The sequence below is a fragment of the Wolffia australiana genome, chromosome 11 (genome assembly GCF_029677425.1).
Source record: "Wolffia australiana isolate 7733 chromosome 11, ASM2967742v1".
Taxonomy (NCBI): Eukaryota; Viridiplantae; Streptophyta; class Magnoliopsida; order Alismatales; family Araceae; genus Wolffia; species Wolffia australiana.
Genome location: NC_135845.1, coordinates 9,578,864 through 9,650,952, shown reverse-complemented (window position 1 = coordinate 9,650,952; position 72,089 = coordinate 9,578,864). Strand labels below are relative to the sequence as shown.

General features: G+C 40.3%; 1 protein-coding gene and 1 long non-coding RNA gene across 3 annotated transcripts; one reads left to right on the top strand and one right to left on the bottom strand.

The window, feature by feature from the left end:
- Positions 1 to 35,293: 35,293 nt before the first annotated feature.
- Positions 35,294 to 42,259, bottom strand: LOC144709071 (uncharacterized). Its single transcript, XM_078582476.1, has 9 exons — positions 42,182 to 42,259; positions 41,263 to 41,389; positions 40,377 to 40,910; positions 38,874 to 40,331; positions 38,372 to 38,461; positions 38,150 to 38,306; positions 37,814 to 37,993; positions 37,596 to 37,663; positions 35,294 to 35,354 (listed from the first exon to the last, which is right to left on the bottom strand). Exons 3-9 carry the CDS (start codon positions 40,901 to 40,903, stop codon positions 35,294 to 35,296), a joined length of 2,541 nt encoding a protein of 846 aa, XP_078438602.1. The 5' UTR covers positions 40,904 to 40,910; positions 41,263 to 41,389; positions 42,182 to 42,259.
- A 9,089-nt stretch (positions 42,260 to 51,348) lies between these two features.
- Positions 51,349 to 55,165, top strand: LOC144709882 (uncharacterized). Of its 2 annotated transcripts, none has more exons than XR_013583136.1 (2): positions 51,349 to 52,425; positions 54,452 to 55,165. It is a non-coding gene; the product is annotated as an uncharacterized LOC144709882 (long non-coding RNA). The 2 variants fall into 2 exon arrangements; XR_013583135.1 differs by having other exon boundaries at positions 51,349 to 52,432.
- The last annotated feature ends 16,924 nt before the right edge of the window (positions 55,166 to 72,089 follow it).

Here is a 72,089-nt window from a genome sequence, read left to right as displayed (position 1 = left end):
AACATGTTCTTTTGGCACAAGCCCGTGGAAAATCAAAGAAAAAGGTAGAAGCTGAAGCACATCATGGACGTGGAAGAGGATGAGGCCGTGGAAGAGGACGAGGCCGAGAAAGATCTGTAGGAGGTCGTGGAGCTGAAGGAGAAGAAGAACCACGAGATAAGTCAAAATTGAAATGCTATAACCGTGGGAAGTATGTCCATTTTGCTTTTGAATGCAGATCAGACAAGGAGGAGGAAAGAGCTAATCTGGCTGACAAAGAGGAGAAGAATGAGTCATCCCTTTTAATGGCGATCAAGAAAAAAGATGAAGATGTCTTGCTACAAGGCATTGACAAACATTCTATTGAAAAATGAAATGTGGTACCAATACACCGATGCCAGCAGTCATACGACTGGAAGTATGGAAGAGAAGCTGGATGAAGGGGACATCGTTGCTATGCTCCTGCGTGCAACACCAGCTAAGTTTGACTCTATAACCTCTTCTATACAGCAATTTGGTAATATAGATTCTTTGACCTTTGAAGAAGTTGTGGGGTCATTAAGAATCCATGAAGAGACGCTACGAAATCGCCAGATAAGAAGAGAAGAACATGTTCTTTTGGCACAAGCCCGTGGAAAATCAAAGAAAAAGGTAGAAGCTGAAGCACATCATGGGCGTGGAAGAGGATGAGGCCGTGGAAGAGGACGAGGCCGAGAAAGATCTGTAGGAGGTCGTGGAGCTGAAGGAGAAGAAGAACCACGAGATAAGTCAAAATTGAAATGCTATAACCGTGGGAAGTATGTCCATTTTGCTTTTGAATGCAGATCAGACAAGGAGGAGGAAAGAGCTAATCTGGCTGACAAAGAGGAGAAGAATGAGTCATCCCTTTTAATGGCGATCAAGAAAAAAGATGAAGATGTCTTGCTACAAGGCATTGACAAACATTCTATTGAAAAATGAAATGTGGTACCAATACACGATGCCAGCAGTCATACGACTGAAGTATGGAAGAGAAGCTGGATGAAGGGGACATCGTTGCTATGCTCCTGCGTGCAACACCAGCTAAGTTTGACTCTATAACCTCTTCTATACAGCAATTTGGTAATATAGATTCTTTGACCTTTGAAGAAGTTGTGGGGTCATTAAGAATCCATGAAGAGACGCCACTGAAATCGCCAGATAAGAAGAGAAGAACATGTTCTTTGGCACAAGCCCGTGGAAAATCAAAGAAAAGGTAGAAGCTGAAGCACATCATGGACGTGGAAGAGGATGAGGCCGTGGAAGAGGACGAGGCCGAGAAAGATCTGAGGAGGTCGTGGAGCTGAAGGAGAAGAAGACCCACGAGATAAGTCCAAATTGAAATGCTATAACCGTGGGAAGTATGACCATTTTGCATTTGAATGCAGATCACACAAGGAGGAGGAAAGAGCTAATCTGGCTGACAAAGAGGAGAAGAATGAGTCATCCCTTTTAATGGCGATCAAGAAAAAAGATGAAGATGTCTTGCTACAAGGCATTGACAAACATTCTATTGAAAATGAAATGTGGTACCAATACACGATGCCAGCAGTCATACGACTGGAAGTATGGAAGAGAAGCTGGATGAAGGGGACATCGTTGCTATGCTCTGCGTGCAACACCAGCTAAGTTTGACTCTATAACCTCTTCTATACAGCAATTTGGTAATATAGATTCTTTGACCTTTGAAGAAGTTGTGGGGTCATTAAGAATCCATGAAGAGACGCCACGAAATCGCCAGATAAGAAGAGAAGAACATGTTCTTTTGGCACAAGCCCGTGGAAAATCAAAGAAAAGGTAGAAGCTGAAGCACATCATGGACGTGGAAGAGGATGAGGCCGTGGAAGAGGACGAGGCCGAGAAAGATCTGTAGGAGGTCGTGGAGCTGAAGGAGAAGAAGAACCACGAGATAAGTCAAAATTGAAATGCTATAACCGTGGGAAGTATGTCCATTTTGCTTTTGAATGCAGATCAGACAAGGAGGAGGAAAGAGCTAATCTGGCTGACAAAGAGGAGAAGAATGAGTCATCCCTTTTAATGGCGATCAAGAAAAAAGATGAAGATGTCTTGCTACAAGGCATTGACAAACATTCTATTGAAAAATGAAATGTGGTACCAATACACCGATGCCAGCAGTCATACGACTGGAAGTATGGAAGAGAAGCTGGATGAAGGGGACATCGTTGCTATGCTCCTGCGTGCAACACCAGCTAAGTTTGACTCTATAACCTCTTCTATACAGCAATTTGGTAATATAGATTCTTTGACCTTTGAAGAAGTTGTGGGGTCATTAAGAATCCATGAAGAGACGCTCTGAAATCGCCAGATAAGAAGAGAAGAACATGTTCTTTTGGCACAAGCCCGTGGAAAATCAAAGAAAAAGGTAGAAGCTGAAGCACATCATGGACGTGGAAGAGGATGAGGCCGTGGAAGAGGACGAGGCCGAGAAAGATCTGTAGGAGGTCGTGGAGCTGAAGGAGAAGAAGAACCACGAGATAAGTCAAAATTGAAATGCTATAACCGTGGGAAGTATGTCCATTTTGCTTTTGAATGCAGATCAGACAAGGAGGAGGAAAGAGCTAATCTGGCTGACAAAGAGGAGAAGAATGAGTCATCCCTTTTAATGGCGATCAAGAAAAAAGATGAAGATGTCTTGCTACAAGGCATTGACAAACATTCTATTGAAAATGAAATGTGGTACCAATACACGATGCCAGCAGTCATCGACTGGAAGTATGGAAGAGAAGCTGGATGAAGGGGACATCGTTGCTATGCTCCTGCGTGCAACACCAGCTAAGTTTGACTCTATAACCTCTTCTATACAGCAATTTGGTAATATAGATTCTTTGACCTTTGAAGAAGTTGTGGGGTCATTAAGAATCCATGAAGAGACGCTACGAAATCGCCAGATAAGAAGAGAAGAACATGTTCTTTTGGCACAAGCCCGTGGAAAATCAAAGAAAAAGGTAGAAGCTGAAGCACATCATGGACGTGGAAGAGGATGAGGCCGTGGAAGAGGACGAGGCCGAGAAAGATCTGTAGGAGGTCGTGGAGCTGAAGGAGAAGAAGAACCACGAGATAAGTCAAAATTGAAATGCTATAACCGTGGAAGTATGTCCATTTTGCTTTTGAATGCAGATCAGACAAGGAGGAGGAAAGAGCTAATCTGGCTGACAAAGAGGAGAAGAATGAGTCATCCCTTTTAATGGCGATCAAGAAAAAAGATGAAGATGTCTTGCTACAAGGCATTGACAAACATTCTATTGAAAATGAAATGTGGTACCAATACACCGATGCCAGCAGTCACACGACTGAAGTATGGAAGAGAAGCTGGATGAAGGGGACATCGTTGCTATGCTCCTCGTGCAACACCAGCTAAGTTTGACTCTATAACCTCTTCTATACAGCAATTTGGTAATATAGATTCTTTGACCTTTGAAGAAGTTGTGGGTCATTAAGAATCCATGAAGAGACGCTACGAAATCGCCAGATAAGAAGAGAAGAACATGTTCTTTTGGCACAAGCCCGTGGAAAATCAAAGAAAAGGTAGAAGCTGAAGCACATCATGGACGTGGAAGAGGATGAGGCCGTGGAAGAGGACGAGGCCGAGAAAGATCTGTAGGAGGTCGTGGAGCTGAAGGAGAAGAAGAACCACGAGATAAGTCAAAATTGAAATGCTATAACCGTGGGAAGTATGTCCATTTTGCTTTTGAATGCAGATCAGACAAGGAGGAGGAAAGAGCTAATCTGGCTGACAAAGAGGAGAAGAATGAGTCATCCCTTTTAATGGCGATCAAGAAAAAAGATGAAGATGTCTTGCTACAAGGCATTGACAAACATTCTATTGAAAAATGAAATGTGGTACCAATACACCGATGCCAGCAGTCATACGACCGAAGTATGGAAGAGAAGCTGGATGAAGGGGACATCGTTGCTATGCTCCTGCGTGCAACACCAGCTAAGTTTGACTCTATAACCTCTTCTATACAGCAATTTGGTAATATAGATTCTTTGACCTTTGAAGAAGTTGTGGGGTCATTAAGAATCCATGAAGAGACGCTGAAATCGCCAGATAAGAAGAGAAGAACATGTTCTTTTGGCACAAGCCCGTGGAAAATCAAAGAAAAGGTAGAAGCTGAAGCACATCATGGACGTGGAAGAGGATGAGGCCGTGGAAGAGGACGAGGCCGAGAAAGATCTGTAGGAGGTCGTGGAGCTGAAGGAGAAGAAGAACCACGAGATAAGTCAAAATTGAAATGCTATAACCGTGGGAAGTATGTCCATTTTGCTTTTGAATGCAGATCAGACAAGGAGGAGGAAAGAGCTAATCTGGCTGACAAAGAGGAGAAGAATGAGTCATCCCTTTTAATGGCGATCAAGAAAAAAGATGAAGATGTCTTGCTACAAGGCATTGACAAACATTCTATTGAAAAATGAAATGTGGTACCAATACACCGATGCCAGCAGTCATACGACTGGAAGTATGGAAGAGAAGCTGGATGAAGGGGACATCGTTGCTATGCTCCTGCGTGCAACACCAGCTAAGTTTGACTCTATAACCTCTTCTATACAGCAATTTGGTAATATAGATTCTTTGACCTTTGAAGAAGTTGTGGGGTCATTAAGAATCCATGAAGAGACGCTACGAAATCGCCAGATAAGAAGAGAAGAACATGTTCTTTTGGCACAAGCCCGTGGAAAATCAAAGAAAAAGGTAGAAGCTGAAGCACATCATGGACGTGGAAGAGGATGAGGCCGTGGAAGGGGGGGGGGGCGAGGAAGATCTGTAGGAGGTCGTGGAGCTGAAGGAGAAGAAGAACCACGAGATAAGTCAAAATTGAAATGCTATAACCGTGGGAAGTATGTCCATTTTGCTTTTGAATGCAGATCAGACAAGGAGGAGGAAAGAGCTAATCTGGCTGACAAAGAGGAGAAGAATGAGTCATCCCTTTTAATGGCGATCAAGAAAAAAGATGAAGATGTCTTGCTACAAGGCATTGACAAACATTCTATTGAAAAATGAAATGTGGTACCAATACACCGATGCCAGCAGTCATACGACTGGAAGTATGGAAGAGAAGCTGGATGAAGGGGACATCGTTGCTATGCTCCTCGTGCAACACCAGCTAAGTTTGACTCTATAACCTCTTCTATACAGCAATTTGGTAATATAGATTCTTTGACCTTTGAAGAAGTTGTGGGGTCATTAAGAATCCATGAAGAGACGCTCTAAATCGCCAGATAAGAAGAGAAGAACATGTTCTTTGGCACAAGCCCGTGGAAAATCAAAGAAAAAGGTAGAAGCTGAAGCACATCATGGACGTGGAAGAGGATGAGGCCGTGGAAGAGGACGAGGCCGAGAAAGATCTGTAGGAGGTCGTGGAGCTGAAGGAGAAGAAGAACCACGAGATAAGTCAAAATTGAAATGCTATAACCGTGGGAAGTATGTCCATTTTGCTTTTGAATGCAGATCAGACAAGGAGGAGGAAAGAGCTAATCTGGCTGACAAAGAGGAGAAGAATGAGTCATCCCTTTTAATGGCGATCAAGAAAAAAGATGAAGATGTCTTGCTACAAGGCATTGACAAACATTCTATTGAAAATGAAATGTGGTACCAATACACCGATGCCAGCAGTCATACGACTGGAAGTATGGAAGAGAAGCTGGATGAAGGGGACATCGTTGCTATGCTCCTGCGTGCAACACCAGCTAAGTTTGACTCTATAACCTCTTCTATACAGCAATTTGGTAATATAGATTCTTTGACCTTTGAAGAAGTTGGGGTCATTAAGAATCCATGAAGAGACGCTACGAAATCGCCAGATAAGAAGAGAAGAACATGTTCTTTTGGCACAAGCCCGTGGAAAATCAAAGAAAAAGGTAGAAGCTGAAGCACATCATGGACGTGGAAGAGGATGAGGCCGTGGAAGAGGACGAGGCCGAGAAAGATCTGTAGGAGGTCGTGGAGCTGAAGGAGAAGAAGAACCACGAGATAAGTCAAAATTGAAATGCTATAACCGTGGGAAGTATGTCCATTTTGCTTTTGAATGCAGATCAGACAAGGAGGAGGAAAGAGCTAATCTGGCTGACAAAGAGGAGAAGAATGAGTCATCCCTTTTAATGGCGATCAAGAAAAAAGATGAAGATGTCTTGCTACAAGGCATTGACAAACATTCTATTGAAAAATGAAATGTGGTACCAATACACCGATGCCAGCAGTCATACGACTGGAAGTATGGAAGAGAAGCTGGATGAAGGGGACATCGTTGCTATGCTCCTCGTGCAACACCAGCTAAGTTTGTCTCTATAACCTCTTCTATACAGCAAACACGAAAAATAGATTCTTTGACCTTAGAAGAAGTTGTGGGGTCATTAAGAATCCATCAAGAGACGCCACGAAATCGCCAGATAAGAAGAGAAGAACATGTTCTTTTGGCACAAGCCCGGGGAAAATCAAAGAAAAAGGTAGAAGCTGAAGCACACCATGGACGTGGAAGAGGATGAGGCCGTGGAAGAGGACGAGGCGAGAAAGATCTGTAGGAGGTCGTGGAGCTGAAGGAGAAGAAGAACCACGAGATAAGTCAAAATTGAAATGCTATAACCGTGGGAAGTATGTCCATTTTGCTTTTGAATGCAGATCAGACAAGGAGGAGGAAAGAGCTAATCTGGCTGACAAAGAGGAGAAGAATGAGTCATCCTTTAATGGCGATCAAGAAAAAGATGAAGATGTCTTGCTACAAGGCATTGACAAACATTCTATTGAAAAATGAAATGTGGTACCAATACACTGATGCCAGCAGTCATACGACTGGAAGTATGGAAGAGAAGCTGGATGAAGGGGACATCGTTGCTATGCTCCTCGTGCAACACCAGCTAAGTTTGACTCTATAACCTCTTCTATACAGCAATTTGGTAATATAGATTCTTTGACCTTTGAAGAAGTTGTGGGGTCATTAAGAATCCATGAAGAGACGCTACGAAATCGCCAGATAAGAAGAGAAGAACATGTTCTTTGGCACAAGCCCGTGGAAAATCAAAGAAAAAGGTAGAAGCTGAAGCACATCATGCACGTGGAAGAGGATGAGGCCGTGGAAGAGGACGAGGCCGAGAAAGATCTGTAGGAGGTCGTGGAGCTGAAGGAGAAGAAGAACCACGAGATAAGTCAAAATTGAAATGCTATAACCGTGGGAAGTATGTCCATTTTGCTTTTGAATGCAGATCAGACAAGGAGGAGGAAAGAGCTAATCTGGCTGACAAAGAGGAGAAGAATGAGTCATCCTTTTAATGGCGATCAAGAAAAAGATGAAGATGTCTTGCTACAAGGCATTGACAAACATTCTATTGAAAATGAAATGTGGTACCAATACACTGATGCCAGCAGTCATACATGACTGAAGTATGGAAGAGAAGCTGGATGAAGGGGACATCGTTGCTATGCTCTCGTGCAACACCAGCTAAGTTTGACTCTATAACCTCTTCTATACAGCAATTTGGTAATATAGATTCTTTGACCTTTGAAGAAGTTGTGGGGTCATTAAGAATCCATGAAGAGACGCCACGAAATCGCCAGATAAGAAGAGAAGAACATGTTCTTTTGGCACAAGCCCGTGGAAAATCAAAGAAAAGGTAGAAGCTGAAGCACATCATGGACGTGGAAGAGGATGAGGCCGTGGAAGAGGACGAGGCCGAGAAAGATCTGTAGGAGGTCGTGGAGCTGAAGGAGAAGAAGAACCACGAGATAAGTCAAAATTGAAATGCTATAACCGTGGGAAGTATGTCCATTTTGCTTTTGAATGCAGATCAGACAAGGAGGAGGAAAGAGCTAATCTGGCTGACAAAGAGGAGAAGAATGAGTCATCCCTTTTAATGGCGATCAAGAAAAAAGATGAAGATGTCTTGCTACAAGGCATTGACAAACATTCTATTGAAAAATGAAATGTGGTACCAATACACCGATGCCAGCAGTCATACGACTGGAAGTATGGAAGAGAAGCTGGATGAAGGGGACATCGTTGCTATGCTCCTGCTGCAACACCAGCTAAGTTGACTCTATAACCTCTTCTATACAGCAATTTGGTAATATAGATTCTTTGACCTTTGAAGAAGTTGTGGGGTCATTAAGAATCCATGAAGAGACGCTACGAAATCGCCAGATAAGAAGAGAAGAACATGTTCTTTTGGCACAAGCCCGTGGAAAATCAAAGAAAAAGGTAGAAGCTGAAGCACATCATGGACGTGGAAGAGGATGAGGCCGTGGAAGAGGACGAGGCCGAGAAAGATCTGTAGGAGGTCGTGGAGCTGAAGGAGAAGAAGAACCACGAGATAAGTCAAAATTGAAATGCTATAACCGTGGGAAGTATGTCCATTTTGCTTTTGAATGCAGATCAGACAAGGAGGAGGAAAGAGCTAATCTGGCTGACAAAGAGGAGAAGAATGAGTCATCCCTTTAATGGCGATCAAGAAAAAAGATGAAGATGTCTTGCTACAAGGCATTGACAAACATTCTATTGAAAAATGAAATGTGGTACCAATACACCGATGCCAGCAGTCATACGACTGGAAGTATGGAAGAGAAGCTGGATGAAGGGGACATCGTTGCTATGCTCTCGTGCAACACCAGCTAAGTTTGACTCTATAACCTCTTCTATACAGCAATTTGGTAATATAGATTCTTTGACCTTTGAAGAAGTTGTGGGGTCATTAAGAATCCATGAAGAGACGCTACGAAATCGCCAGATAAGAAGAGAAGAACATGTTCTTTGGCACAAGCCCGTGGAAAATCAAAGAAAAGGTAGAAGCTGAAGCACATCATGGGCGTGGAAGAGGATGAGGCCGTGGAAGAGGACGAGGCCGAGAAAGATCTGTAGGAGGTCGTGGAGCTGAAGGAGAAGAAGAACCACGAGATAAGTCAAAATTGAAATGCTATAACTGGGAAGTATGTCCATTTGCTTTTGAATGCAGATCAGACAAGGAGGAGGAAAGAGCTAATCTGGCTGACAAAGAGGAGAAGAATGAGTCATCCCTTTTAATGGCGATCAAGAAAAAAGATGAAGATGTCTTGCTACAAGGCATTGACAAACATTCTATTGAAAAATGAAATGTGGTACCAATACACCGATGCCAGCAGTCATACGACTGGAAGTATGGAAGAGAAGCTGGATGAAGGGGACATCGTTGCTATGCTCCTGCGTGCAACACCAGCTAAGTTTGACTCTATAACCTCTTCTATACAGCAATTTGGTAATATAGATTCTTTGACCTTTGAAGAAGTTGTGGGGTCATTAAGAATCCATGAAGAGACGCTACGAAATCGCCAGATAAGAAGAGAAGAACATGTTCTTTTGGCACAAGCCCGTGGAAAATCAAAGAAAAAGGTAGAAGCTGAAGCACATCATGGACGTGGAAGAGGATGAGGCCGTGGAAGAGGACGAGGCCGAGAAAGATCTGTAGGAGGTCGTGGAGCTGAAGGAGAAGAAGAACCACGAGATAAGTCAAAATTGAAATGCTATAACCGTGGGAAGTATGTCCATTTTGCTTTTGAATGCAGATCAGACAAGGAGGAGGAAAGAGCTAATCTGGCTGACAAAGAGGAGAAGAATGAGTCATCCCTTTTAATGGCGATCAAGAAAAAAGATGAAGATGTCTTGCTACAAGGCATTGACAAACATTCTATTGAAAAATGAAATGTGGTACCAATACACCGATGCCAGCAGTCATACGACTGGAAGTATGGAAGAGAAGCTGGATGAAGGGGACATCGTTGCTATGCTCCTGCGCAACACCAGCTAAGTTTGACTCTATAACCTCTTCTATACAGCAATTTGGTAATATAGATTCTTTGACCTTTGAAGAAGTTGTGGGGTCATTAAGAATCCATGAAGAGACGCTCTGAAATCGCCAGATAAGAAGAGAAGAACATGTTCTTTTGGCACAAGCCCGTGGAAAATCAAAGAAAAAGGTAGAAGCTGAAGCACATCATGGACGTGGAAGAGGATGAGGCCGTGGAAGAGGACGAGGCCGAGAAAGATCTGTAGGAGGTCGTGGAGCTGAAGGAGAAGAAGAACCACGAGATAAGTCAAAATTGAAATGCTATAACCGTGGGAAGTATGTCCATTTGCTTTTGAATGCAGATCAGACAAGGAGGAGGAAAGAGCTAATCTGGCTGACAAAGAGGAGAAGAATGAGTCATCCCTTTTAATGGCGATCAAGAAAAAAGATGAAGATGTCTTGCTACAAGGCATTGACAAACATTCTATTGAAAAATGAAATGTGGTACCAATACACGATGCCAGCAGTCATATTTGGAAGTATGGAAGAGAAGCTGGATGAAGGGGACATCGTTGCTATGCTCTGCGTGCAACACCAGCTAAGTTTGACTCTATAACCTCTTCTATACAGCAATTTGGTAATATAGATTCTTTGACCTTTGAAGAAGTTGTGGGGTCATTAAGAATCCATGAAGAGACGCTCTGAAATCGCCAGATAAGAAGAGAAGAACATGTTCTTTTGGCACAAGCCCGTGGAAAATCAAAGAAAAAGGTAGAAGCTGAAGCACATCATGGGCGTGGAAGAGGATGAGGCCGTGGAAGAGGACGAGGCCGAGAAAGATCTGTAGGAGGTCGTGGAGCTGAAGGAGAAGAAGAACCACGAGATAAGTCAGAATTGAAATGCTATAACCGTGGGAAGTATGTCCATTTTGCTTTTGAATGCAGATCGGACAAGGGGGGGGAAAGAGCTAATCTGGCTGACAAAGAGGAGAAGAATGAGTCATCCCTTTAATGGCGATCAAGAAAAAAGATGAAGATGTCTTGCTACAAGGCATTGACAAACATTCTATTGAAGAATGAAATGTGGTACCAATACACCGATGCCAGCAGTCATACGACTGGAAGTATGGAAGAGAAGCTGGATGGAGGGGACATCGTTGCTGTGCTCCTCGTGCAACACCAGCTAAGTTTGACTCTATAACCTCTTCTATACAGCAATTTGGTAATATAGATTCTTTGACCTTTGAAGAAGTTGTGGGGTCATTAAGAATCCATGAAGAGACGCTACGAAATCGCCAGATAAGAAGAGAAGAACATGTTCTTTTGGCACAAGCCCGTGGAAAATCAAAGAAAAGGTAGAAGCTGAAGCACATCATGGGCGTGGAAGAGGATGAGGCCGTGGAAGAGGACAGGCCGAGAAAGATCTGTAGGAGGTCGTGGAGCTGAAGGAGAAGAAGAACCACGAGATAAGTCAAAATTGAAATGCTATAACCGTGGGAAGTATGTCCATTTTGCTTTTGAATGCAGATCAGACAAGGAGGAGGAAAGAGCTAATCTGGCTGACAAAGAGGAGAAGAATGAGTCATCCCTTTTAATGGCGATCAAGAAAAAAGATGAAGATGTCTTGCTACAAGGCATTGACAAACATTCTATTGAAAAATGAAATGTGGTACCAATACACCGATGCAGTGATCATACACTGGAAGTATGGAAGAGAAGCTGGATGAAGGGGACATCGTTGCTATGCTCTCACGTGCAACACCAGCTAAGTTTGACTCTATAACCTCTTCTATACAGCAATTTGGTAATATAGATTCTTTGACCTTTGAAGAAGTTGTGGGGTCATTAAGAATCCATGAAGAGACGCTCTGAAATCGCAGATAAGAAGAGAAGAACATGTTCTTTTAGCACAAGCCGTGGAAAATCAAAGAAAAGGTAGAAGCTGAAGCACATCATGGGCGTGGAAGAGGATGAGGCCGTGGAAGAGGGCGAGGCCGAGAAAGATCTGTAGGAGGTCGTGGAGCTGAAGGAGAAGAAGAACCACGAGATAAGTCAAAATTGAAATGCTATAACCGTGGGAAGTATGTCCATTTTGCTTTTGAATGCAGATCAGACAAGGAGGAGGAAAGAGCTAATCTGGCTGACAAAGAGGAGAAGAATGAGTCATCCCTTTTAATGGCGATCAAGAAAAAGATGAAGATGTCTTGCTACAAGGCATTGACAAACATTCTATTGAAAAATGAAATGTGGTACCAATACACGATGCCAGCAGTCATACATTTGGAAGTATGGAAGAGAAGCTGGATGAAGGGGACATCGTTGCTATGCTCTGCGTGCAACACCAGCTAAGTTTGACTCTATAACCTCTTCTATACAGCAATTTGGTAATATAGATTCTTTGACCTTTGAAGAAGTTGTGGGGTCATTAAGAATCCATGAAGAGGCGCTACGAAATCGCCAGATAAGAAGAGAAGAACATGTTCTTTTGGCACAAGCCCGTGGAAAATCAAAGAAAAAGGTAGAAGCTGAAGCACATCATGGGCGTGGAAGAGGATGAGGCCGTGGAAGAGGACGAGGCCGAGAAAGATCTGTAGGAGGTCGTGGAGCTGAAGGAGAAGAAGAACCACGAGATAAGTCAAAATTGAAATGCTATAACCGTGGAAGTATGTCCATTTGCTTTTGAATGCAGATCAGACAAGGAGGAGGAAAGAGCTAATCTGGCTGACAAAGAGGAGAAGAATGAGTCATCCCTTTTAATGGCGATCAAGAAAAAAGATGAAGATGTCTTGCTACAAGGCATTGACAAACATTCTATTGAAAAATGAAATGTGGTACCAATACACCGATGCCAGCAGTCATCGACTGGAAGTATGGAAGAAGCTGGATGAAGGGGACATCGTTACTATGCTCCCGTGCAACACCAGCTAAGTTTGACTCTATAACCTCATCTATACAGCAATTTGGTAATATAGATTCTTTGACCTTTGAAGAAGTTGTGGGGTCATTAAGAATCCATGAAGAGACGCCACGAAATCGCCAGATAAGAAGAGAAGAACATGTTCTTTTGGCACAAGCCCGTGGAAAATCAAAGAAAAGGTAGAAGCTGAAGCACATCATGCACGTGGAAGAGGATGAGGCCGTGGAAGAGGACGAGGCCGAGAAAGATCTGTAGGAGGTCGTGGAGCTGAAGGAGAAGAAGAACCACGAGATAAGTCAAAATTGAAATGCTATAACCGTGGGAAGTATGTCCATTTTGCTTTTGAATGCAGATCAGACAAGGAGGAGGAAAGAGCTAATCTGGCTGACAAAGAGGAGAAGAATGAGTCATCCCTTTTAATGGCGATCAAGAAAAAAGATGAAGATGTCTTGCTACAAGGCATTGACAAACATTCTATTGAAAAATGAAATGTGGTACCAATACACCGATGCCAGCAGTCATACGACTGGAAGTATGGAAGAGAAGCTGGATGAAGGGGACATCGTTGCTATGCTCTGCGTGCAACACCAGCTAAGTTGACTCTATAACCTCTTCTATACAGCAATTTGGTAATATAGATTCTTTGACCTTTGAAGAAGTTGTGGGGTCATTAAGAATCCATGAAGAGACGCCTACGAAATCGCCAGATAAGAAGAGAAGAACATGTTCTTTGGCACAAGCCCGTGGAAAATCAAAGAAAAGGTAGAAGCTGAAGCACATCATGGACGTGGAAGAGGATGAGGCCGTGGAAGAGGACGAGGCCGAGAAAGATCTGTAGGAGGTCGTGGAGCTGAAGGAGAAGAAGAACCACGAGATAAGTCAAAATTGAAATGCTATAACCGTGGGAAGTATGTCCATTTTGCTTTTGAATGCAGATCAGACAAGGAGGAGGAAAGAGCTAATCTGGCTGACAAAGAGGAGAAGAATGAGTCATCCCTTTTAATGGCGATCAAGAAAAAAGATGAAGATGTCTTGCTACAAGGCATTGACAAACATTCTATTGAAAAATGAAATGTGGTACCAATACACCGATGCCAAAGTCATCGACTGGAAGTATGGAAGAGAAGCTGGATGAAGGGACATCGTTGCTATGCTCCTGCGTGCAACACCAGCTAAGTTTGACTCTATAACCTCTTCTATACAGCAATTTGGTAATATAGATTCTTTGACCTTTGAAGAAGTTGTGGGGTCATTAAGAATCCATGAAGAGACGCTACGAAATCGCCAGATAAGAAGAGAAGAACATGTTCTTTTGGCACAAGCCCGTGGAAAATCAAAGAAAAGGTAGAAGCTGAAGCACATCATGGGCGTGGAAGAGGATGAGGCCGTGGAAGAGGCAGGCCGAGAAAGATCTGTAGGAGAGTCGTGGAGCTGAAGGAGAAGAAGAACCACGAGATAAGTCAAAATTGAAATGCTATAACACGTGGGAAGTATGTCCATTTTGCTTTTGAATGCAGATCAGACAAGGAGGAGGAAAGAGCTAATCTGGCTGACAAAGAGGAGAAGAATGAGTCATCCCTTTTAATGGCGATCAAGAAAAAGATGAAGATGTCTTGCTACAAGGCATTGACAAACATTCTATTGAAAAATGAAATGTGGTACCAATACACGATGCAGCAGTCATCGACTGGAAGTATGGAAGAGAAGCTGGATGAAGGGGACATCGTTGCTATGCTCTGCGTGCAACACCAGCTAAGTTGACTCTATAACCTCTTCTATACAGCAATTTGGTAATATAGATTCTTTGACCTTTGAAGAAGTTGTGGGGTCATTAAGAATCCATGAAGAGACGCTACGAAATCGCCAGATAAGAAGAGAAGAACATGTTCTTTTGGCACAAGCCCGTGGAAAATCAAAGAACAAGGTAGAAGCTGAAGCACATCATGGAGCGTGGAAGAGGATGAGGCCGTGGAAGAGGACGAGGCCGAGAAAGATCTGTAGGAGGTCGTGGAGCTGAAGGAGAAGAAGAACCACGAGATAAGTCAAAATTGAAATGCTATAACCGTGGGAAGTATGTCCATTTGCTTTTGAATGCAGATCAGACAAGGAGGAGGAAAGAGCTAATCTGGCTGACAAAGAGGAGAAGAATGAGTCATCCCTTTTAATGGCGATCAAGAAAAAAGATGAAGATGTCTTGCTACAAGGCATTGACAAACATTCTATTGAAAAATGAAATGTGGTACCAATACACCGATGCAGCAGTCATACAGTGGAAGTATGGAAGAGAAGCTGGATGAAGGGGACATCGTTGCTATGCTCCTGCGCAACACCAGCTAAGTTTGACTCTATAACCTCTTCTATACAGCAATTTGGTAATATAGATTCTTTGACCTTTGAAGAAGTTGTGGGTCATTAAGAATCCATGAAGAGGCGCCACGAAATCGCCAGATAAGAAGAGAAGAACATGTTCTTTTGGCACAAGCCCGTGGAAAATCAAAGAAAAGGTAGAAGCTGAAGCACATCATGGGCGTGGAAGAGGATGAGGCCGTGGAAGAGGACGAGGCCGAGAAAGATCTGTAGGAGGTCGTGGAGTGAAGGAGAAGAAGAACCACGAGATAAGTCAAAATTGAAATGCTATAACCGTGGGAAGTATGTCCATTTGCTTTTGAATGCAGATCAGACAAGGAGGAGGAAAGAGCTAATCTGGCTGACAAAGAGGAGAAGAATGAGTCATCCCTTTTAATGGCGATCAAGAAAAAGATGAAGATGTCTTGCTACAAGGCATTGACAAACATTCTATTGAAAATGAAATGTGGTACCAATACACCGATGCAGCAGTCATACGACTGGAAGTATGGAAGAGAAGCTGGATGAAGGGGACATCGTTGCTATGCTCTGCGTGCAACACCAGCTAAGTTTGACTCGATAACCTCTTCTATACAGCAATTTGGTAATATAGATTCTTTGACCTGTGAAGAAGTTGTGGGGTCATTAAGAATCCATGAAGAGACGCTACGAAATCGCCAGATAAGAAGAGAAGAACATGTTCTTTGGCACAAGCCCGTGGAAAATCAAAGAAAAGGTAGAAGCTGAAGCACATCATGGACGTGGAAGAGGATGAGGCCGTGGAAGAGGACGAGGCCGAGAAAGATCTGTAGGAGGTCGTGGAGCTGAAGGAGAAGAAGAACCACTAGATAAGTCAAAATTGAAATGCTATAACCGTGGGAAGTATGTCCATTTTGCTTTTGAATGCAGATCAGACAAGGAGGAGAAAAGAGCTAATCTGGCTGACAAAGATGAGAATAATGAGTCATCCCTTTTAATTGCGATCAAGAAAAAAGAGGAAGATGTCTTGCTACAAGGCATTGACAAACATTCTATTGAAAAATGAAATGTGGTACCAATACACCGATGCCAGGTCATACGATCGAAGTATGGAAGAGAAGCTGGATGAAGGGGACATCGTTGCTATGCTCCTCGTGCAACACCAGCTAAGTTTGACTCTATAACCTCTTCTATACAATTTGGTAATATAGATTCTTTGACCTTTGAAGAAGTTGTGGGGTCATTAAGAATCCATGAAGAGCGCCACGAAATCGCTGATAAGAAGAGAAGAACATGTTCTTTTGGCACAAGCCCGTGGAAAATCAAAGAAAAGGTAGAAGCTGAAGCACATCATGGACGTGGAAGAGGATGAGGCCGTGGAAGAGGACGAGGCCGAGAAAGATCTGTAGGAGGTCGTGGAGCTGAAGGAGAAGAAGAACCACGAGATAAGTCAAAATTGAAATGCTATAACCGTGGGAAGTATGTCCATTTTGCTTTTGAATGCAGATCAGACAAGGAGGAGGAAAGAGCTAATCTGGCTGACAAAGAGGAGAAGAATGAGTCATCCCTTTTAATGGCGATCAAGAAAAAGATGAAGATGTCTTGCTACAAGGCATTGACAAACATTCTATTGAAAAATGAAATGTGGTACCAATACACCGATGCCAGCGGTCATACGACTGGAAGTATGGAAGAGAAGCTGGATGAAGGGGACATCGTTGCTATGCTCCGTGCAACACCAGCTAAGTTTGACTCTATAACCTCTTCTATACAGCAATTTGGTAATATAGATTCTTTGACCTTTGAAGAAGTTGTGGGGTCATTAAGAATCCATGAAGAGACGCTCTGAAATCGCCAGATAAGAAGAGAAGAACATGTTCTTTGGCACAAGCCCGTGGAAAATCAAAGAAAAGGTAGAAGCTGAAGCACATCATGGACGTGGAAGAGGATGAGGCCGTGGAAGAGGACGCAGGCCGAGAAAGATCTGTAGGAGGTCGTGGAGCTGAAGGAGAAGAAGAACCACGAGATAAGTCAAAATTGAAATGCTATAACCGTGGGAAGTATGTCCATTTTGCTTTTGAATGCAGATCAGACAAGGAGGAGGAAAGAGCTAATCTGGCTGACAAAGAGGAGAAGAATGAGTCATCCCTTTTAATGGCGATCAAGAAAAAGATGAAGATGTCTTGCTACAAGGCATTGACAAACATTCTATTGAAAAATGAAATGTGGTACCAATACACCGATGCCAGCAGTCATCACGATCTGGAAGTATGGAAGAGAAGCTGGATGAAGGGGACATCGTTGCTATGCTCTGCGTGCAACACCAGCTAAGTTTGACTCTATAACCTCTTCTATACAGCAATTTGGTAATATAGATTCTTTGACCTTTGAAGAAGTTGTGGGGTCATTAAGAACCATGAAGAGACGCTCTGAAATCGCCAGATAAGAAGAGAAGAACATGTTCTTTTGGCACAAGCCGTGGAAAATCAAAGAAAAAGGTAGAAGCTGAAGCACATCATGGACGTGGAAGAGGATGAGGCCGTGGAAGAGGACGAGGCCGAGAAAGATCTCAGAGGAGGTCGTGGAGCTGAAGGAGAAGAAGAACCACGCAGATAAGTCAAAATTGAAATGCTATAACTGTGGGAAGTATGTCCATTTTGCTTTTTTGGAATGCAGATCAGACAAGGAGGAGGAAAGAGCCAATCTGGCTGACAAAGAGGAGAAGAATGAGTCATCCCTTTTAATGGCGATCAAGAAAAAGATGAAGATGTCTTGCTACAAGGCATTGACAAACATTCTATTGAAAAATGAAATGTGGTACCAATACATCGATGCAAGCAGTCCATACGATCGAAGTATGGAAGAGAAGTTGGATGAAGGGACATCGTTGTTATGCTATGCCCGCAACACCAGCTAAGTTTGACTCTATAACCTCTTCTATACAGCAGCAGTTCTGATAATATAGATTCTTTCGACCTGAAGAAGTTGTGGGGTCATTAAGAATCCATGAAGAGACGCTACTAAATCGCCAGATAAGAAGAGAAGAACATGTTCTTTGGCACAAGCCCGGTGGAAATCAAAGAAAAAGGTAGAAGCTGAAGCACATCATGGACGGAAGAGGATGAGGCCGTGGAAGAGGACGCAGGCCGAGAAAGATCTGTAGGAGGTCGTGGAGTCAAGGAGAAGAAGAAACCACCAGATAAGTCAAAATTGAAATGCTATAACCGTGGGAAGTATGTCCATTTGCTTTTTGAATGCAGATCAGAATATGAGGAGGAAAGAGCTAATCTGGCTGACAAAGAGAGAGAGAATGAGTCATCCTTTAATGGCGATCAAGAAAAAGATGAAGATGTCTTTGCTACAAGGCATTGTGCGATAAAACATATTCTATTGAAAAATGAAATGTGGTACCAATACACAGATGCCAAAGCAAATACACTGACTGGAAGTATGGAAGAGAAGTCGGATGAAGGGGACATCGCTACTATGCTCCTACGCGGCAACACCAGCTAAGTTTGGATTTCATAACCTCTTCTATACAGCAATTTGGTAATATAGATTCTTTGACCTTCTGAAGAAGTTGTGGGTCATTAAGAATCCATGAAGAGACGCTTAATAAATCGCTGTATAAGAAGAGAAAAGAACATGTTCTTTTGGCACAAAGAGGAAAAATCAGAAATCAAGGAAGAAGAGAGAAGAAGTGAAGAGGACGTGCAGGCGAGAAGAGTATGACATGATTGTGATTGGACTAGAACACAATCACATTTAAGCTTTCAAGAAGGAGATGAGAGACACTTTTGATACGAGTGATCTTTGATAACTAAGTTCATATCTTGGGATTGAGGTCATCCAAGAGACTGGAAAAATCAGTTTGCGCCAGAGAGACACTTTTGATAAGACTGATCTTTGATTACTAAGTTCATATCTTGGGATTGAGGTCATCCAAGAGACTGAAAAAATCAGTTTGCGCCAGAGAGCATGCATACTGAACATATTGGAGAGCAACAAAATGCTGGATTGCAATCCAGCCGTCACTCGAGCTGAGGCCAGATTGGAGTTCAAAAGGGACAAAGGCACACCAGTTAGTTCAACTGAGTACATAAGCATCATTGGAAGCCTCCGTTATCTCACACATACTCGACCAGATCAGACTTATTTTGTGGGTTTTCTAAGCAGATACATGGAGTCTCCAAGCTTCAATCGCTTAGTAGCAGTCAATAGGATCCTGAGATATATCAAAGGCACTCTGGACCTTGGACTGTGTTATAAGAAAGGGAAGGTGAGCTGATGCTAAAGGCTTATAGTGACAGTGATCACGCAGGTGACCAGGATGACTGAAAGAGTACTACAGGTATGACATTCTTTCTTGGTCAAAATTTTGTCAGTTGGGGATCACATAAGCAGATAATGGTGGCTCTATCTTCACTTGAAGCAGAATATATAGATGTCTCTGCAACTGCTTGCCAAGGAATTTGGCTTGCACGACTCATTGGAGAGTTAACAGACCAGCCCCAAATTAAGGTAAAGATAACGGTGGCCAACAAGTCTTCGATTACTTTGAGTAGAAATCTTATATTTCATAGTCATTCAAAACACATAGACATAAAATTTCATTTCATCAGATCCTGTTTAGAAGAAAAATGGGTCGAGTTGGAGATGTTTCTACAATGGATCAGTTGGCAGATTTATTCACCAAGCGTGTGGGAAACCAAAAGTTCATTGAGCTAAGAACAAGACTGGGAGTTCAAAAAGAAACAACGCTTCACGATTACAGGGGAGAATGATGGAAGTAATCTAGAAGAAGAATCTTGAAAGAATTTGTTTTTTTGTTCCGCATTTGTTACTTCCGTTTTTTCACTCTTTCTAGACAGATAGCTCAGATGATCATACATAGGTGATTCATACTGACCGATGCTTAAGTGGCCTGCCAAGGTGGCAGCCACACGAGTTGTATAAATCCTGTGTGGACCAATAATAAATCAAGACGAGAAGTATTTTCTTTCTTTTCCATTGTGTTGACTTTCTCTTTCTGAGTGAGCGATAAAGGCTTTTCGCATTCCCTTCTTTCATTATTTCCATCATCGAGATGCATGCTGCAATGGGAGATGCACCAACGCCTTATTCGACTGGAGAAACTGCAGTGAATGCAATAGGCGCTGCATAAAGGAAGGTTCCTGCAAGTACGGTATGTGTGACTACGCATGAAATGTCAACCTGAGTGCCCGCACTTTGTGATGACTAAAACGCGAATGAATCAACCCTCTAGACTTAAATTCGCTTGTTGTAATGAAGTTGAGTGCCCACTATGCGTGGGAACAAATAACTATGTATTTCTATTACTTGTACTCCTGGGAGATTTATATCAGTTTGTTTGGACTTTGTACTTTGTGTATTGTAGACAAGTAAGCCCTCCTCAATTCAAGTCTACCTCTACACGTACATAAGATATGCTAGAAAAGGGAGAATTATCGCAGATTCCATCGGCTATTGATATGACAAAGTTGGGTTTTTGAAATGAACTTTAACTCCTATCTGAAGGAAGTTCTTACAACTTTGTTGTTTTGATTGTATCTACTGGGTTGTAGAAGTATATCAGTTTACAATGTAACATTTAGTTGGTTGGACTAACTTTGGTCCTGTCGTCATGGAAAAATAGCTTGTAAAAAAACAGCAACTCAAGTATAATTTTTTTCATTGAACTTCTTTAATCATGTCCTAGCTCCAATTCCACTCTATATGAACCAAAAGGTACAACTCTATGAATATCTTAACATGATGGTGGGATTATAATCGGCGCCACAATTGCACAAGAGGGCACTCGTCTGTGCTAACGAACATGAAACATGAATTTATTTGTCACGCAGATTTAGGTTACCTGCCGTTCTATCTTTTAACTTTCTGGGGAACGGGTAGCACCATTGTCCATCAACGAGTTCCATATTCTCCTTAAATGGAGTGATGTTCTCTCCCGAAGCATGATGGCTGTCAATCAAGCTCTCCTTCGCATGATGACTACCAGTGCTGGATACCCGTTTTTTTGCAAGCTGATGTGGCCTTCTTAATGAAAGTCACAAGTCCGTAAACTGTAACATTCTCAACCTGTCGTTCCCAAGTATACTGTTCATGGGAACTATTTCTCAGATTATAATAATGCAGGATGCCACGTATTATGACCCGGCCATCGATCAAGTTTGTCAGGCGTGGAAGTACGTAAAATCCATAACTGCGACTAATGAAGTTCGTAGGACCTAAAAACTAGAAAAGTAGTTGAGTGACCAATTCAACTTGGTACATGCCTTCATATACATTTTAGGGCTACATCAATGTCATTATGCCCATATGACTTCCATTTTTATTGGAAATTATATTTTACAGATTCGCTGGGCCATTCAATAAGGAGTCGGGAAGTTGGCAACCTGTCATTGAGTCGGCAACTGACTCTACCAATTGGATTTATCATAATAATGCAGGGGTAATAAATTTATATACCTCTTTAGGTAAGAGATTAATTTATATATTTAATATAGGACTAAATCTAGACCATAGGATTAAACATATTCAGGATAAAATCTAGACTGTAGGATCAGACATACAAATACATATAAATAGGATTAAGATCCAAAACATGAACTGCAACATCCCAGATGCTTAGGATTGTATGAGATCAGGAACTTATATCCGTGTTGATGAAATTATTGAAAATCTACAATACATGAGTCAAATATAAATCAGTTGTGATACCCTGATTTGGGAATGTTGAATATATATATATATGTATATATATATATATATATAACCAGCTTTCTGCTAATGTGGTTTTATTATCGTTTTCTATGTTCTTCTTCATTCTCTCTTGTGCAGATTAAAAAATATGTCTGTAGTAATTTGGAGAAATACCAATCAACGGGAGACATAGAGAAAGGTTGAGTGAGAGAGAGAGAAAAAGAGACAGATATGAGGCATTTGAGTTTAAATATGGATCAATATGAGGCATTTGAGTGGTGTGAATTGAATGGCAGATTGCCAGCATGGCACAAACTTCAAGGAACAGAAAAAGACAACTAAATCATTAAAAATATAAAAATAGATTCAAAACTATACTTTCTGACTTATATGAATTTAATTTCATAAAGCCCATTACAATACTGACAAATATCTTATCTTTAAATCTTTCTACATGCTAAGCACATATTATATATCTACAATATAATTACAACTTTGGGAGCATATGTATATATACTTAATTAAGCATTTCTTACTGTCTATCCAATTCATTTACTTTTGTTTACATGTATCATCTTTTTCTTAATTAAAAATAAAATACAATGATTTAATATATTCCTATATATTAATCCTCATTGATTTAATGCATCTTTATATTTATTCTTGCATATAACTATATATCAATCAACCCCCCATCCCCACACGCACACATATAAATATATATTAAATACATCCCTACTAAAGATATTATCTTTACTAATCTCTCCAACTTTAATTTATTAATTTCATATCTTAAGTACATGTCTAAAAAAAAACTTTCCCAATACCAATATATTGATATTCCAAGTTCATTCCACAATCCGTGCCTATAGCTGACTGATATTTAAGGATGTTTGAATGGATTTGATAGTTGACACGATGCAAAGTTTTGGGCATGTGGAATCTGTTAGAAGATAAGTGTCGCTTAAAAGCATTGTGACAAGACAAAGCAAATGACCTGCACCTATGACAAGTCATAGAAGAGATATTCTACAGTATACTATTAAAGAATAATCTATGAAAGGATTCTGTTAGAAAACATTATATCAAAGGATTTTGTTTGGGGATAATTGTTAGGGAAAAATCTGTTAGAAAAAAATGTGTGAGACGTTTTTTTGGGTCTGTAGGTACTTTTATCAAGATCTTATTAGGTTCAAGAAACATCTCCGCCTTAAGTGAACATTGGCTAGTGGGCCTTAAAAGTGGGCTTATGGGCTACATCTAGTGGCCCTTGTTCAACAGAAGTTGCTCTCGAGTAATCTCCTTTAATAACAAAGTACTTCTAATTGCCACTTACATTAAAGGTTTTGGAGACTCCCATGTCCTGTGGAAGGTCGATGATATATGCATTATGATTGATTACTGAGAATCTTGTGAGATAGCTTCACAAAGAATTACAAATACAGAATGATATATGCACCTTGGGTATTTAACGATCACCTACTTAGGGAGATTTGGATTCTAAGGCTTTGATCTTATGCATGAAGAAACTTTTATGTAGTGGAAGATGCAAATTGACTCTATAAGACAATGGATAATCCTATTCTATTGTTGGGAAGTTTTCTGACCCTTGAGTTACTACCTAGGAGAGTCTCTCCAAGCTGCTTGCATGCCCGTCCTCTAGATGTATCCATGCAATGAATCTTTTCAATCCAATCTACTTAAATCATTCTTCAATATACTATTGAGATGATCATCATCAAGACCCTCATGCATAGTGAGTAGAGTTAAAAAATGTGTAGAGTAAAGAATTACAAATAAAGAATGATAGTCATACCTCTCCCCATGTATGACTAGTGTGAGCACATAAAACAAGTATGAATTAATAATTATGCAAGTGAACATCTATGACTATGCATTATTCTAATTAATAATTTTTTTGTATTAATAACACTTATTCACAGAAGTATTAAGTACTTATATAAACAATTAGATTAGTTATTCAAGCAGCATTTGAACTCAATCAAGACTTTAAGTTTTTAGCCAGTGGAGTAGCAAGATACATCTCATGCATTGGAAGATACAGAATAGTAATTTATTTCTCTGATTGAACATTTGGTATCGTCCATTAAAGCCCATGTATAATAATCATCCACTTGCATTAGACTCTTGAATGGGTTAGATTGTGTTTATTCGTCAAACCTTAATCGGTCACTATGTTAGATTTAATGCCTAATGCATATCATTTGAAAATTCCTTTTTCAATATCCTCACTGAGCTGGACATGTATTTAATGCATATTTTCATCAAAAGAATCTCCATTTATACCATAGGTGAGTGATTCATTCTTGGCCTTGTAGTCAAAAGATGTGTTTCAATTCCATGATTCAAGACCTATATGCTTTAGCAAACATGACCGTCAGTGCACAATATGACCCTAGTGTCTCACGGGTACATGCCACTTACACAATTTTGTCATATATCAACCTGATTGATGATACCATTCTAAGATTCACACGTATGATTCAGTTAAGTTTTTCTCTAAAGAGCACCCACCATCTATGTGCAATGTCTTGACACTAACAACCACACGATCAGCCATATTTATCAAACAAATAAGGCCAGATAGTGCTCTTTGATTTTTTTTTTTACGTTTGTCTAGAGTATTCATTTGAAAAATATTTATATTAAATAATTATAGATTGTCATTCATTAGAATATGATCTCATCACAATTCATAAAGCCATTGCCAAATTCAGGGGCTGAACTATAAACGCCAAAAGTGAATATTAATGAAAAGGTTGTATTCCAATGTGATCGAAATATAAGTGGCCGACAAGAAAATCACACATTACATATGTTATTACATGTTTATTAATAAAACATATTCATTATGTGCACATGTGATGCTTATAGGGTTACATATAATTGAGTTCATATTTCCAAATGATTGAAAGTCTACATTTGAAGTTTGCTTATGCAATGTGGAAGTATAAACTATTGGAAAGTTTCCACGTAAGTCAACTTCAACTTGATGACGAGAAAAATAGTACAGCACTATAGTTCATATTTCCAAAGAAGAAAGAGTGATTGAAATGTCCATCACTAACCCTGGTTTTATATTTGATCATAAACCCTATTCTACTATTTTGTGATACCAATGGTGCAATTGCAAAAGTTGAAGACTCTAGGTCTCATGTGAAGTTAGGGAACTTCTTAGGGCACTTCACATGATTAGGAAATTCATCTTTAAAAGCGATTACATAATGGAAGTATTCCATTGACTGACATTATAGCAGATCCATAGACAGAGCCATTTGCTCAATGTATTTTGAGCATCACTCGAAAGCAAAGGGTTTGTTCATCAATGTATTTTGTCAATGTGGGAGATTAATGGAAATATATATGGCCGGCAAGCCAATCACACATTCCATATCTAATTCCATGTTCATAAGTAAAACATATATATTATGTGCACGCACGATGTTTATAATGAAGTCAATATATACATGATATTCTGACTCAATGAATTATTACAAAGCAAAATGTTCACAAGTGTTCACCTTCACGCATAAGCTGTGAGTTATGATATGTCACTGATCATGCAATAATAAGATACACATGACGCATGTAAACTAGATGGCATGCATGCATGAAATGCCATGTATCACTTAATATGCAATTAGACATTTTGTAAATATTGGAGAATTGTGGTTTAATTGAAATTTCATTAAAAAGCTTTCTCACCGCCATGCCAATGTGCCAGGGCACATAATGTGTTATGTACTCGGATCTTGATCAGTTAGCTTATAATCCAAGACTCATAGGATTATTTTAGAATGAATTACTTGCCTAGGTAGTAGTCAAATCCTGATCTGTTACTATTGCACTAATTTTTACATTGGGAAATATTTGGGATAATTCTTTGTGAAAAGTTTAATTACCTTTTTCGCGACATTATTACATTGTCGTCCTTAAGCAGTTAACTCATTATATTGATTGTGAAGAATTTTATCTTGACAACAAACTCGTCTTCAAGAAGTTGCCTGTGCATCCAAGCTAAAATTAGTGTGGAATCCAATATTTTTTGACTCAGGCCATAATGAAAATACAAATGTCCATTCACGGTAAATTGTACAGCTCTTGTATTAATCTAGTTGAACAAGATCAAAACAATTAAAGTTATTCCAAAGCTAATTCATGCTTAGCTTAATTGAGATATGCTAATACTCTCACAACTTTGTGAACACCTGGTGCATGTGCCTCAAAAGTTCATGGAACCCTAATAAAACATTAGAAAACTATCGCAGTATACCACTATGAAGTCATCAATGTACTTATGAAAACAAAATAGTGCGAATGGCCTAAAGAGAACCATACTGAAATCAACTAATTCATATATAGTCACACAAATCATGTTCACCTCCTATCTCTCCTTGAGTTAGAGGTGATGCTCCCTGCTCATAAAAGCATTTGTTAGAAGATGGATGCCTCTTTCTCTTGTTCTAATAGTTCTGTTGCATTTACTGCTAGCTAATCGTTGTTCACCATGACCTTCTGGTGCGATTCCTAGACTGCATAAATCTGTACAATCTTTTCTGTTTTTGAAAAAAAACCGACACTTGATAGGTGCCTTAGATTGACTGATCTGGCCTGTCTGTAGTAACTTCTGGGGCTCCCTTTGTAACTCTTCCATGTAGGGGAATGAAATATTTTAGATGGCACTCAATAATGGCTGTTTGATTTAATGACCATGGCTGTTCTCACAACTTGAAGGGAGAATTCTTGAAGTGAATTGAGCATTGTGTGAGCACACTCCTTTAGCTCCTCCATTGCTTCCCATGCTGTGTCACTTGTTATCAGGGCTCCAGCCCAGTGGTCCCTTCACATATGACTCAGTTATGAGGATAGTGCCATTCCCTTGCATGTAGATGTCTTGTCATGCTCCTGCCCTTGGGTTTTTATACAGAAGAAGAAAAGTATCCTCACTTAGGAACACATGACAGTGACAAAACAATGAGGAGGTAATGAATTGTTGTCCACACATATCACTCTCTCATGGCATTTAAAATTTTGTACTCATATTTTTGTATTAATGATAACCACTCTTGTCAAAAGGAGACAATATTTCTCTTTGCTGGGGAACTCATCTACTAGGTCCCATGATCCGGCCAACATGAATCACTAAGACTCCATGCGATCATTGGCCAAGACTAATACAGGAATTGGCTTACATAATCTATGATATTTATGCAATCATTTTTGGAGACTATCATAGATATGTCTTCCCAACCCCTCATAGTATTGGGGTCAGCGCATCTGGAATCCGGCGATCCATACACGCGTCTCCTTTTTCCTTTGGAGACTCCTACACCGAGGCCTACCGATTGACGACCGAGTGACTCGGATAGGCTATTCTATTAGTTCACAGTGCCATTGCTGTCCCTCCCTCCCGCACATGGAGACGATCGACCACCTTTTCTTCCATAGTGAGACGGCAGTGGAATGCTGGCATCTCATCACCGACTGCCTTCATCCTCTGACCCCGTCTGAGTGTTTTGGCAAGTTTATCCTCTCGGCAACTCGCTCTGCACGGAGCCCCATCCTCCCCATCACCATAGCTTATCTTCTATTGGAGATTTGGAAAGGGCGAAATTCTTCTCGATTTGTAGGTACACCCATGCGCGCTGTGGACATCAAGCGTCGAGTTCAGTTGTGGCTTCGGCACATTCACCCTCTACTCCCACCCCGAGACGGTCGATCATCGCTCACGTGCGAGCTCCTCCGCTCCATTGGCATCTCGGTGACCCCCACCGCCACCCGCATCCAGTATCGAGTTGTTTATTTGCTCCCACCGCCAATAGGCTTTCTCAAACTGAATGTGGATGGTGCGGCGAAAGGGAACCCGGGGCCAGAAGTGGGAGGAGGTATCCTCAGAGACCACACATGGAGTTTACTTTTTGCCTTCTCCTCTTTTTATGGCATACAAACTAATACAGTAGCCGAGGCCATGGCGATACGTGACGGTCTACTCCTCTATGAGGAACGAAACCTTCACAATATCGTCGTGGAATCGGACTCACAAATGTTGGTTGATATGCTTCATTCAAGCACATGCTCCCTGTGGCGACTACATCGTGCGTGGAAAGACATCATGCGGTGCCGCTCGCGCATAGCGTGCTTTCGTCACCAGCTGAGAGAGGGTAATCAGACAGCTGATGCCCTCGCCAACCACGCGGTACATGCTCGCACCCCCTCCTCTCTTTTCCACTCTTGGAAGGCGTTCCCCACTTCGGCCCGAGGATGCCATCGGCTCGATCATCTTGGCAAGCCCTCCCTCCGCACACGCCGCCTCCTCGCGAAGCCAGCCCCGCGGGATTGGAGGATTGCGTGGAGTGCTGGCGTTCGCGGCGTGGACAGCGCCTGCCCCGACTAGAGTGTCACCATGCACTACTTCGAGCACACTTGACGATGGAGAGGACACACCCCGACTAGAGCGTCACCACGCACTACATCGACATCGCAGAGCAGCTCCGGAGGAATGACAGCGAACACACTTCCTCGAGCGTCTGCGAGGTATCACTCATGTATCTTTTCTTTTTCCTACATATGGGCGTGGACGAGTGGGATCCGAGTGTAATTGGGACATATATATTCGTTCCACGCCTATAAACATTGGAAAACACTACATCCTATAAATAAAATCCCCCTGGGTGGCATCCAGGGCACGGCTGGATCGGACTACGGGCACAACCCTGGGGTTGGCCGTACCCAGCACCGTGTATTTTGCCAAAAAAAAAAAAAATGTCTTCCCAACCTGGACACTCCAACCTGAAATACCACTACATTCTTTCCTAGCTACATTTCTCATAGGCTTTAGATTTATAATTGCAGGAAAACTGATCTGTACTCAACTAGACACTTCCGTTTTCAGAAGCTTGAAAATAAAATCATTCCCGACAATGCGAAAAGTTAAAAATCATATTTCACAAAAATAATTCAAGGAGTATAGGTATGTGTAATGTTCTGATTGATTATAGCGACACATCATCGTAGATTAAAATTAAAATCCCTATGCAATAAATCACAAATCGCAAATTTTATGATTGTTCAAAAATAGTTTTATCTGATTGTGTACCGTAGATAATGGTACAAAGATATTTACATTATCGTGGAGCAGAAAACTGATAATATTATTTGATTTGATATGTCTGACAGTATGACAAAGATGAATGAAAAAACTAATATAGTTAAAATTGAACGTTGTAGAGAACTACATATACAATTGTTATTCGAGTTCCATAAATATTTAGAGAGACATTCAGTTTATTAATGCATTAAATATTTCAAGATAAGTTTCTCTTTGGATGTCAAATTTTCCAAAGAGTTAATTATTAGTCCAGTCAAGATATTATTGGTATTTAGTCTAGTCAAGCGCTAAGTCCTGGCGATATTCTAGGATCATAACCTGGTCAGAAAGAAAAAATAAAAAATTGAAACATTAGTTCTGATATGCTAACCTTGTTGTCAGAATTGTTGAGAACCAGGATGTTGCTTTTTTTCTTCTTCTATTCATCAATGGATTCGGATGACTTCAGTGAATCTGACACCATTAATTAGTGGAATCAATAAAACCATGCACTAAGACTTGCATAATTGAAGGATATTACATAATTATGGGGACGCAATATAAGGATTGATACCAAGAACAGGGTGAGAAATATAGGGTTTCCGCATTCTTAATGTTTATTAACTCGAATACATTTATATCAGAGAAATAACCAGCAATCGACGATCAAAATTTCAAGGAGTAAGAAAGCGAGCACCAGCGCGATTGATAGAGATCACCATCCGATAAAAAATAAAGTAAGTTAACAGTGTGGATACAACATTATTTCTCAAGCGAGATTACAGGAGAGCACCTCCAATATCTTAATCCACCAACCTCAACAGCCGAACTATAATTTGTTCACATTAATTCGATCTGTCTTTAATAGAAGAATCATTGATAAACTGTTGTTTGGAACATTTTGATGCACTGTTACAGCAAATATTTGTTTCCTCATAGATATAATTTATTGCCTCAAATTTTTATCATATTCCTGTTAGAGAAGATTGTAAACATGGGATCTTAATATCTCCCGATGAATCTGGGGTGATTTCACAACAGAGAGGTGAAGGGGCTGTTACTCTACTACATCACGATCATCAGGCTCATGCTGAGTGCTGGAAGAAGAGCGCTCGACAGTGTTGGACAGTTAATATTGACTTAGATAATTTTGGAGTTGGTGTTTTTGAATAAGTCAACAAAGAACAAGTCAACATGGTATAGGGTGATGTGCAGGCAGTAGCTGAGTTCAAGGAGAGTAGTAGGCTGGGTTTCTTGGAAGACCAAGTACATGGACAGGTGCGTGGCCATGCTGAGTTTAAATCCATAGGCAGTTATGGGGAAGTGCCTATAAATATGTATGTATTCCAATGTTGTTGTATGCTGTGTACATCAATTGGTTCCTTCCTCTCTCAAAGTGTTCTTTCTTCCTGTTTCTCTGTGTGAGATCAAGAGAGTGGGAGCTTGATCTTTCTTTCTGTGTGAGATTAATAAAATGAGAAAATAACCTTTTTCCTCTGTGTGAGATCAAGAGAGTGAGTGCCTGTTCTTCCCTTCTCTGTGTGAGTTTCTGAAGTGAGAGAGCTAGGTTCCAACAAGTGGTTTCAGAGCAAGGTTTGCGGTCCAAGAGCTAGGTTCCAAGAGAAGGCAAACTAGGGAGAGTGGTTTGACCACTCGTATGTCTGAGTTGCGATTTGGTCAAATTAGTTGCGATTTAAGTGTCGATTTCATTGTGTTATTGTGCACATAAAAAAGGCTAGTGAGTTTGTGATGCTTCTTGTATCGCGATTTTTGAAATGAATGAACCGTGAAGTTCATCTTTTCTTCCTCTCTCTCTTTAATTGGTGTAAGCGACTATGCAGAGGTGTTCTTGGATAACTCCTTGAATGCACTCTTATCCAAACGGGGTTTCTTATCCCATCAAGAGGAAGGCAGAGGAGACTTGATGGCGTCAGAAAGAAATAAGCGAAAAAGAGAAAGAAGAGAGTTCAAGAAGAATGTCAATAGTATTCAGATGAGAACAGGACAGCTTGACAGCTCAAGTCAGAATACTTTATAGCATTGCAAGTAACGTAAAAATGTCTATCCATATCCCGTCGATTGTGCTGACACCTTCAATACGTCCCCGCTGATTGCGCTTTTCGGTCGGATTAACATAATCATCAACATTGAACGATAGTTCATATTTGGCCGAACTTAAGCTTCGAATAGGTTAAGTCGTCTATTGTTAGAAACCTCCAGTTTCAGTCTAAGCCCAAAGTTAAATTTTTTTTGCCGTAACGCCTTCAGAGGTTCTAGATTGGTTAGTCTAATAAAGCCAGATGCCATCTCTAAGGGAGAGGATCGCTATAATGATTTCGTTAGTCCCTTCATTTTACACTCTGAACGTAATGTACTCCGGAAAATTGTCTTACAGCTGTGTAATAGTTTTGAGCTCGTAGGAGGTTCTAGATATACTATTATGGAATGTATGGTATTCTACGTTCGATAAATTTGGCCAGTTACTGGGTCCTACACGTACCCTTGTGCATTATGAAAACTTATGACGAACAGTTCCCATAAACAATATAACTAAGAGCGACAGCTCAAGCTTTTTTAAGTTGCATTAAAAAAGTGACATCAGCTTTAATAAAAAAATGAATATCCAGGGAGAGTAGTCGTCCTACGAAGGAGAACTTGATAAATGCCACGATGCTTCAAGATAAGATATCTCTCCATAACTTAGCCCACTTTATTTCCAGCTCTCAAGGTCTCAAAGAAGCCCTGCTGCGTAACAGTTTTCTACCAATCCTAGACTTCATTTTTCAATCATGGCTCTTAAGAGAGCAACGTCCGTTTCTGTCGTCGTTCTAGTGCTTCTCGTGCTGTTGACAATCACGGCTACACAGGTAAGTGGTGCTAGAGAGTTGGAAGACTTGGTTGGGGCTTCTGCAAGAATATGTTCTGCGCGAGGCGGGAAGTACCGAGGCCTTTGTCTTTTCAGCATCAACTGCGCCCGAACTTGCAGGTTGGAGCGCTTCACTTCAGGAAGGTGCAGCTTCTTGCGCTGTCTCTGCACAAAGACATGCTAAGAATCAGAATGGCGTGACAGACACAGCACAGCAGAGACAAGCCTTGCGCCTCAGGCCTCTATTCACGTTACGTATCACCGCCGCCATGATATGGTCTTTCCCCTGTTTCGTCATGTTTCTCGTTTCTCTTTGTTGCTTGAAGACTATGTTGTACAACGCGTTGTTGTATTTGGATCGTTTTGTTGCGATGCGTCTTATAAAATAAGGTCTGCTGCTTTTCTTATGTATAAAAAAAATAAAAAAAAAGATATCTCTCCATAAATATCCACGGATAATTCGAAACTCGTTGACCAAAAATAGAGAAAGAATGGCTGACACAGCCTGCAGTTCTATCGGTTCCGGAGAAAGTCTAAAGACAGTGCAGCAGGTCACATGAATGCATGTGACTAACAATCTTTCATTCGTTGTTCTTATTTCTTAACTCGGCGCCCCTTTTTCGATGACTTTACATTCCGCCTTCTTGTTAATCGGAGTACACGTGCCCCCTGATATCAATAGACTCTGCAAATAGTTCTCCCAGATTTTATTTTGAGAGGCTAACCTAGACGTTCTATAACGAAGACATGAGGCGTGTTGTGGGAAAACAGGAAAAGGTCAAAGTTATTTAAAGACCGTTGAACCAATGTTATTTCTAAAGTAATAATGCATTTAGTCCTTTATAGCCCGCAGCTTGGAACCTATTCAGTTGGACTGTCTGGAAGATGAATGTGCTAGTAATGTTGACTTCTTAAAGACTTATATGTCTGTTACTATCTGGGTTGGAACATAAGTTCCCATATATGTACCTAGTTTGAAAATAAAAAATGGTTTTTATATTCCATTTGCTGTGTTGATGATGTATTGCATACCCAAGTGAGAAATCAGAGTTGTTCCCAAGCCCCGACACATTGGTATCAGAGCAGGTGTTCCATAAGGATTGCGGAAGAGAAGTAAAAGCAAAGCTCCAAGAGTTCAGGCTACTAATTTATTACAACAGTAAGCTAAAGTTGAGTTTACTTTTTTTTTTGATTTGGTGTTGTTTTTCTCTCAAAGGTCTGGGAAAGCACCCTGGAAAGGGTCTATCATTACTGCAACTCCTTTTAATGGAGAAAAATATTCTATGTGGAGTTCCAAGACGAAGTCCCTATTTAGAAGTCGAAAAGATGTGGAGATGTTGTTGAACACAGAATTGTTGAAAATGGTTTTATAGTAGACGAAACAAAAAAAACTGAATTTAAAAACTTGAATAGAAAAGATGTGATGGATTTATTTATTACTCAAGATTCTGTTATTGAATAAGTATTTACAAAGATTTCTGAGGCAACTACAGCACATGATGTTCGGAAAATTTTGAAGAAATTTTCATGGAGGTGATAAAGTAGCAATGGTAAAATTACAAAATTGAGAAGAGAGTTTGAATCTTTCTCTATGAAGGTTGAAGAATCTGTCCAAGACTATTTTAATAGAGTTTTCTTAATTGTGAATCAAATGAGCAGATATGGAGAAGATATTTTAGGGAGGAAAACAGTGGAGAAGATCCTAAAAAGTTTGCCTACTAAGTTTGATGATGTTGTTAATGAAATTGAAGAATCAAAAGATTTTGATAAATATACTCATGATGATTTGACGAGCTCTTTGATTGCTATTGAAGATAGAATGAACAGGTCAAAGGAAAACTAAATTAAAGAAGCATTTAAGGAAAATATAGATTTGTTTTAAAAAAAGTGCAGGCTATGTTGTCATGCTCAAGTCATCTCTACAGAGGAAGAGGCCGAAGAATATCGACAAGAGGAGGCAGAGAAGACAATCAGCAAGGAGACTATTCTAATCAAACAAGATGATTTGGAGGAGGATATGAAAGAAGTTTAGATGTAGAGGTTTAAGCCGAGGACGAGGTCAATGTTGAGGAATATATCAGTGAAATAGAAGAGAGGACACTGCAAATCCAGAAGGAAGAAGAAGATTTGAGTGAAACTATTGCAAGAGATATGGGCATCTTGAAGCATACTGCTATTCAAAACAAAATCACCAAGCCAATTATGTGGAGGCTGAAGAACATGACGCATTTATGTCTAATATTACAACTTATTCTGATTTGAAAGATCTATGGTTCCTTGACTTAGCTTGCAGCAATCATATGATTTTCAACAAAGTTATGTTTGTTGAATTTGATGAGACACCATGAGGAGAAGTTAAGGTGGGCGATGAAAGAAAGTAAAGATTAAAGGAAAAGGAACAATTGAAGTTCAGACTTTAGGAGGAAAGAAGAGGCTGGAAGATGTATATTTTTTTCCAAAATTTCATCATAGCTTATTGAGTTTGGGATAACTAATGGAGAAAAGTATGAAATTTTACTTTAAGCATAATATATGTATTGTTAAGAACAAGAGGAGGGAGAAGCCAGTCATGTATGTTAACAACATTGGTAAGAAGATGTTCCCTGTGAAAATAGAAGAGTTTCTCAATCATGCGATGATTTCAGAAAAGATGAATGATACATGGTTATGGCACAAAAGGTTTGGTCATTTAAATTTCAAATTTTTGGGTAAACGAAAGCTTGTATATGGTTTACTATTTATTTTTTAAGGAAACGATATTTGCGAGGGTTGCATCTATGGCAAACAGAAGAAGATTAAATTTTCAAATGAACATCCATGGAGAGGAGGAAGAGCACCCTTGGAATTAGTTCATGCAGATGTATGTGTTCCTATGAAAACCTCATCCTTGAGTGGAAGTAAGTATTTATTACTATTTTTTGGTGATTACTCCAGAACGTGTTCGGTTTATTTTTTAAAAGAGAAATCCGAGGTATTTCATAAATTTATTGAATTTAAAGCAATCGCTGAAAATATGTGTGGATATGGTTTGAAAATTCTACGTACAGAGAGAGGAGGAGAAATTCTTTCAATGCCATTTGAGGACTATTGCAGAAAAGTTGAAATTCGTAGACAATTGACTGTGAGAAAGACTCCTCAGCATAATCGAGTTGCTGAGAGGAAGAACAGGACACTTGTTGAAGCTCCTAGGAGCATGATGCATGAAAACAATTTTCCGTCCTGAATTTTGGCCTGAAGCTGTTGTTGTTGCCACTTATATTCAAAATATTTATCCGATGAAAGTCGTGAATGATATGCCACCTTTTGAGGCCTGGTATGAGAAGAAACCAGTTATTGGTTATTTAAGAGTACTAGTGTGGCCCGCTCGTAATGCTCGCTTGGAGTGGACCCAGAGGAATAAAAAATGATTGGTTTCGACAAATGTCAACCGTAAAATGATGTACTAAGGAATGTTTAAATGCTCGGATTTCAAAGAGATAATTCTTGAACTTAGAAGATCACATAGTGCGATATGCAAATTCCACCTACCAAGTGCGACAACGGAGGGAATCCCTCATTATTCAGAATTTCTTACATATGGTAAGGGTTCTTCAACCATTGAAAGGAATGAATTCAGCAGCAGAGCAGCTCCCAAAGAACTCTGTTGCAATTCTGCAAGAACAAAGGAACGCCCAAAATCAGGAAAACCAACAGATTTCCCTTGCGTAGCAACGAACAAATGGCGATCAATATGGAATGAAATGATAAAAAAAATGCGTCGTTGTGCACGGCAAAATAACGGCAACGCCACATTTGCGCCATTGTTCTCAACTCATCCCAATTACTCTTTGAATTATCATCTCAAAGAATCATCAAATGGGACAGAGGCATCACCTGGAATTAAGAAGAAGAAAGAAACGGGACGAACCAAATGCAATGCGCTGAACAGAGGAGCCATATTTGCGCCATAGATCTCTACTCATTGCCATAGATCTCTGCTCGCCATATTTGCGCCATAGAGTTAAGATCACAATTGCGCCATAGATCTCTACTCGTCTCAAAGAATCATCAAATGGGCCACTGGCAGCACATAAAATTAAGGGAAAGGGAATCGGAAGGGGACGAACCGGATGCGATGCACTGGATTGAGGAGCTAGGACAAAGAAGAGGCAGGGAGGAGCAATCGCCGGCGGGTCGATGAAGACCTAAGATCGTAGTTTTGAGGACCCCTACCTCGGCACCAGATCAGTTCTGAAAGAAGTCCGCTGCAATTCTACGAGAAACAGATCGATGAAGATCAGAAGAACACCCAAAATCGGGGAAAACTGACAGATTTCCCTTGCGTAGAGGTATGTTAGGGAGGAAAGAAAGCAACGAACAGATGGCCATTCGTAGAGATCAAAATGATAGAAAAACGCGACGTTGTGCACAGAAAAAAAACCGCAATGCCATATTTGCGCCATAGATGCCTACTCATCCCAAGTATGCTTTCAAGAGTCATCTCAAAGAAGCATCATATGGGTCACGGGCAACACATAGAATTAAGAATTGCAGGGAAAGAAATGGGACGAACCAGACGCATGCGCTGAATAGAGGAGCAAGGAGGAAGAAGACGCAGGGAGGAGCAATCGCCGGCGCATGCTGAGTACCCCTACCTCGACACCATAGCATTTGCCATAGAACTCCGCTGCAATTCTGCAAGAGATAGATCGAGGACGAACATAAGTACTCCCAAGATGGGGAAAACCATGTTGAGTAATTTATGTATTATTTATCACCCTGTGGGTTTGCTTGGTTCGTTGGTTGTAGGTGAAGCAGGTGCGAATAATGGAAGAGCCCTCCTCCGCATTTATGTTATTTTTCTTGAAGATATTGGTCGAAATGATGTATATCTTTGTGACGTTGATGGCGATCACTTCTTGTAAGATAAATTTAAGTTGTGTTGAGTTTGGGATATCATGGCAATACGAGGTGGAGAGCGAGTTAGGGAGTGTACCTGAGAGTGGAATTGAGAATGGAGATTCTCATTGGAAAATCTCTATGTAAACGACATTAGTCACGTGCGAGCGGTTTGCGCCGCCATCGCAGTACACGATTTCTGCTGGACCGATTCGTGTTCTTGAGAGGGAAACATAGAGTTGGCCATGGGTGAATAGCGGATTCGGTAGATACAACCCCACTGTGTCGAGAGTCTGTCCCTGGGATTTATTAATTGTCATTGCAAATGCAAGTCGAATTGGGAACTGAAGGCGCTTGAATCGGAATGGAAGCCTTGACTGAGACGGGTAGAGCGCAATCCGTGGTAGGAGATGGACTTCACCGTAGAATTTACCTTGACTGAGGATACTGACTTGCACCATTGTTGTAAAAAAGCAAACCACTCGCAGCCTAGTCCCGTTGCACAGGCCTTGTAATGTGTTCAAGTTTTGGATAAGGATTACGATGCATCCGATCTTGAGGCAAAGTTTGTGGAGCGGCATTGTTGCATCGTCAATTGTGTTTAGAAACTCTGTTGGATATAGTGATTCGTTATTGACTTCACCAGGGGATCGAAGCTTAAGTACTCCATTGCCTCGCCTGGGAAGACATCGAGCACCATGTTGTTGACTGCAACCACATCTTCGTTCAGGGGGGTTAAAATTGTTTTTAATAGCAATTGACTGTCGGCGTCTTCAAAGTAACCATAAACTTGGGTAATGAGATCGGAGAGAGAGGAGACGCGGCGGATGTCATTTGGGAGATAGACATCTGGGCCAACCCGTCCTTCTCCAACAGCAAGTAAGAACTCGCTCCATGCTCGGTGGTCTGGCGAAACGCGAACATTTGTTTTGAGCCAAAAAACAGAGCAATGGCGCAACACATCACTGCGGTTGAGGGCTGAGTTGACGATTATGTATGAGTGGAAGCATTTGCCTGAAGTCGCCTCCCATCACAACAACTTTGCCGCCGAAAGGAACGTTTTCCAGATATGGGTTGGCTGTCTTCATCAAATCACGAATACTTCTATCAAGCGTCTCATAAACATGGCGGTGCATCATTGGAGCTTCGTCAACTATTATAATACTTGCTGACAGAATTTGGTGGCCAATCATTGAATCAGGCGAGAATCCACATGTTGAGACGTGAGTTACCGGGATAGGAATCTTGAATGTAGAGTGCAACGTTTGCCCTCCTTCTAGGAGGAGCGCCGCGATACCACTTGTTGCAGTCGTCATTGCTGAGAGGCGAGAGGCCTTTATCTTTGCAAGAATAGCGGCGTAGAGAAACGTCTCACCAGATCCACCAGGCCCATCAACAAAGAAGACATTCCCCTAAGCACGTTTCGGCGATGCAACGGCTTTGAATACAGCGTCATAAAGTTGTCTTTGTTCTTCATTTAGCATGCCTTATGGGTGTTCTGCACTAAGGACTGCATTCTCGTTGGTGTTTCCATGACTTGGCCTATTTATGTCATCTATTGGTTGAACTTGGACGCCTTGGGGTAATCCTGGGAATGCTGCGAGCAAAGATCCGTTGTGGTGGAAGATTGTCTCGATTGCGATTAGTACTCTTTGTTGTATCTTGTCTGCATCTTCTGACGGCCTGTTTAAACAAATGTCCTCTGACATTGGTTCGAGGTATTTTCTGAGAAGCATAAGTGGATTGGAGATTTCACAGTAGAGCAACATCATCGCATAGAGGTCACGAACTTGACGGGGAGAAGCGACACCTGATGCCATTGCGAGATCATTGTCAAACTCAGCATCAGAGTGGAGTAGGCCGCGAGCAGCTGCAGCTTGCTGATATGTGTCGTAAACAACACCAGCCACGGTGCGTAAACCTGCGTAACATGTAGCTCCTGGTACATGATGAAGCATCAATCGGAGGTAGTGTCGAGCACTGTCGCGAGGGCACACAAAGTGCACCCTTCCAATGCATTGTTGTCGTTGACGTCGTGTCCACTGTCGGGCAAAATCGTTCCACGTGTAATATGAAGGGAAGTCGTAATACAACATTTGCTTGGCTAGATTATCTTGTGGATGCTCACGGTTGTAAAGCATCCACTCTGTGAGGGGCGTGCGCTCAGACCTATCTATGACTTCAGTAATTGTTTCTCCTTTTGCGTACACCACTGTTTGCATATTCTCGTCGTGAACTTGTAAGGCAAAAATGGTTGGATACATTTTTTGCATACTGAATTCGCAGATTCACCAGAATGCTTCTGATGCAGATACGTATCGTGCGTCTAGATACTGTTGGGCTTCATCTTGTGGATTATTCTGAGGATTATTGCCAATGCCGAAGTCTGTAGTAGCGGAAGTTGGAGAAACTCTTGCTTGGATGCGATCGTGACCCTTGTAGACATACTTGTACAAATACTTCACTGACTGAATGGAAGAGCAGATTTCCACGTTAATGTGACAGTTGAATGGCTTGCATAAATATTTATTGTATGGAACAACCCAGCGATTATCAATGACATGAGGACCCTTCTGGATGGCCCGGCCGTTATTGCGTCGTAGGTAGAGAGGGTACCCATCATTGGTTACTTGGGTGGAGTCAACGAATTCTTTGGACATACATGGACACTTTCCTTTCTTCATACATGGACATTTTGGGTTTGCAGAACCACAAGGGCCGTGGATCATATGTGTTGTGACACAGTCGAACAAATCCTTGTCGCTGGGATCTGGTATTTCAGCGCACACTATCTTATCAATGTCCTCTGGGGTCTTCGGCTTGTATTGAGCATCCAATACCCACAACATGTGCGCGTGAGGGAGGCCACGTTTCTGAAATTCGACAACGTACACACGACCATTTACTTTGCCGAATACTTCCTTGTCAATTATCAAATGGAGGAGCTCCTTAAGTTTCAACCGTAAAACACGACAGCAAAGATCGAATCGATCTTGTGCCTTCTGGCTAGGTAGTAGAGATTGTGTGATATCAGGCCATTTTGGATTGCAAGTCATTGTGATAAATAGATCGGGCTTCCCCATCTTTCTGACGATGGCCATAGCGTCCTGGTACAACTCTTGCATGTAGCGTGGGCCGCCTGTAAAAGAAGGTGGGAGAATGATCATCCTCCCCGCTGGCATAGCAACATTGTCTGTGGCGACTTGATCAACCAACCCTCGATAGAGACTCGAACGCAACGTTGACTGGTTGCATCGAATCCAATGTAATCGTGATTCTTCAACTTTTGCGTAAGCATCCACAACATATTCTTGAAAAAGCCTGCCAGAAAGATGAAGCACTGTTGAAGAGTCACGAACCATGAAGTGGTAGGCATAGAATTGATTCATTGTCACATGGGCGCTTTCCTTTAGTTGCAGGCTCCACCCTAGACTACCGTAGGGAAATAGCAACACAAAGTGGAGCGGATCATAATATCCGTTCAGCTGATTAACGAATTGCAGGCCTCCACCACGCTTGCGAAGAACAATGCTGCGCCTTCCCTCTCCTTCATGTCCATCGCCAGTCATAAGAACAGCAATTTCAGAGAAGTTGGGTTGATCATAACGTCTATCCGGGATGGAAGGCTCTCCAATCCGTAGCGCGAATTCTTGGGTGGATGCGGTGAGCAGTGCTTGTTCGTTGTTTGCTTGGAATTGAGTAACAAATGGGTTGGCCACATGTAGACTGTGCTGGATCTTTTCAAGGATGCTGCGATGTAAATCATGGAAGATTGAGCATCATCGTTCTATTTGATAGTCTGTGTCGTAGATGTAGATTTGAGCAAAAGAGGGAGCATGACCAACAGGGGGCAACAAAGCATTTGAAATCTGATGGTAGACAACACCTTGGATTCGATAAGTGTACACACCGGCACAATTGTCGGCGAGGGTACGGTTAAAATTTGCACCGCTCGATGTGAAATTGAAAGCTGAATTATAAGCTCGAATGAAATTGCGGTAGTGTTTTGACTCATTTGTTGTGCCCTGAAGCAGCTCGAGAAGCAATGATGGCGGGCTGGGGAATGTTGGCAATTTGAATTTACCATCCCTGCAACATAAGTGGAACATAGGGTTCTGCTGACTTGTACCAGGTTTGCGTTCTTGTATCCAAAACTTTGCGTCGCACGAAGCACATGATGCATTCATGACTCCGAGGAAATGTGGTTGAACATCTTGCACATTGCGGGTAGCGGCGAGTAGTGTATTCAGATTTGTTGATCTCGTTGATCGAAGATATGCAATTCTTTCGGCCCGACGGTTGCCACTGGTAACAGTTGACATTGTGAACCTACTAAAAGTCTTGAAGATTAGGCAGAGGGGAAGATAATTAAATGGAGTAGGGGAAAGGGTGTAGAGACATAATAGAACTAGGGAGGAGCGCTAAAGTAGTAATTTGTTTTTCTCGTTGACAATTAATTACCCAGTGAGATGAATCTCATTTTCTCCACATTTCCTAAAGAAAAGAGTTGGCAAATGTGTGCCGAACATTTATTCGGGTGGGGGGAAACATCATAAGCCGTTGGTACAGTTCCAGAAGAAAGATAGATTCGGAAATCAATAAGTCTGACATATATTCGAAATCTCGCAATGTAGATTAAAAATTCAGCAGGGTAGTGAAATTTGCATTTATGAAAACTTACCAGGCCTTTTTAAATAGTTTTATTCATCGAGCAAATGTAGTCCATTAAAGAGGATAATACATAGTCCCAATTACTGGCCTGGTTAATTGCAAATGCGGAAGATTCTACACCATGTCCAGCGAAGTACCTATTTGGAATTGAATGCATAAAAGTAGGCAAAAGAGGCAATAGATATGAAAGTCTTTTAAATCAGAAAATTTAAAGTTGGAATTCCAAAGCAAGAAGGCCCAACAGAAAAATTACTTTCTTGCATGATTGAGTACGCCAACAAAATGTAAGATAAAATTAGTGTACTCATATTAAAAAATAAGCAGGGCAGTGAAATTTGCATTGAAATCTTACCAGGCCTTTTTAAATAGTTGTATTCATCGAGCAAATGTAGCCCATTAAAGAGGATAATACGTAGACCCAATTACTGGCCTAGTTAATTGCAAACGCGGAAGATTGTACACAATGTCCAGCGGAGTACCTGTTTGAAATTGGACGCATAAATGTGGGTATTATTCTGGATGCGCCATTTCGCCTATCTGGCACGGCCGCATGGATGCCAACACGATGATGATTTTCATTTAATTAATTTGAAGAAAGTAACTAAAAGGAATTATGAAATGAATGTCCGCGTGAGACTTCAAATTAAAGCACTTGTCTAGAAATGATAATCTGAAATTCTAACTTAGGCGATGAAATCATGATTTGAAAATTGAAATGTACTCACGGCCATCTAGAGTAATCTTGCAATAAAATTGCAGCAGTTTATCCATGATAACGACGATTGATTCTAAAATCAGAAAAAAATGAGGAATAATCAAAATAATTGACAGAGATAGGAGGTATGATAGCTGTTTCTCGGTTTCCTGATTTCTTTGGAGAGAATATATGACGTAGAAGAATGAAGATTTAAGAGAGTCGGAAGATTTACCACGGCGAGGCGATCGAGGGAGTGAGCGAGCGATTCTTGGATGATTGGAGGGCTCCTCTGAGCACGGAGGCTACGGCGTTTGCCTGGCCATTGGGGGTTTCGCTGGCGATGATGGCTTCTGCCGGCCGATCCGCAGGCGCTTCCTCTGCCATTGTACATGGATGTGAAGAGAAAACTATTGTTTTGCATGGCAGAGTAATTAGATTTTCATTGGGGTACCAATTCGCCGGTGGGAGGAGCGGATTGCGATATCAGATTGCCATAATACACTGTAAGCACATGGGTAATATTCTGTAAGTGCCATTTCGCCTAAATGGCACGGCCGCATGGATGCCAGCACGATGATGATTTTCATTAGATTAATTTAAAGAAATTAACTAAATGGAATTATGAAATGAATGTCCGCGTGAGACTTCAAATTAAAGCAGTTGTCTATAATTCATAATCTGAAATACTAACTTTGGCGATGAATTCATGACTTGAAAATTGAAATGTACTCACGGACATCTAGAGTAATGTTGCAATAACCTTGAAGCAGTTTATCCATGATAACGGCGATTGATTCTAAAATTGGAATCAAAATAATTAACAGAGATAGGCGATGTAATAGCTATTTCTCGGATTCCTGAGTTCCTTGGAGAGAATACATCACGTAGAAGAATGAAGACTGAAGAAAATTGGAAGATTTACCACCGGCGATGCGATCGAGGGACTGAGCGAGCGATTCTTGGCCGTCGGATACGGCTTTTGCCTTGTTGTCGTAGGATTGGACGGCTCCTCCGAGCACGGAGGCTATGGCTTTTGCATGGCTATTGGGGGTTTCGCTGGCGATGATGGTTTCTGCCGGCCGATCCGCAGGCGCTTCCTCTGCCATTGTACATCTATAAAACTCAGTCCCTAGATAACTGCCGACGGATTGAAAACATACGAACGGAGACAGTTTGACGGAATGAAAACTCAATGGAGACAATTTTATCGAGACAAACGCTCCAATAGAGACTCCGATTGTGTTCAGCGGTTGACAAAGGAGGAACATCGCACAAAATCTCTTGCAGATCTAGCGATAACCGGAAAACTGAGATCAATCGAAACCTGCCTACAGATTGGAAACAGACGAACGTAGAGAATACAATGGAATATAGTCAATTTAACTGAGAGAAAATGCTCTAATGGAGACTCCAATTGCATTTGTCGTTTACACTAAAATCAACGCAAATAAAAATCTCTCGCATATCGATTTTTAGTCGCAGAAATTTGAAGTCTCTATGAGATCAATCGATACCTACCTACCGATTGAAAACAAACGAACAGAGACAATTTGACGGATTGAAAGAACACTGATCGCAAAATATCGAGAAAAGAAGGAGATAGGTGGCAGAAGAAAATCGCAAAAATAGAAATAAGAACACTGATCTTCTTATTTTACTTTTTTGAATTTTTTCGATTTTTTTTCCTGCTTGATCGGTCGTGTTTCGTGGAAGTTCATGTGGAGTGTGCGCAGATTTCCAGGCGAAGACGGATTCGGAGCAGAGCGGACAGAGATAAGATGTGGACAATATCAAGGAATCGGGGCAGATTCCGTCGGCGATGCCCTCTAATACGTTGAAAGAAACGGCTGAGTCAGCTGTGGTGCGGGATAATCGGCCCAGCGGGGATGGGGATGAGCATACCACCGGGGATGGGGATGAGCATATAAGAACACAGTACGGTTAGAAATAAGAACACTATTCTCAACCAAAAATTACCAAAAGTTCGAGAAAAGAAGGAGATAGGCGGCAGAAGAAAATCGCAAAAATTACCTAGACTCGAGAGAAGAGGCTGTCATGCGAGAGATGGGAGAGATGGGAGCTCGATCGAGAAATGCTGTTTTTCGTTCTGAGGAGAAGTTTGATCCGAGAAGAAGAGGCTGGGAGCGGAAGAACAGGAGATTTGGAGATTTGGGGAGCGGGAGAAACGAATCGAAAACCCAAAGCGTATTGGTTTTTTCTCTCTCTTCTCTCTCCCTCTCTTTCTTCTCTCTCCAACTATTCTCAGCCAATCAGAGGCCAGAAGGGCACACTAATTTGGTTTATAGTTATAGAGATTTGGATGCATTGCTTATGCTTTAATTGATCAAAGTGAACGTGGGACATTGGACAAGAAAAGTGAGAAATGCATTTTTGTTGGATATCGTAAGGAAAGAAAAGGTTACAGATTGTATAATCCCTTATCAAAAAGGGTGATTAGTAGTAGAGATATTATTTTTGATGAGCAAAGCTTTTGGAATGGAAGTGAAATTCCTAAATATCAGGAAGGAGAAAGGAATGCAGATGTAGAAAGAATGAAATGGAGAGAGTATGGTTCTATCCTTGATTCAGATAGAAATTCCTAATCTAGAGTGATTGAAAATGAGTCCCCATCACCACAAATAAAGATGAGGTCGGTAAAAGAATTGGACCAGACAAGTATTTTTGCACTTTTATCTCATGATGAACTAGTGCGCTTTGAAGAAGCAAAAAGCAAGAAAGAGTGGAAGAATGCAATGGAAGATGAAATTATGTGTATTAGAAAAAATGACGCATGGGAGCTTCTGGATTTTACATCTTTAATCAAACCTATTGGAGTAAAAGGGGTTTATAAAATCAAGCATGCAGCAGATGGGAGTATATAGAGGTATAAAGCAAGGTTAGTAGCCAAAGGTAATGCACAAGATTATGGAATTGACTATTTTGAAACATTTTCACCTGTTGCAAGACTTGAAATAGCAAAAATTCTGTTAGTCATTACAGCTCAAAAAGCATGGGAATTATATCAGTTTAAGGTTAAATCTGGTTTCTTGAACGGTATTTTGAATTTAGAAGTCTATGTTATGCAACCAAAAGGTTTTCTAGTTAAAGGAAAAGAGGAAAAAGTTTAAAAGTTGAAGAAAACTTTATACGGTTTAAAACAAACACCAAGAGCATGGTATGGAAGGTTACATTATTTTTTGATAAAGTATGCTTTTCAAAGAAGTTAAAATAAACATACCTTATACATCAATAGTAGCAAAGGCGATGTTATGATTATGAGTATTTATGTTGATGATATGATTTATATGGGATCGTCTGATTCTCTTATTCAGGAATTCAAGAACCTAATGATGTCTGAACTTGAGATGACTGATCTTAGTTTTATTCATCATTTTCTTGGTCTTCAAATGTTTCAAGATGAAAAGGAATACTTATCTCTCAAGAAAGGTATGCGTCAGAAATGTTAAAAAAATTTAATATGATATCATGCAAGCCATGTAATAATCTTATGAATTCTAATGAAAAGTTGACTTTGAATGATGGTATTACTTTGGTGGATGAGCAATTTTACAGAAGCATGGTGGGATGTTCAATGTATTTTACAAATACAAGACCAGATTTTTTGCTATCTGTGAGTTTCCTGTCAAGATTTTTGAACTATCCTTATACTCAACATTTTGGAGCAGTGAAAGAATTATGAGATATATATGTGGAACCAAATAGTATGGATTGCTATATGATCGATCATCTAATCTTCATTTGAGAGGATATGTGGATAGTGATTGGATAGGAGATAGAGATGAAAAAGAGACAAAAAACTTATTGGCTCAAGAGGAGTTCCATGGAGTTCAAAGAAGCAAGAGACAATGACATTATGTTCTTTAGAAACTGAGTAACCTGCAGCAGGTGCAAGTCAACATGGAATATGGCTCAAAATGATTTTGAAGGATCTTGGTGTAGATCAAGAAAAAACATTTATTTTGTTATATGATAACATGTCAACAATTGCTATGGCCAAGAATCCAGTATTTCATGGAAGAACCAAACACATAGACATAAAGCATCATTATTTCAGAGAACAAGTCAATGCTGGATCAATTATTATGAAACACTGCTCATCTCTTGATCAAGTTGCAGATGGATTTACAACGGCTTTGGCTCAAGGAGGATTTGAGAAATTTTGAGATCATGTTGGAGTCAAATAGTCAACATTAAGGAGGATATGTTAATAATGTTGACTTTTCTAAAGACTGATGTCGGTTACTATGTCACTTGGAACATAAGTTCCTGTATATGTACCTAGTTTGAAAATAAAAATGGTTTTTACATTACATTTTCTGTGTTGATGATGTGTTGCATATCCAATGAAGACATCAGAGTTGTTCCCAAGCCCCAACAAAATGAACATTTGCAGTAGGAAAAGAAAGACTAACACCCAGTTGAAGAGACCAATAAATAAAAAGATAACTTCATGAGCTTGAAGATATCGCGATATAAATTGAGATATAGCTAATAGGCTCTAACGGAATAATCGAGTGACACCGTAACGATTATAAGTGAAACCTCTTATTCAATCGCATCAACGCTACAGCTGCTAAACTATTTTTTGACGATTCATACCAACAATGACGTCAATTGCTGTTGTCATGCACGATAATGATGTTCTAATTTTTACGTTAACAGATACATAAAGTGTATGTAAATCGCGGTTTAGGGTGGATTCATACAATACATCACTGTGCAACTGTTGAACGGTGCCCTATGGCAAAGAACATACTTGGAAACTACGTTGGCCACGCAACTGCAAGGTTTCCCTCATGTGAAGTATTTGCATCTTACATCAACCAGAACTACCATACATTTAAGTTTATACTAACAAAACAAAGATTTCTACTCATTTTTAATGATTTTATGGGACACACTAAAACGCTTGGTCCATAATTTGCACCTCCTCAATTTTTACTTCCTCCCTAGATCCTCTAAAGTAAGATAAATCCCTTCCCCCATATTTTTTGCTTACCCATGCGAGTTGAGGGATAGCTAAAGTTAATGCAGATAACAAACTGATAATCATACTTCGCAAACAACATTACATTGTAAATTCAACTTCTTATTTTCATGATATTTTTTATTAGAAGAACTTGGTGAAATACCTGAATATACGGTAATGTATCAATTACTATATATTCAGTTATTTTAGCTGAACTTACAATGTACCTTTTGACTTTGATCGTTGAAGAAATACGCGAGTGTTTGATGAATGCCAAATAGTCTGTAACAAATACGTTATTTATTTTATCCCAAACTGATACTCAATATAAGTCCATTTCACATAAAAAAACATATCATATCGAGGTAATACATTTATATATTCTTCAGTTGATCCTAATCGTACAACTAGATTTGTTCTTTTGATAGTCAGGCTAGATTTGTTCGTGGTTACATCTTTATGTTTTGGGAATGGTCAGTTTACCTTAACATTGAATTATCTAGGAGGCATGACCTCGCAGATGTGATGTAGCACTCTTCTTTTTAGTTTTGTGTACGTAATTAATCCAAGAAAGTGGCTAAGATTCAAGCATCTATGTGTTAGTCATTGGAAATCCGATAAATATCTATTCTACAAATTATTAGATTCGAATTGGACAAATTTCAAGCAATGAATAGGAACTACAGTGTGGCATCATCCATTATTAATATTTTTCTATGGAACAGTTTCCATAACTGTGAAACTAAGGGCCCCTGACCAAGCCTCGTTTGGTTCCCTTCACAACCCAGAGTAAGACAGGATAAACAGGGCTAAAATTGTTCTGGAGGCAGTCATCATGCGAAGTAGGTTTTTGTCTGTAAACCAGATGCTTCTAAAGTTGAAAACCGTTAAATTATCAAACCGCGGGTTGAAAATACAATTCTAGATTGACAACGCAAATATTTGTGCCAGTGGAATTGCTAGTTGAAAGGAAAATCTGAATTTAATTATAGGAAATTTATTTGTATTACCTGAACAAAAATTTTGGCTCTTTCTCAATAGCAGAAAAACTGTTCGTAAGCTTTTCCCCCTGAGATTTAAGGTACATGTATGATTTTTGTCTTACGAAAGGCCTCCAAAGATACAGAATGAGTAAAAGGATTCACCGAAAAACATTTGTATAAAATCGTGTGTCGGTGTCTGAGGGTGATTATCGGTGTAAGACAGAGAGTGAGAGTGGAAGAGAGAGACAAAGAGAATGAGAGGGGAAGAGAGTCAAAGGGAGAAAGAGAGGGCAAGATGGAGACAGAGAGAGAGCGAGAGAGGAAGAAAGACAGAGAGTGAGAATCCAAAAGGAAGCCCCTGACGACCATAACGAACCCTAGATCGCGGAACTCCCGCAGCGAAGCAGAAACTGCCAAGGATTTCACCGCAAACAACACCAATCTGACGCCCTTTCTCTCTCTCCCCCCCCTCTCACTCTCCTTATTTCTCTCCACTTCCCCTCTCTCCGTCTATGTCTTGGTTCTGTACCTCCTCTCTCTCCCGGGTGATTCGATTCGGTCGGGTTAATGGAATGTCTTTCTCTCTCTATCCCGGTTATGACGTGGAATCCACCGTGGCTGCCAGGTGGATTCCGCCCAGGTGGATTCTGCCAGAAATCCACCTGGCAGCCACGGTGGATTCCACGTCATAACCGGGATATGTCGGCGTCCTCTTAGAGAGTTTGGGATGTACTGTGCCAAGAAAAAAGTTTGGGACGTACTGTGCTATTAACCGTAAAATATATGTCTATTGACTTTCCTAGCCACTTAAAATGCATAAACTAATGACTCAAATCCGTTTTTTGGATTTAATGATGCATCAGAAAATAAAATGAAGCGACGGACATCACATCTCGAGGTCCTCCCTTCCACATGATAGGTTATCTCTGCTACTATAGTAGAAATTCATGTACCCTTCTGGACGCTGACTGGCTGACAATAGAGTGAGAGAAGAGAGAGAGGGAGAGAGAAGAGGGGGCCCGCCTGTCCTTCTGGACCCTTCTGTATAATTGATTTTGTTATTAGAAAGGCTTCGAACGATCCGCTTGATTTTCTACCTTTTTCTGTGGCCGTGGGTGAATCGAAGCCCTGGAGATTGTTGAAAGTCAAACTCAGTTTATCAATTGCAGGGCGATCTCTTCGAGAGGATATGTTAATCTGTAGAAGTTTTTATCTTATTTTAAAATTATATATAAAATTTTGTATGATACAAAGTCGCCAAGTTTTTCGGAATCCAGTTGGGGAAGGGGACAACAGGTGTGCTGACAGAATGAACACGACCCATTTATTGTTTGTTCTATGAGTCATTTCATGTTTGGGGGAAATCTAGGGGGCAACGAGGAGGAGATTTGGATTCTTCCACTCTCCTTTGGTTCTTTGCGTTAAATGAAATATGGTTTTCAATTATATTTAGTGCAAGTTCTCTTCTTGAGGATACCTAATTGGGTATCGATGACAGCCGCGTCATAATTTTATCGGCGTTGAAGGGGCATGTATTGATTACAGCATGATCTGGTTTACTTTTTGGATTTTAAACATTGTTTTACTTGTCTTATTATGTATCCATTTGAGAAAGCTTTGTGGTATCTGACCTGAAGAGTTCACTATATTTAGCATCAAAGTAACTTCTTTATTGGATGAATTTGAATTTCATATCAATTAAGTTGTGGATTCCTGTCCATTTACATCTACAGCAGGGCGAGCATGCTTTAATGAGTTTAATCTGAATTCGAGGTGATGGCAACTCATTTTGATGGGCCTTTTCGTGGTTGGCTGCATGACAAAATGATAGGTCAAGAAGATCAGAGGTACTCAATGTTATCTTTCATTGTTCTCCGATAGGGCATTCGAGCATCTCTTTTTTCCGTTCCACGTTGGTCAAACACTTATCATTCTTTAACTTTTATTGACCTAATTTCTCCCCCAGACGAGAGGGGGAGTAATTTACATATATAACTTTTTTTTTACAAGTTTGTAAGACCTCGCAAAGTTGCCTCGCCAGCAGTCATCAATGCCCTAATATGATTCACGGGCTTTTGGAATTCTTCATTTTAACTTTTATCGACCTAATTCCAAACCCTCTTATGAATAAAAACCCTCTTATTAATTTTTTTCGTAATGTTATCCTACATCTCAAAACTGATCATTTATATATGCCGATCTCTACATTTTCCTTTGGTCTTCGAAGTTTAGTTCCATCTTATTTATCATCTAAGAGGCTTTTTATGATTTTCCTCCCATTTAGTCCTATTATTTTACTCCTTCCAGTCTATTCATCTCTTTATTTCTCTCCCTCACTTTCTCTCTATTTCACTCCAGATTTTGAATAGATCTTCAATGTTTTTTTCTTTAATGGAAGTTCTGGTTTTCTTCTAATTTCTCTATCTCACTCTCTCGCCCTCTTTCTATTTTTCTTTCTACATCTATCTCTCTATCTTCATTTGCATGGATTTTTTCAAAATTTCCATCCTTTCTTTCTCTAACTTCTACGAATAAAACCCCTCTTTTTTTGTCATGTTTTTCTACATTTTAAAATTGATCTCTTTATATATGCCGATCACTAGATTTTGCTTTGCTCTTAGAAATTTATTTCCTTCTTATTTATGATCTTAGAGGCTATTGATCTCTTTATATCTCTATCTCACTTTCTCTCTATTTCTCTCCAGATTTTTTAATGGATCTTCAAAGCCTTTTCTGTTTAATGGGATCTTCTAATTTCTACATCTCTCTCTCTCTCTATCCATTTTTCTTTCTCCGTCTATCTCTCTATCTACATTTTCATGGATATTCAAAAATTCCATATTTTCTTTCTCTAACGTCTACGAATAAAAACCCTCTTATTAATCTTAGTAATCTAACAAAATATTCTATTTCATTTCTACTTTGCCCGCTCCATCCTGCTTTTTAACTCCATATTTTCCCATCTCTCTCTCTCTCTCTATCTTCCTGCTGATTGTCCATATCTTCACTCTAATGGGTACCAATAAGAAAGTCAGGCTGATTGGCTGACAAGATAGTGAGATAGTCATGCGAGCATTGCGAGTAGGCCCCCCTAGTCCATCTAAATAGACCATTCTAGAAACGAAAAGAGCATTACGAGCGGGCCCCCCTAGTCCATCTAAATAGACCATTCTAGAAACGAAAAGATGCAACCATAAAGAATATCTAGCCAGAGTATACAAAATATATATGCAGTTTAATAATTAGGAACAACTGAACAACATATATAAAATTATTACTACCATATGGAAGGTTTCCAAGTTTGTCTCAATGGCCTTTAAATGACAGGTAATCCTTTTTTCTTGGTAGAGCGTCTTGGTCAGCTTTTCTAAAATAAAATTTCAAGGAACTATTTGCAGGTCTTCATGATATCAAGGGGCACGTGTACCCCAATGAATAGAAATGAAACTTGGTCGAAAAGTCTTTGATAACCGTTCGATGAGTAAATAAATAAGGCCCCCATCTTCAAATGGGCATCCAAAAATGAAAGCAACGTCGTGGGTATTCTGGACCTTAACTTATTCCAATCAACAATCCTTTTGCTTCTATCCACGCTTATCTAGGACATGGCAAACACTGCTGTGATCTGCGGTTTCTTCTTATTGATCTCTTTGCATACAGGGTTGTTTCGGCCTCCAGGTATGGCTGTCTTGTGGGATACAGAACCGACAATATATGATGACAGTCCATCCTTTAAAGGGCAATAGCTTCGAGGGTTCATGCCCATTTCAGCATGCCTGCTGCAACGGGAGATGCACCAAAGTCTTATTCGACTGGAGAAACTGGGGTGAATGCAACAAGCGCTGCACAAAGGAAAGTTCCTGCAAGTACGGCATGTGTGACTACGCATAAAATCTCAACGTGAGTTTCAACGTTTTGTGATAGAATAAAAGGCAACAAATCGGCCCTTGCGACTTACTTTCGCTTTTTGTAATGAAGTTCATTGCCGCTTTGTGTGGGAACTAATAACTATGTATATCTTTTGCTTATACGCCTGAGAGATTCATATCAGTTTGTGTTGGGGTTTGTCAGCTCCCCCCATTACGAGAATGTGGAGGGGGGGGGGCTTGACTAGTCAAGCCTCAATAAAGGAGGGGAATGTGAAAAGGCTGAACCCTCCTCTCTTCTCTCTTTGTGGGGAATATTAAAAGGCTTGGTCTGGGGAATATGAAAAGGCTCAAGGCTCTTCATATTCCAGACCTTTCATATTCCCTGAACATGTAACTGGCCCTCTATATATATAGAGGGCAAGCCTGTTCTCAATGGATATGCATATGAGTTTTCTGTTCATTCTTCTTGTCTCTTCCTCTCTTCTCCTCTCTCTCTCTCCTTTGGTTTGTCTTCATCACTCCTTGGTGGTCACTCCCTTGGCTTGGGAGTTGAAGAAGGAGTTGCTCTGCTGTACCACACTAGAAGCCAGTGCCGTGCACCGAGAGCCTTGGACGTTGACGTCATGCTGGTGACGTAAGAGGTTCCTACATCTGTCTCTATTTGCCGACTTATCTCGTCTGAGTTGATTCCGCATTTCTACCATAGCATCTTGGGTCGTTGTTTTCTTCAACGAGTTCCAACAACTTATCTGGACGTCTTTTTTGTTTGTCGTAGACAATTAAGCCCTCCTCACTTGAAGTCTAGTTCTACACGTATTTTAAATATGCTAGATAAGGAGAAGTATCACACATTTCATCGTCTATTTATATGACAAAATTGGGTTTTTAAATTAACGATAACTTCTGCCCTAAGGAAGTTCTTACAACTTTGTTGTTCTGATTTTCTCTACTGGGTTGAAGAAGTATATCACTCCACATTATAACCTTTGTTTGGTTGGATGAGCTTCGGTCCAGTCGTAATGGAAGAAATAGATTGTAAAACAGTAACAACTCAAGTATAATGTTTTTTCATTGAACCTCAGTCCTGGCGTATCTTCAATCCCACTCTTACCTTTCCACAAGAGCACCCCATTTATACAAATCTTTTTCAGGGACCCTTTTAGTCATTCTATATCTTTGGATGCCCCTTGTAAGACACAAATCATATAATCATCCTCAATATGCAATGTTAAGACCTTACTGAAACTTTCGCTTCAATTCAGGTAAAATCAACTTTTGTGTTAACAGAGAGCGAACAAAACTCACATTAGTAAACTCATGCCTTTCTTTTAACTTGCAGTTCTCTCGGCCTAAATATTTGTTTTGTCGACCAGCAGTTCTGTTAACAGCCAACGGTTGATATTATAACGATATTCGAATTGAAAGCATCTGGTCCGTCAATCAATACCGACATCGATGACTGAATCTTGAACGATTTAGTAGTTCTTTATCCTATGTTACGATAGGTGGTGAATGGAAAAAAAAGACTTAGTTTCGCGGTTATGGGAACTGTTCCATAAAATAATGTTAATAATGGATGATGGAATACACTAGGACATTCAATTCTCGAGTTTCGTGCAAATAGAAGATGGTAAAGTATAAAATATATATCTATTGACTTTCCTAACCACTTAAAACGCATAAATTAATGACTCAAAATCAGTTTCTTGGATGTAATTATGTATCAGAAAATAAAACGAAGCGACCGACATCACCTTTCGAGGTCCTCCGTTCCACATGAAAGGTCATTCATCTATATTGACCGTTCGCGAAACGGAAAGACGTAACAATAAAGAATATCTTGAAAGAGTATACAAAATAAATATGTAGTTTAAATATTAGGAAAGTTTCCAAATTATATGGGTTTGGATTAGAATATCATTTTAGGAGAAAATCCAGTATCGTTGATGAGTCCGATAAAATACTGAAGAATGAAGAAATATGTCTTTTTTTTACAGAAAACCGTAAGTAGCATACTTCTGTTCCACGTTACGAGCAATCACTTGACATGAAGTCCATCTTTGCTAAAAAGCTACGTGCAATAGTTGAGCAGTGACGTATCCTATACTGTTCTTTTTACACAATATATCTGTTCACGTAAAAAATATAACGTCATTATCGTGCATAACAACAATAATTAACTCCATTATTGTTATCAATGATAAAAAAAAAGTTAAGCAACTGTAGCGTTGATGCGTTTGAAATTGGGGTTTTCCCTCTGACGCTTAAGGTGTTTCTGAGATACCTTGAGAGCCGATGAGCCATATGTCAGTTTTCATCGAGATATATATTCAAGATCGTGAGACTATCTTTTTATTCAAGTTCGATTTATCAGCCCAGCATATCAGAAACATAATTTGCCGGGCCAAACTATTGGTCCTATGAACCAAGCGCTGGTCTTCTTTTTCCTTCTGCGACGGTTCATTCATCTTCCAGACAGTCCAATTAAATAGGTTCCAGGTTGAGAGTTGTGAAGGATTAAACGCATTATTACTCTCTACATCAAGTTACTTTCCAGACAGTCTCAAACGCATTTTGGTTATCAGATCACGTCTCATGCCTTCTTGGTAGAACGTCTAGGTCAACCTCTCTAAAATAAAATTTCCATGAACTATTTGCAGGTTTTGATGATCTCAAGGGGCACGCGTACCCCGATGAATAGAAAAGAAACTTGGTCGAAAAGTCTTTGATAACCGTTCGCTGAGTAAATAAATAAGGCCCCCGTCTTCAAATGGGCATCCAGAAACCAAGGCAAGGTCGCCGGTATTCTGGACCTTATGTTCTTCAGATCAAGAATCCTTTTTCCCCTATCCGCGCTTACCTAAGAGATGGCAAACGCTGCCGTGATCTGCTGTTTATTCTTATTGATCTGTTTGCGTACAGGGGCTGTTTTGGCCTCCAGGTATGACTCTGACTTCTGGGATACAGAAGCGATGCAAGAGCTGCGGACCGCTCGGCGTTTACGGGGCAATAGCTGCGAGCCTCGATGCCCGCTTCGGCATGCTTGCTGCGACGGGAGATGCACCAACGTCTTATTCGACTGGAGAAACTGCGGTGAATGCAACAAGCGCTGCACAAAGGAAGGCTCCTGCAAGTACGGCATGTGTGACTACGCGTAAAATCTGGACGTGAATTCCAACGCTTTGTGGTGGAATAAAAGGCGAATGAACGGACCCGCGAGACATGCATTCGCTTGTAAGGAAGTTCAGTGCTCGTTTTGTGTGGGCATGAATAATAATGTATCTGTTTCTTGTGCACGTGGAAGATTGGTATAATTTTGTTTGAAATATGTACAATCTCAGTTTGCCCTTAGGTATTTTGTGTTTTGTAGACAATTGAGGCACCGATCGGTCCGGGTCCTGTTCTAGACATTCAGATGAAAGGCTGGAAAAATACAGTATCGTTGATTCTATCCTCTGTTTATATTACAGTGAGACGAGTTTTTAAATGAACGAATGTTGCCGACTTATGGAATTACTCTTAGCGTTTTCGTTCTGGTTCTCTCGGCTCGTCTGAAAAATTGAGTCAGTTAACGAAACGTTCGTTAAAACCCATTATGTTTTCTCTATTGTACGATTTTACGTTTCCGAAAGATACATACTGTTTTCCTGTAAGATGTCATAATATGTGTCAAAGTTTTACCCCATCCTTGTTAAAGAAGATTATGAACCCGGGATCTTAAACTCTTCTAAAGAATCATCAACTTCGAACGATAGGTTATATTTGGTCGATCTTAAGTTTCTAATTGGTTTAGTTGTCTCGTATTATAACCTCCGGTTTTAGTTTAAGCCCCCGATTAAAAACGTTCGCTGTTACGCCTTTGGATTTGCTAGATTGTTATCTAATAGAGCAAGACGTCATCTGTAAAGAAGGGGCTCGCAAAAATAATTTTGCTAGTCCCTTCATTTGACGCTCTGAACGAGATGTACCCCGAGAATATTGTTTTACATCTATTTTCTAGTTTTGAGCTCGACTGAGGTTCTAGAGATACTATTAGGATTTCATGGTCTTCTACGTCCGATAGTTTTGTCCAGTGACTGGGTCCTACACGTGGCCTCGTGCATTATGAAAATCTTTGACGAACAGTTCCCCTGATCAGTATAATTAAGAGCGATGGGTCAAGCCTTGTTGGGTTTCATTTAAAAAGTGGCATCAGCTTGGATAAAAAAATTAATATCCAGCGAGATGAATTATTCTTCGAAGGAGAGCTTGAGTAATCATGATTCTAGATGACAGAACCCTTCGTAAACGTATACGGAGAATATGAAACTCGTTGACCGAAAATAGAGAAACGATGGTCGACGAAGCCTGTTTAAAGATAGTACATCAGGTAACATGAATGCATGTGACGAGTCGCCTCTCGTGAAAGCGCAGCACGACCGTAATCTTGCTATCACGTTTAGTTGTCAAAAGAGATCGTAAAAGCGTGTAATATAAAAATAAGAGTGGGGTTTGAGGAACATATCGTTAACTGATTGTCGGCAACAAAAATAGACCTTTGCAGGAGAAAAAAAAGAGCAACACCCGGTTTACGAGATAAAAGTTTGCCCCGGCTGTCTATGTTTTTGATATTCTGAACTGATCAACCAACATGAGTAAAAATACAATTTAACGAGCTTGGTGATATATCTCGAAAGAAATTAAGGTACAGCATAAGCATCAGAAGTGAAACCCCTTAATCAATTGCATTGGCGCCACAGTTCCTATACTATTTTTTATCCTCCATACCAATAATGGAGTTAATTGTTGGTGTTATACAGCGTAATAACGTTCTAATGTTTACGTTCACCGATACATAATGTGTATGAAAGACGTGGTTTAGCGTGCATTCATAGGATACGTCACTGTACAACTGTGGAACGGAGCTTTCTACCAAAGAACATGCTTGGAAACCGTCGGCCAGGCAATTGTTCAAGTTCATGGGTAGTATTTGCGTCTTGCATCGACCAGAACCGCGGTATGTTCAAGTTTATTCCAACAAAACAGAGATTTCTACTCATTGTTAGTGTTTTCCCCGCTATTGTTTTGCTTACCCATAGGAACTGAGGGATAGCTAAAGTTTGAGCAGAAAATAAACTGATAATCGCACTTTGACCGCAAGTCTATGAATGATGCTTGTTCGATGTTTCAGTGCTAGCAAATTTCTTCTTGTTTTCATCGGAAAATTTATTAGAGGCGCTTGCTGAAATGATTTTTACTGTCTAAAATAACACATTACCGTATATTTAGGCAACTTAGCTCAATTTACAATGTAACTTTTAACTTTCACCCTTCAAGAAACGTGTGAATGTTTTATCATAGCCAAATTATTTTAGGGTTTGTAAATCTCTTTTGGTTCTGTATACTTCATCGCTATAATAATTTTCAAAAGACTTGCATGGATTAGAGGGGTACGCCAACTTCATTACGAAATGGCTAGAATATAAAAAGATTTAATTACAAAGTGGAACCGCACCTTCCTTTTTTGGCAGGGTAACCAACCGTTTCTGCGTGAAGAAAGCACCCATCTTTCCACAAGGGCACCCAATTTTATACAAATGTTTTTGAGGGACCCTTTCAGTCATTCTATATCTTTGGATGCCCCTGGTAAGACACAAGTCATATAATCCTCCTCAATACGCGATGTTAAGACCTTACTGAAACTTTTGCTTCAATTCAGGTAAAATCAACCTTTGTGTTAACATAGAACTAACAAAACTCACATTAGTAAACCCATGCCTTTCTTTCAACTTGCAGTTCTCTTGGCCTAAATATTTGTTTTGTCGACCAGAAGTTCTATTGGCAGCCAACGGTTGATACTATAACGATATTCGACTTGAAAGCATCTGGTCCGTCAATCAATACCTCCATCGATGACTAATCTTGAACGATTTAGTATTTCTTATCCTATCTGAGGATGGGTGGTGAATGGAAAAACAAGGCTTGGTCAGTATTGCTTAGTTTCGCGGTTATGGGAACTGTTCCAGAAAAGAATATTAATGATGGATGATGCAATACTCTGGGACATTCATTTCTCAAGTTTTGTTCAACTAGAAGCTGGTAAAATATAGAATATATTTCTATTGACTTTCCTAACCACTAAAAACACAGAAATTGTTGAGTCTCAAACAAGTATCTTGGATTTAATTAAGTATTAAAAAATAAAACAAAGTGACCGACATCACATTTCGAGGTCCTACCTTCCACATGATAGGTCATTCATCTAAATTGACCATTCGCGAAACGAAAAGATGCAACAATAAAGAATAACTAGACAGAGTATTCAAAATAAATATATCGTTTAAGTATTAGGAGCAACTGAACAATATATTAAAATATTACTACTATATGGAACGTTTCCAAATTATATTGGTTTGGATTAGAATATTATTTTAGGAGAGAAGAAACGGAATTTTTACATAACCTGTGTTAGTATTGTTGACTTTCTAAAGACTTTTATGTCAGTTACTATGTCAGTTGGAACATAAATTCCTATATATGTACCTAGTTTGAAAATAAAAAATAAGTTTTACATTTTATTTTCTGTGTTGATGTTGTGTTGCATATCCAAGTGAGCAGTGAGTTTTGTTCCCAAGCCCCAACAGATTGGTATCAGAGCTGGAGTTTTCCTACGGATTGTGGAAGAGAAGTAAAAGCAAAGCTCCAAGAGTTCAGGCTACTGACTTATTACACCAGTAAGGTAAAGTTGAGCTTACTTTTGGTTTTGATTTGGTGTTGTTTTTCTTTTAAATGGCTGGGAAAGCACCCTGGGAAGGCTCTATCATTACTGCAACTCCTTTAATGGAGAAAAATATTCTATGTGGAGTTCCAAGATGAAGCCCTTATTTAGAAGTCAAGATTTATGGGATATTTTTGAAAATGGTTTTATACCAGATGAAACAAAGAAAACTGAATTTAAAGATGTGAATAGAAAAGATGCAAAGGCTTTGTTTATTATCCATGAATCTGTTACTGAAAAGGTGTTTACAATGATTTTTTAGGCAACTACAGCACATGATGCTTGGTATATTTTGAAGAAAGAGTTTTATGGAGGTGATAAAGTAGCGATGGTGAAATTATAAACATTGAGAACAGAGTTTGAATCTTTATCTATGAAGGTTGAAGAATCTGTCCAAGACTATTTTACTAGAGTTTTTTAAATTATGAATCAAATGAGCAGACACGGAGAAGATATTTTAGAGAGAAAAATAGTGGAGAAGATCCTACGAAGTTTTCCCACTAAGTTTGATTATATTGTTACTGCAATTGAAGAATCAAAACATTTTGATACATATACTCATGATGATTTGATGAGCTCTTTGATTGCTCATGAAGATAGAATGAACAGGTCAAAGGAAAAATCAATTGAAGAAGCATTTAAGGAAAATATTGATTTGTCTAAAAAAGAATATCAGGCTATGTTGTCACACTCAAGTCAATTTCACAGAGGAAGAGGTAGAGGAAGATCGACAAGAGGAGGCAGAGAAGACAATCATCAAGGAGACTATTTTAATCAAATAAGAGGATTTGGAGAAGGATATGAAACAAGTTTTAGTCGCATAGGTTTAAGTCGAGGACGAGGTCAAGGTCGAGGAAGATATCAATCGAATAGAAGAGAGGATAATGCATATCCCGAAGTATGAAGAATATTTCAGTGCAATTATTGCGAGAGATATGGGCATCTTGAAGCATATTGGTATTCAAAACAAAATTACCAAGCCAATTATGTGGAAGCTGAAGAACATGACGCATTTATGTCTAATATTACATCTTATTCTGATTTGAAAGGTCTATGGTTTCTTGACTCAGCTTGAAGCAATCATATGGTTTTCAACAAAAATATGTTTGTTGAATTTGATGAGACACGAAGAGGAGAAGTTAAAGTGGGTGATGGAAAGAAAGTAAAGATTGAAGGAAAAGGAACACTTGAAGTTCAAACTTTAGGAGGAAAGAAAAGACTGGAAGATGTATATTTTGTTCCAAATTTTTATCATAACTTATTGAGTTTGGGATAGCTGATGGAGAAAGGTATGAAATTTCATTTTGAGCATAATATGTGTATTGTTAAGAACTAGAGGAAGGAGAAGCCAGTCATGTATATTAACAGCATTGGTAAGAGGATGTTCCCTGTGAAAGTAGAAGAGTTTCTCAATCATGCAATGATTTCAAAAAAGATGAATGATACATCGTTATGACATAAAAGGTTTGGTCATTTGAATTTCAAAGCATTAAAAATTTTGAGTAGACGAAAGCTTGTATAGGACTTTCCGTTTATTTCTAAAGAAAATGATATTTGTGACGGTTGCATTTATGGCAAGCAGAAGAAGAGAAAATTTTCAGATGAACATCCATGGAGAGGAAGAGCACCTGTCGAATTAGTTCATGCAGATGTATGTGGTCCTATGAAAACCTCATCTTTGAGTGGAAGTAAGTATTTCCTACGATTTGTTGATGATTACTCAAGAATGTGCTGGGTTTATTTTTTGAAAGAGAAATCAGAGGTATTTCATAAATTTATTGAATTCAAAGCAATGGCTGAAAATATGGGTGGACATTCTTTGAAAATTCTACGTACAAGTAGAGGAGGAGAATTTCTTTCAAAGCCATTTGAGGATTATTGCAGAAAGGTTGGAGTTCGTAGACAATTGACTGGAAGAAAGACTCCTCAGCAGAATGGAGTTGCTGAGAGGAAGAACAGGACACTTGTTGAAGCTAGTCGGAGCATGATGCATGAAAAAATTTGCCTACTGAATTTTGTGCTGAAGCTGTTGCTGTTGCAGCTTATATTCAAAATATTTCTCTGACAAAAGCCGTGAATGATATGACACCTTTTGAAGCTTGGTATGAGAAGAAACCAGTCGTTGGTCATTTAAGAGTATTTGGATGCATTACTTATGCTTTAATTGATCAAAGTGAACGTGGGAAGTTGGACAAGAAAAGTGAGAAATGCATTTTTGTTGAATATAGGAATGAAAGCAAAGGTTACAGGTTATATAATCCTTTAACAAAAAAGGTGATTATTCAAAGAGATGTTATTTTTTATGAGGAAAGCTTTTGGGATTGGAATGAAAATCCTACATATCAAGAAGGCGAAAGGAATTCAGAAATACAAAGAATGAAATGGAGAAAGTATGGTTCTATCCTTCATTCAAATAGAAATTCTGAATTAAGAGGGATTGTAGATGAATCCCCATCACCACAAAGAAAGACAAAGTCGGTAAAAGAATTATATGAGACAAATATTTTTGCACTTCTGTCACATGATGAACCAGTAAACTTTGAAGAAGCTAAAAGCAAAAAAGAGTGGAAGAATGCAATGGAAGATGAAATTAAGTCTATTGAAAAAAATGACACATGGGAGCTTGTGGATTTTACATCTTCAATTAAACCTATTGGAGTAAAATGGGTTTACAAAATCAAGCATGCAGCAGATGGGAGTATACAGAGGTATAAGGCAAGGTTAGTAGCCAAAGGTTATGCACAAAATTATGGAATTGACTATTTTGAAACATTTTCACCTGTTGCAAGACTTGAAACAATAAGATTTTTGTTAGCCATTGCAGCTCAAAAGGCGTGGAAAGTATATCAGCTTGATGTTAAATCTGCTTTCCTGAATGGTATTTGAATGAAGAAGTTTATGTTACGCAACCTGAAGGATTTGTGGTTAAAGGAAAAGAGGAAAAAGTTTACAAGTTGAAGAAAGCTTTATATGGTTTAAAACAAGCACCAAGAGCATGGTATGGAAGGTTACATCATTTTTTGATAAAGTATGGTTTTCAAAGAAGTAAAAATGAACATACCTTATACATGAAGAGGAGGAAAGGTGATATTATGATTGTGAGTATTTATGTTGATGACATGTTTTATATGGGATCGTCAGATTCCCTTATTCAAGAATTCAAGAACCCAATGATGTCTGAATTTGAGATGACTGATCTTGGTTTACTTCATCATTTCCTTGGTCTTCAAATATTTCAAGATGAAAAGGGAATATTTATCTCCCAAGAAAGGTATGCGTCAGAAATGTTGTGCCAAAATAAGTCAAAAAATAATAAAACTTAAAATTATTCAGACCGACGCATCTTTCTTCAAGGACCAAAGTTAAATTTAACCAAATACACATAAAGACCGCGGTATGTTATCTTAGACAGGAAATAGCAGTTCAGCCTGTACTTATTGCGCTTATCAAACTTTTAATAAAGACTATCGTGAGAATAATACAAACACTAGATAGCCATGAAATATGTCTATTTTTACTGCACAAAATCAGAAGTAGCATAATTCTGTTCCATATTAGGAGCAATCACTTGACATGAAGTCCGTCTTTCCTAAAAAAGCTACGTGCAATAATTACGCAATGACGTATCCTTTATTGTTCTTTTTACACAATATATATGTAAACTTAAAAAATAGAATATCATTATCCTGCGTGACAACAATAGTTAACTCCATTATTGTTATGAAATGTCAAAAAAGACTTAGTCAACTATAGCGTTAATGCAATTGAATTTGGGGTTTTCCTTTTGACGCTTAAGATGTTACTCAGATACCTTGAGAGCCGATGAGCCATATCTCAATTTTCGTCGATATATATATTCTAGATCGCGAGTCTATCTTTTTACGAAAGTTCTTGTTGAGGATCTTATCTTAATGGAGCCTTAAGTATGTATCTAAGTAACTCAAGAATCCACAACTAATATAGGGATGAGAGTAAACAAAACCCACACACTAATTTGGAGAAAAATAACCTTCTTGAACAGGATGATAAGTGTTCACAACAGTGGTCCAAAATAGCAAGTACACAAGGAGAAAAGAGAACAAGTTCTCCAAGGGGACTAACCAATAAGAAGATACGCCAATGGTGTCACCTTCTTCCAAAAGCCTCTTTGCAAGATGCTTTGTCCCTAATGATGGAAATATATGTGGCTGGCAAGCCAATCACACATTCCACATCTCGTTCCATATTCATTAATAGAACATATTCATTATAGTGCACGTGTGATGCGTATAATGAAGTCCATGAATACATGATCGGACTTAGTGAATTATGATGAGATCGTAAGATGGAGATTACTAGTCTTTAAGAATGTGTTCTAAACATTCCTATTCGAAGGATACGAGAGAAGGACATCGAAGTATCCGGATAGAATGGCACTATCTCGCCTCACTCGTATGATGAGTATGGTTGGTCCCGTAGCCATTTGTGTGGCGACACTGGGGATAGATAGTGGGTGCTCTTTAGGGGAAAGAGTTCACTGAATTGATTCGTATGAATCCCAGAATGGTATTATACCGAAGTGTCAATCAGATTGATTCACAACATGGTTGTCTAAGTGGTTCATAGACTTGAGACACCAAAGACGTCTTGTGGACAGACGGTTGTACTTTGGTTATGGCCAACGAGTCTCTAATCATGGGATTCTAAACGGTCTTAGTTCGGGTGCATCAAGAAGTACACGAAGGCAATTGAGTGGTCAAGATGGGATCGTCCACCCTCGGTATAAGAGGTGACTGATCAAGGAAGACGATGCAACGAAGTCCTTGGCCAAGGCAGTGAAATATCAGAGAAGAGTTCTCCGATGATTTCCGAATGCATCAGTACTAACTCGGATGATCGATTAGGGTTTGACAGTTGACCATACCCTAAGTCGTCCAAGGAGCATCAAGTGGATGAGGGATTATACATACACGGTAACCAATGATGAACAGGTTCCATGAGTGAGTCGATACACACTCCTTTGTATCTTCTAGGACACGAGGTGTAGCTTGGCACCCCACGTGTCGGAGTCTCGACCTATTGATTGGGTTAAATCGATCCGACATTAATTAATTTATATGATTATATAGTTAATTAATTTGGAAGGCCAATAAAGGTTATTGGGCCACTGGAGTCGTTAACTAGAATGATACATGGGCCTAGAGGGTCACACGCAAATGGTCTTTTGGACGTTGGAAGATATATTTAAGTTTTGGGAGTTTTTATGAAAAATACCCACTTAGTATAAATAGGGGAAAGCCCTGAACGAAATTCACCCAGGCCATAATTGTTCAGGGGCCTTTCCCCTTCTTCTCCACACTCCCCACACCCCCTCTCCATCCCTGATGTGATCAGGACGACGTAACGACGCCGAAGGAGAAAGAACGGGGCTCGTCAATGAGAAGGAGGATATGCGACGCACCGAGGACCGCGTGGATACGTCTAGAGGCTGCACACTTGGGCAGCTCGACTCGTCTCACTGCGGGATCCAAAAAATCACGAATGAGATTCGTGCAAAGGTACTTCGTTTAATGGTTTTTAGTTGATGCCGTTCGATTCGCAAAAGTCTTCCGCTGCGCATCATTTTGATTTGTTCGTCCATCGCAAGGCCTCTAGAACCCAACACCTAACTCTTCTCCAACTCTCCAATTAGCTAAGCTTGAATCCTCCAAGGATGTTCACAGGATGCTCTCAAGAATTCCTTCAGAATTCCCCCCATGATGAGGAAGACACCTCCTTTTATAGAGCTCCTTGGAAGCTTCTAGAAACTTGCCTGTCTAGAAGGTTTCCACATCTTTCTAGAACACCTATAAAGACCCACAAGCTTCTAGAAAGATCCATTAGCTTCTAGGATGGACTAGAGGATCGATAACATTCTAGAAGCATCTAGAAGGTTCTAGAAGAGTCTTGATGGTTCTAGAAGCATCTAGAATATTCTAGAAGAGTCCAGAGAATTCTAGATCATTCTGAAAGTTTCTAGAACATTAGTGTTGAACAAGTCAACCCTCACAAATCTCCACCTTTGGCTTGGTCAACACAGCTTGAAAAATGTTGAATCTTTGAGCTCCAATAATATCCAAGCATTTCTCAAACTTTGCTGTCGAAAGTGTCTTGGTCAACATGTCAGCTGGGTTATCCTTGGTACTGATCTTATTCATCATAATGTCACCTTGTGCCACAATGTCTCGAACAAAGTGATATCGGACATCGGTATGCTTAGTCCTCTCATGATGCATAGGATCTTTTGTCAAATGTATGGCATTTTGACTATCACAGTGAACAGTAGTTGTTTCCTGACATGAGTGCAGTTCACCAACCAATAATCTTAGCCATATTACTTCCTTGTTTGCCTCAGTAAGTGCCATATATTCTGCCTCGGTGGTAGATGATGCAACCGTTGGCTGTAAAGTAGCCTTCCAACTAACAGCCCCACCTCCCATGGTAAACACATAGCCGGTAAGAGACCTTCTCTTATCAAGGTGTCCAGCATAATCTGAATCAACATAACCACAAAGAGCAACTCCACATCTCCCAAACTCTAAACAAGTATCAATGGTACCTCGTACATATCGAAAGATCCATTTCATTGCATGCCAATGAGCCTTCCCTGGTTTTGCCATATATCAGCTCACAATACTAACGGCATGTGAAATGTCTGGACGAGTGCAAACCATTGCATACATCAAGCTACCAACTGTACTAGAGTATGGGACCTTTTCCATATAGCTCTCTTCTTCGGCTGTTTTTGGTGACAATTAGCTTGAAAGCTTAAAATGAGCAGCAAGAGGTGTGGCCACTGGCTTAGAATCTCACACATCATAGCGTCTCAAAACCTTTTCAATGTACTTAGATTGGGATAGATAAAGCTTACGTGCTTCTCTATTCCTTAGAATTTCCATTCCAAGGATCTTCTTTGCTGCTCCCGAATCTTTCATCTCAAATTCCTTGCACAGATTCTCTTTCAGCTTGTTGACTTCAGATATCTCTTTTGCTACAATTAGTATATCATCCACATAAAGCAGCAGATAAACAAAAGAGTTGCTCGACAACCTCATAATATAAACACAGTTGTCAAATTTACTCTTTGTAAATCCGGCTCTTATCATAAAAGCATCAAATCTCTTATACCATTGTCTTGGAGACTGCTTTAGCCCATATAAAGATTTCCTTAGCAAATACACATGGTCCTCCTTACCTTTGACTTCAAAGCCTTCTGGCTGCTTCAAATAAATTTCTTCATCTAGATCACCATGAAGAAAGGCAGTTTTCACATCCATTTGCTCTAACTCCAAGTCGTGAGATGCGACAAGAGACAACAAAACACGAATGGAGGTATATTTTACCAAAAGGGAAAACACATCAGTATAGTCAACCCCCTCCACTTGGCTATATACTTAACAAGGGAAATGTGAAGCCAATCATAACTAGATCTGCACTTCATGTTAACACTTCACATATTACACAAATTGTATCATGCATGATCACTAAGCATATCCCATAAGATTGAGAATGTTTTGGCAAGTTGTGAAGAGAGCAACCTAAGTGATGAAGGTTGAGGTGGAATACTGGTAAAGTCAAAGGAGTTAGGGTTTAGATATTTCCCTAGGGTGAGTTAAGAACACCTAGTGTTCTATTCAGACATCTCATGATCCTAGACTATGATTTCCCATTTCTCTGCTTCTCACCTAATTCGTTCACAACATCTTAAGCTCTCGTCATGAAAACCTTCCATGAAAAATCTTTTTAGCAAGGTGTAGAATTGGTGTCAGTCATCAAGCGCTACTACTATTGACAAAGTGAAACTCCCTGAGTTAGTGGGGAATACAAAACCTCATCGGGGGAATAAGCTGCCTGTCTACTAAGGCAAAGCATGGGTTGGATAAAGGATGCGACCATTGCAAATAAGGCAGAGCCATAAATCCCAAATAAGGCAAAGTAGCCATTTGAATAAGGCAAATGCCATAGTGTACACCAAGTACACATGTAAAAAAAAAAATCAAAATCCGGCCACCCATGTGTTATAGCTGTTGTACCTATAGCTATAATATAGATGATTGACACATTTTTATTGTTTTCTAGATGAATATTCAGGGTATAACCAAATTAAAATTAACAAAAGTGATCAAGAAAAAACAACATTTACATGTCCAATAGGTACTTTTGCATTTAGAAGGATGCCTTTTGGGTTATGCAATGCACCAACTACTTTTCAAAGATGTATGACTGCTATGTTTTCTGATTTAGTAGGGGATTGTCTATAAATTTTTATGGATGACTTTTCAGTCTTTGGTTCGTCATTTGATAGTTGTTTATCTAATTTAACCAAGGTGTTGTAGACATGTCTACAGAACAATCTGGTGTTAAGTTGGGAGAAGTCCCACTTCATGATGGAGGAGGAAATTGTCCTAGGGCACCATATCAGCAATGATGGAGTAAGGGTGGACATGGCTAACGCCGAGGTCATCAACGACCTCCCCCTGCCCACAACCCTAAAACAACTTAGGGGACTTTTAGGGCATGCTGGCTTCTACAAAAGATTTATTGATTTGTTAAAATCTCAAAACCTTTAACTAATTTACTGTCTAAAGATACATTGTTTGTTTTTAATGAAAGTGCTAAAGCATTTTTCTTGTAGATAAAAAGAGTCTTTAATTCAAGCACCAATCTTACAAGCTCCAGATTGGAGTAAACCATTTAAAATCATGTGTGATGCCTCTAACAGTGTAGTGGGAGTTATTTTAGGACAAGGAATTAACAAGAAGCCAGTTGCGATCTACTATGCAAGCAAAACTTTTGGAGAAGCATAGGTAAACTACTCAACAACTGAAAAACAATTGATTGATATTATTTTTGCTTTAGATTTTTGTTTTCTTATCTGTTAGGTAGTAAAATAATTGTTTTTCAGATCATGCAGCTTTAAATGTTTTATTAAATAAAAAAGAAACCACCCTAGCTTAATACGGTGGATTTTACTTTTACAAGAATTTGATTTAGAAATAAGGATGAACATGGAATAGATAATACAGTAGCAGATGATCTTTCTAGGTTGTCTACAGAATTATCCATCCCTATCCATGATGAATTTCCTGATAAATATATTTTTGAACTTCAAGGTAAAAAGCTTCGATAATATGGTCATACTGTGAATTTTTTTGTCATAGGGTTATAACCTAATGATTGGGATACTAATGATAGAAATTTTTTTTATAAAGATATTAATTACTATTATTATGATGAGCCTGAACGGTTTAAATTAGGTGTTGACCATGTGTTTAGAAGATGTGTACCCGAGGAAGAACAATGGAGTATACTCTATGCTTGCCTTTCTTCTTGATGTTGTGGACATTATTGATGGCGCGGCACCGTCCGACACCGCAGGGCCATCACTCGAGGAGCCAGCACCATCATCGAGCCCGCCACCGACACGTGTCCAGCGGACACGACGAGCCGCAGCATCGACGCGTAACCCCGTGTTCAGATATTCGGTGTGACGACACGCCACCTTCGGATCGTTTTACTTACTCGTTTCTTATTTTCTTTTCATAACTTTTCATCTTTATTATTTTGTCGTCGTAGGGAGGGGAAGAACCCATATGAGGATATCTTCCCCTCCCATCTACCTAGTGGGCCTTATAAGCCTTTTATTTTCCTTTTTCCTTTGTAGTTTAAGGGGCCCATTTCATCCTTCCTATATAAGGAGGGGTGGGTGCCCCCCCCAGACTACTCTTGATATTTCTTTGAAGTTTTAACGTTGGAAGTCAAAGAGTGACCATCGTGAGAAGAGGAATAAGAAGAAAGAAGAAAAAGAAGAAGAAAGGAGAAGAGGAAGAAGAAGAAGGAGAAGGGAGGAGAAAGGAAGAAGAGGGAAGGAAGAAGTCACCGACGCCATCGCCATCCGCCAGCCCCCCCCCCCCCCCCGCCAGCAAACCTCTGCCAGCGTTCACGCGCCGCCGCCACCCCTCGACCTCCACCACCGTGCAGCGCCGCCGCGGCCCAAACTGTGCCACACCGCCGCCTCTCGAGTCTGTCTGCACCTCCCCCGCCAAAACGCCACCTCTGCCGCCTCTCGTGCTGCCGTCGCCCTCCCCACCACCACACGCCACTTCATCGCCGCTCCTGTCACCGTCCCGCTGCCTTCCGGTTGCCCGTCATCGTCGGGGGTCCAAGTTTCCCCTCCGCATCCTCTGCCAACTCACCACCGCGGGTCGGCGCGCTCGTCGACATCCAACCAATGGCAGGCTGTTCTTGCCGCCGCTGGGAGGGCAGAGACGACCTCCTGCCCGTGTCATTCGCGCTAGAACATGCCGCTCCACAATCCCCCACTCGCGTCGTGAGCCCACGGCGACTCGCGCCGCGCGGTCACCGCACGCCCGCGTCCCGCGCTGCGCACGCTGCCGCACGAATGTTCCCCTTCACATCGCGCCGCGCTCCCTGTGCCTCGGTCTTGCGCCCTGAGCCGTGCCCGTGCCTGCGCAGCGTCCTGCGGCTTGCGCCGCTCTTGCCTTGGACTCGACTGGCGCGCCACGCCTTTGGCCGCCTGCGACCGCGCTCGGTCCTGCCTGTGCGCCAACGCTGGTGCTCGCCCGGCACCATGCACCCGCCCCACCGACCGACTGCCGCGTTGTCGCCTCATCGCCGTCCGCGCCCTTCCGACGCCGTGCCCTGCAACCGCCACTCTCCGGATCACATTGATACGAGATATCCATCACCAGCGCGACGAAGGTACCCCCATCTCTCTGCTCTTTACGTTTCTTACTTTCTTTAGTATACTTTCGATTTGCCTCCTCCGCGCTCAGGTTAGACGTTGGTGAGAGTGAGACAGGTTGAGAAAACGACGATGATAATCTTCACGAGAGTCTTACCTGCCTCGTACGGGTCGGGTCTTCCTGACGCATGTGAGCATATTAGTGGGGTATTCCCGTTCGGCGACGTACTCGCCCTCGACCCTCTCGGGCGACGTTCGGGAGGTCCGTTTGACCTCACCAGAAGTGACCCCGTCAATCTCTGGAACGGCAACACCGCACTTCGGCGCACGCAGGTACCATAGTAGGACCTTTCATGCATTTTCGTCTCCAGTCATACTTATCCATCGGCATTTCTTGGACGAGGCTGAACGTCGTCGTCCTACCCAGGTCCTGATTCGATACCGAGCCGCTACCCTCGGTGACGACCGGACGACGTCTTCACAACATCTGACATCAATTATGCCCAAAAAATAACTACATTTATAGTTCTAAATTGTGGACTCTTTCAGCCAAGCTTATTCTCTGATGCTTTTAAGTTCTGGTCTAGTCGTTTAAAGTGTCAAGGTGTGGTAATTATCAAGAAGAAAGATAGAATGCCACTACATCCCATAATTGAAGTGGAAATCTTTTACCTATGGGGGATTGACTTTATGGGGCCATTCCCAAATTCAGATGGACATGAGTACATCTTGTTGGGAGTAGATTATCTCTCCATATGGGTTAAAACAATCCCCACTAGGTCAAATGATCATAAAGTAGTCCTTAAATTCATTGAACACCATATATGTTACTGGTTTGGTTGTCCTAGAGCAATTATTAGCGATGGAGGAAGTCATTTCAATAATTCTCAATTCAGGACCATGTTAAAGAAATATGGGGTTCAACATAGAGTCACTAACCTATATTATCCACTAGCCAATGGTGAAATTGAGAATTCAAATAGAGAGATTAAGAAAATTATTAAAAAGATTATTCGGCCTCATGGGAAAGATTGGTCAAGTAGGTTATATGATGCTCCTTGTGTCTATAGAACTGCTTACAAAACACCCTTAGGAATGTTCCTTATAGGGTTGTTTTCGCTAAGGCATGTCATCTTCCTGTTGAAATAGAACACAGAGCTTATTGGGCTATTAAAAATTTAATCTCTCTTTAGATGCAATAGGAAAACAACGTTTATTGTAAATGCACGAACTCCAGGAGGTGAGGAATGAAGATTATGAAAACTCAAGAATTTATAAAGCCAGGATGAAACATTTTCATCACAAGAACATTAACTGCAAACATGTTCAGAAACATCAAAAGGTATGGCTTTATAATTTTAAGTTGAAACTTTTTACAGGTAAGTTAAAATCAAGATGGGATGGACCGTTTATAATTAATGACACATATGATAATGGAGCAGTTTTGACTTTTGATCCTAATACAGGGAAGGAGTACACAGTAAATGGCGTGCGATTAAAGCCGTATTTAGAAGCAGAAAGTAGAACACCACCTACAACAACAATGTTGGAAAACCCGATTGCACCCATCGAACAGGAAGCACCAACTTAGAATTTGGATTCTATATTTTTTCTCTTTGTTGCATTTTCATTTCGCAAATAATGGGAATTAACCTAATTCCCTAGCTTTCATTTTTGTTTGTTTTGTTTTTAGTACTTAGTTATTCTTTTCTAGGAATAAAGAAGAAGAAGAAGAAGTGCAATTCGCACACATGAAAACGAGATGTCGGCTCATCATTAGTAAGTTCTTCAAAGAAATTTAAGGATCACGCCTAAGCAAGTTTGCAATTCTGAACTTCTGAATTATATTTATGTTCATTCCCATGTACTAGGGACATTGCATAATTTCGTGGGGTGGAGAACATTTCATGTGCCTAGAATTGCAAGACTTTATTTGGTCTTTGTCATATAAATTCCATTTATAGTTCAAAACCCACCTTTAGGATACCTTCTTCATCCATTAATTCAAATTACATGTGTAGGGAAGTTTGGCTTTATATAGCGGATCACGATCATGCCAAGATGAAACAAACCTTGCTTTTTGATAATGTGGGAGTCGATTTCCAAATGGCTAGGGTATCTAGTGAGTGTGTAGGGGATAGGAAAATTGAAGAATTGAAGCACTATAACTCAAAAAGGTAGAGAGCTGAATGAATGGAGGACCCCCACCGGGCCACCATTCACTAAGCCGATCCTACTTGAATGATTTCATCAAGTCAAACTTACTTTAGGGTGGAAGATAGGCATTTCTCCAAGTCCTTAAGCACAAAATTTCCTTTTCTTGATTCTCCATCTACTTTGCCATTCCATTATGCCATTCCATTTGTCATTCCACTTGTTATACCATATGCCATATACCTTTCCATTTCTTCGAACCTTTCTCTAACCAACAACTTTTCATGGATGGTAGCTATCTCCCAAGCCATTCTATCTCTCTTTCCATTGGATCACCTATATCCCATCTCTATCACCATTTCTGTCTAATTTCGCCCTTCAATTTCTTATTATCTCTTCTTCTGTTCAATGATTTTACATAATGCCCTCATCAAAGTCAATGATCATTCTCTTCTTTCTACTTTTACATAATGTTTTAGTATGTTCGTTACCCCTTACAAAAAAAAGGAAGAAGAAGAAGTCCTCAACTTCAAGAAAAAATCTGAGGAATAAAAAAAAATAAATTTGGGGATTGTTTTGTTGTAGGCATTTTAGTCTATCAATCATGATACAATCTATTGGTATTGAATCTAGTGAGGGCATCACACATGATTTCTTTATTTCT

Coding starts and splice junctions, on each gene's coding strand:
- LOC144709071 (XM_078582476.1), bottom strand. CDS start 40,903: ATGTCAACTGTTACCAGTGGCAACCGTCGGGCCGAAAGAATTGCATAT. Junction 38,462..38,873: donor TCTGCATCAGAAGCATTCTG/GTGAATCTGCGA, acceptor GACACATATCAG/CAAGCTGCAGCTGCTCGCGG. Junction 38,307..38,371: donor GTGTCGCTTCTCCCCGTCAA/GTTCGTGACCTC, acceptor TATGCTTCTCAG/AAAATACCTCGAACCAATGT.